This window comes from Choristoneura fumiferana, chromosome 27 (genome assembly GCF_025370935.1).
Source record: "Choristoneura fumiferana chromosome 27, NRCan_CFum_1, whole genome shotgun sequence".
Classification (NCBI taxonomy): domain Eukaryota; kingdom Metazoa; phylum Arthropoda; class Insecta; order Lepidoptera; family Tortricidae; genus Choristoneura; species Choristoneura fumiferana.
In genome coordinates this window covers 713,542-781,237 of record NC_133498.1, presented here as the reverse complement: position 1 = coordinate 781,237, position 67,696 = coordinate 713,542, and the positions used below count along the sequence as shown (strand labels likewise).

Below are 67,696 nucleotides of genomic sequence, written 5' to 3'. Positions count from 1 at the left end.
CAAAAACCCTGTGCAGTTCGTTAAATTACTAACGGCCAAAATAATAGTTCAGATTGAAGTCAAAACCTATTTCCGGCATCGACTAAACTATGTAGTTTACATAAGAAAAAGCATTTTTCCGAAATGATTTTGTGGTTTTTCAAATGAGAACGAAACTACGAAAATCAGTAAAAAAACTATACATTTTTTATGCGAATCTGCAGCGAATCACTCTAGCGCGGGGGAACGGTACGGGGGAGGGCGGTACGCGCCGCCCTTTGTCCTTGGTTTACGCTGGCCCTGCGTGTGCGTGCGTCGCTCGTTAGTAGTGACTCGTCAGCTGTGCGCGAGAGTTACGTAATATTATTTTGGTGAATTCTCTTCGTATCATAAACGCGATCTAACTACTTACGACTTGGACTGATAACGGATTTGATATTTCTTGGTGATACTGGTGGTGTGTGTGCACATACTGTTCGACGACCTTGGCTTTCTTATATGGACTTTGCATTTTTATGTTACAAAAATGGATAAACAGGGTAAGTACCTACCTAGATGCATTTTAGTCAATATTACCAAGTACTTATAAAAAATGGGTCCATATATCGGCTCGCATACTGACAAACGATGATTGGACAAAAAATAATTATGGTTTTACTAGAAAAGAGAAAAGAGTACCTATGCGAACTATGGCGCTCCCATAAAAAATAATTATTAATGTTCTTGTTTCCAGAAGTGAAAAGATCATCGAAGACAAGATTATGGTTATCGGCTCGTAGGAAAAAAAAGGACCGGCTCGTCATAAAAAGAAAACATTAATCCTAATAGGTAAGTTATAACTAGGACAGTAGCGTAAGATTTTTCTTCCTTGTCCTCTATTACAAGCTTTTATTTAGTTTCACCTGTCCCGATATTTGTCTGTAATCAAATCTTGCATTCGACCAACTTCTAGCAGTCGGATTGACTTGAAATTTTGCATAATTATGTAAATTGCGTGACAATACAATAATCTGGTAGCTGACATCCTGGTAGTCCGGCCAGAATCGTCTCCGAAGGACGGAACTCTTCAACTGTTACAATGTTATCGACTTGTTTTTGGTATAGGTACAAAATAAATGTAGTTTGGGTAACAATGCTAGTAAAGTCGACAAAAAGTACAGTCAGCAAAAAAGCTTGTATTAAAAATGAATTTTCGTACTCGTACCTTTATTTATTATTTTTGTACGACGTAGGTACACCACACAAACTTGTTATTTCACTTATACAGGTCATAGCACTGTAATAGCACATTGTGTATTAGGGCGGTAAGTAAGGTATTACGAACGAAGTATTACCTCTGGTAGTCTCTGTTATTACTTTGACTAATGGCGACTGACGTCATTTCACCATGTATGTATTTTTCACATGTGCAGTACGCTTGGCACCGGAGAGCATGCCAGTGAGCAGTCTGATAGTGATAACAATACCGATCCTCCACCTCAACCTCTAAATTTAAGCAGGTTAGTGTTTTTATTATTATTTTTACTAGTTACAATCTTTTATTAACTTGCAATGTATGTACCTATGTACTCGTATGTATGTATGTGAGGCTCAAATCCTGCGAGTTGAATTTGACTCAGTTTCAGTGGTCGAATTGACTTGAAATTTGGTATACTTATGTGAATTGCGTGACAATACAATAATCTGGTAGCTGACATCCTGGTAGTCCGGCCAGGATCGTCTCCGCAGGACGGAATTCTTCAACGGTTAATGGCATCGACTTGAAATTTCGTATGATGTAGTTTAATAGGTAACAATGCTAGTAAAGTCGACAAAAAGTACAGTCAGCAAAAAAAAAAGCTTGAACAGATTTTTTTTTTACCAAAAACTTATTTCACAGCTACTTACGTTTTTCACTTGTAGTTTTATTTTCGCTCTTGACTGCAACTGCACTGAGACTAGTACCTACTCGTACCTATATTGACACGGCTATTAAAGATGATTTCAGTTTATTATCTTGATCGATGTACACCGCACTTCTGTTATTTCACTTATACAGGTCATAGCACTATAATATCCCATTGTTCATTAAGGGCGATAAGTAAGGTATTACGAACGAAGTATTACCTCTGGTAGTCTCTGTTATTACTTTGACTAATGGCGACTGACGTCATTTCACTATGTATGTATTTTTTACATGTGCAGTACGCTTGGCACCGGAGAGCATGCCAGTGAGCAGTCTGATAGTGATAACAATACCGATCCTCCGCCTCAATTTCAAAATTTTAGCAGGTTGGTGTTTTTATTATTTTTTACAAGCTTTTACCTTGCAATAGTTGCAATGTATGTACCTATGAATGTATGTGCAGGTAAAATCTTGCGAGTTGAATTTGACCCACTTCTTCCACATTTGGTACGGAAAAGTAGTTTGGATGAAAATGCAAGTACAGTCAGCAAAAAGCTTGTATTAAAAATGTAGTCGCGCGCACAATATGGCACCGAAAATCGAAACGTATTTTTTGCATAGCGTCACCGGCGTTAGAAGTTTTCTGTAGTAGTGTACGCCTCATAATGCAGTATCAAATATTTTATTTCACCGTATACTCTGATTTAACCTTGCATGGTATAAATATAACGTAACTTTTTTTTTCCTTTCAGAAATTTGAGTCCGAGTACTCCGTCCTCGACACCATCATTACAAATTGAACTTGATCATGATAGCAATGAGGAAGTCGTACGTAAAATGACAGGTCGACGAATTTTCAATGTTCAATATTTATTTGAACAAATGAAGGCTGTGGATCATAGTCCATTTAATTGCAGCTTTAAAGATATGGATTTTGTGAAGGAGTCGAGAATCGGATTCCAGTCAACTTTTCTTTTCAAATGCAAAATGTGGCAAAAAAGAAGCATTTAATAATGAAAAACTAGAGTCTAAAATTAATAAAAATGTTGTTCAAGCAGTCGTATGTTCGGGTAGTGGCTTTTCCAATTAGATGAGCTTTGCGCTCATTTAGATATGCCATGTATAGCGGAGAAAACATTTGGGAAAGAGAATTTGTTGCTTGGGGATGTTTTAAAGATATCTTTTGAAGAGCATGTTTGAGGCAGGACTCGAAGAAAAAGGCAATTGAAAAAGGAAACGTAGACGCTGATGGCGTTCCCTACATCACAGTAGTAGCGGACGCATCGTGGGGAAAAAGATCATATCGTACCAGCAATTATAATTCATTATCCGGGGTAGCGTGCATTATTGGGTATGAAACTAAAAGGTTCTCTTTTAGGAATACGGAATTCTTATTGCTCTGTATGCGCTGTTGCAAGTAATAAAAAGATTGAGGTCAAGAAACATAAATGTTTTAAAAACTGGTCTGGTAGCTCCACAGCAATGGAAGCCGACGGTGTAGTAGAAGGTTTTAAATGCAGCATAAATATGCATGGCTTGAAATACACCAAACTTATTGGTGATGGCGATAGCAGTGTCATGAGTGCTTTAAACGAAGCATTGCCATATGGCCACTCCACTGCTATACACAAAATAGAATGCAGTAATCATTTATTACGAAATTATTGCACTAAATTGAGAAATTTGACAAAAAAAACTGAAAATAAACAAGGACCTGTCCCTATTATCATGAGGAAATGCCTAAATGAAACATATTGCGACTACGAAAGGCAATTAAAGGAGCAATAGACTTTTCTTCGAAAATGGAAGGGAAAACTTTTACTGAGAAAGTAAATGAATTAAAAAAAGACCTACGAAACGGGCCTTGCCACGTTTTTGGTGAGCATGCCAACTGCAAAACATATTTTTTGTAATGGCCCGAAACCAGGCGAAGAAAACTTCATAGGCCAAATGAAAGATTGTGGCTTGTGGTATGACATATACACCGCTATAAGTCCTATTTTAAACAATGCCGAAAGTCTCCTTATGGGGCAAACAAACAATATTGTTGAGCAGTTTAATGCACTAATCGCAAAATTTATAGGAGGCAAACGAATAAATTACTCCCTTCGTGGATCTTATGAGTCCCGTTGCTACGCAGCTGCTACAAAAAGAAACACCGGGAGTCTTGTAGCAACCATGAGTAAAGTATTAACAAAAAATGAAGAACTGGGGACTTACACGCAGAAGTATGAGAAGAGGCAGGCAGAAAAGGCGAAAAGAAAATCAAGCCAAGACAAAAAATCAAAACGAAGAAAACGTATCGCAGGACCCGATGAACATTACGGTGATATCGAAAAAGAACCAGATATGGAAGTTGAGCACTACGAAAAAGAAAACAAGCACTCTTAGCAGACTTTTCAAAAAGTAAAATAGAACTTGAAAATATCCAAAAAGATACCGTTGGGCAGGCAACGAACCCTGAATGGATCAAACAACGAAAATACGCCTTACTGCGTCAGTGTTTGGTCAAATATGTAAGAGAAGAGCTGCCACGTCGTGTAAAAATATTATAAAAACACTCTTATATAGCAATTTTAAAGGTAGCGATGCTACTAGATACGGCAATGAGAATGAGCCCATCGCTTTAAAAGAGACTGAAGCTGCACTAGGAGTGCAAGTATCACCTTGTGGGTTATACATCCTCGAGGAACACCAGTATTTAGGCGCGAGTCCCGACGGAGTCATAGACGAAGAAACAATTGTGGAGATCAAATGCCCAGCTTCGGCGGCAAATATGACGCCAACAGAAGCTATTTTAAAGAAAAAAATTACTTTCTGTGTGTTGGACGAAAGTGATCCTCAGAAAATAAAACTGAAGCAAAATCACAACTACTTTTATCAAGTACAAGGTCAGTTAAATATTACAAAAAAAAGATACTGTATCTTCGTGGTGTGGACTCCAAAAGGCATATTATTCGAAAAAATCGAAAAGGATACAGGATTCTGGGAGAGCATATTAAATAAATTGAGAAAATTTTACATGGAATGCATACTACCTGAAATTATAGATCCGCGTCTACCTAGAAAGTTACCGATACGAGAGAGTTCTTAAAAATAAGCGAATTTTCATACTTGTATGTATTAAAAAATAAAACACAATATTGTATGACTTTTTTTATTTTATTCAATACACCCAATCTTCAATGTGTCCAATCAAGTTGATGTTGTAGTCTATAGATATTATACTTTTCACTTCTCATGCTCGTAAAGTTCGTTTTTATGCTGAGATTAAGCGACATAAAATGACTTTTTATGCTCTAGTGCATAAAATAAAATCTTTGTCTAAGACCAAGCTAATCAGGTGTCAACCAGCCACAAACAGAAAGTTTTTAACTTTTTTATTTATTTATATAAAACTAAAAATTAACCAAATCAATCAAAATAAATCAATAAAATAAAAAATAGAATTATGTATATAGTAATTCATGAAAAATAAAAGAAACATAGTAAGTGAACCATTGTTTCCACTGTTGCTATTTCCTCGAATTAATCGAAGTAAAAAGCAGTGTAAAACTCGAGCATTAAACCCATTTTTCCCTCGACGTGTCTATCCACCCTCGCCGTACCGGAACGAACGTCTTAAAATCGTAAACGTCGTAAAATGGCTCGTTTTATGCTCTTGTTGTACAATCGACTATTTCACTTCTCATGCTCGTAAAGTGCGTGTTCATGCTGCATCTAGGCAACATACAATAACTTTTTATGCTCTAGTGCATAAAGTAGAATCTTCGTCTAAGGTCAAGGCAATCAAGGTGTGAAACCACAAACAAGAGTTTCTACATATTTTTTTATTTTTTTACACCTAAAAATCAATCAAATCGATGAAAATAAATCAATAAAACTAATATAGTAAAGCATGAAAAATAAAAGGTACAAAATAAGTGAACATTTATTTTTACTATTGCTATTTCATTTCTTCGCAAGCGAAGTGAAAAGCAGAGTGTAAAACTCTAGCATTGAGCCCATTTTCCCTCGACGTTTCTATCCACCCTCGCCGTGGCTCGGGTGGCTATATGAACGTCTCGGGTAAAATTGCTCGTTTTATGCTTTTGTTGTACAATATACTATTTCATCACACTTGCTCGTAAACAGTGTCGTAAGCTGCAGGCTAACTTGGTTGCAGTCCTTAATAAAACCTAAGGGCCTTTTTTTGGCGTTATGAGTTGTTGCGCGTACTAATACTGCTGCGCGCGCAGGTTCTGCACGACTAGCAGGAGGACCTCGTGCACGCATGTCAGGCACATGCTGCGGGAGGCGGAGGGCGGCTGGTAGCTGGCGCTGCCAAGAACTGCACCAGCGGTATCGGCAATTTTTGTAACAATAATATTTTTCTTTTACACATATACAATTTTACTCGCAAATGTGATGAAAACATTGTAAGTCGCACGGGCGGTACTATAATTATGAACATCGACCTAGTCCTCAGTCTTTGACTTTGAGCTTCTAATACTCTCGTTCGTAATTTCTTATTAACCGCCCTTAAGACATAATGTACTATTACGCCACACCTGGCCATAATGTGAGTTTTACCGCCCGCTATGCGTATGGTAAAACCCACTTTCTGGCAAGGTGAAGACGTAAAATTGTGTACTCACCATGGGCAGTAAAAAAGTTTTACAGCGTAATGTGTAGTGTAATGTACATTTACGTTTTTGGAACGCCAAATAATATCCTAGCCGGTAGCTGCCCTCCCGCGCTGTATATATTATAATCTTGGTCTGGAGATGTTCTACTGTTATATTCTACTTAGATACTGCAATAATTTCACCATTGTATGAAGATATTTTACTGCAATATTGTTACTGTGACATGTCTCTAGCTCCGCCTTCCCGCTAGCGCGCTCTTGCTTTCTTTCTAGCGCCCTGTCTTACTCTAGGTGAAACAACAACATTTTAAAGCGTTAGCGCGTGATCTCAACGCGGAGTTGAGCGCTACTTGCTGCGGACTCTTAAGTCCATTGGTCCCGCATAGGACTCGCAAATACTGAGCAGTTTCTTTAGAGCTCCGCTTGAGGCTCAGCAGCACCATGTCGTCTGCGTAACTAATATTATTTACACAGACTCCATTAAATATGGCAACCGATACCGGTGCCACTGAGCTCCTCAATCACGCGTCAACGTACAGGTTGAAGAGTCGAGGTGACGTCAGCCCCCCCTGTCTCACTCCGCACTCCAAACTGTACTCATCCGAGAAAGTGCGTGCCCATCTCACACAATTGTTTTGACTACCATAACCAGTGCATAAACAAGGATGTTATTTCTCCAGGTTTACGCTTGTTTCATTTTTTTAATTTCTTCCAAAGCACGTCATAGGCAACAAGATCAAAGGCTTTTGACAAGTCAAGGAAAACAGCGTACACTGGCGTTTTCCTACTGGTGTAGTACTTCACCGTCTCCTTGAGACACAGGACAGCACTTTCACAAGAAAGATTCGGTCTAAAGCCAAATTGCGCATCGTTAAGTTTAATATGCTTCAATACTTACCAAGGAGACTGTCAAGCACCTTGGCAATGACCGTGGCTAGAGATATCGGTCTATAATTTATTAACATCTGAAGAATCAGCGGTTTTATTCTTAATTATAGGAACCACAATAGTACGCATCAAGTTTTCAGGTAGGTATGAGTGGCTTAGACACAAATAAAAAACATGGACAACACTCTAGGCAGATGTACACAGCGTGCTGCAGGTGCTCGATGCTGAGGCTGTCATGGCCGGCGACTTGCCTCGCACCATTCCCCTTATAACTGCACTCACTTCCTTCGCGGTAAAATTCACACTACGCTCCCTACTGACAGTCTCAGCATCTGGAACCACCGCGCCGCTGGTCCCAACGGAGACTTTACACTGAAATGAGAGCGAAAAACATTGGCTATGCTAGCGGGATCGCACACTCCGCCACACTCACGGGAGGCTCGGCTTGGATTTAATCTGTTTGAACTTTTCCAAAACTGACCGAACTTTTATTTGAGTGATGTTCAGCTATGATGTCCATTATTATTGCTGTTGATTTATCTGGCACCATTTTAACTTTGATTTAAATATACGCCTGGACTCGCACATCTCTCTCTGTATACGGGGCCAGACATCGTTTACCAATACCAACCATTCCCAAAACAAAGCCTAGCCCTCTGGTGAGCGCCGCGCACGTACTTATTCCACCCAGTGACATGTTTACGTTTACAGCTAATTTTGACATTTACATTATAAGAACACTCAGCAGCTTCAGACAGTGTACATAATACCGTCGTACATTGAGTCTAATAGTTTCTATGACCTTTATCACAACACATTTTATCGCAGCAATCACTAAAATTCTACAGGAAAATCAAATTCTCGTATTTTTCATGACAGATGTTATGATAATTTTCCATCTGGGATATATGACGCTCCCCCCAAATAACTTTATTAACACGCTCATTATTAACAAATATTTTCGGTTTCAAAATATCAAAGTTTACACTCAATACATATTGGATAGTGATCGGACCAGTACGTGTTATATAACACTGAGCATGCGTGTATTGAGGGTTGCGCCGAGCCAGTAACTAAGCAGTGGTCAAGCCAGCGGCGACACCCGTGTGCGTCACTCACGAATGTATAGCTATCAGAAGGCAACATATACAAGTCTATACAAGTCCACACTTGCTCGTACAGAAAGATAAAAGTTCATTTGCAAATAACTCACCGGGATGAGCGTTATAGTCCCCTAACATAAATACCGACTCAGTATTATAGTTTTCAATAATAGCCGATATTTCACTGAGGCACTCTGTAAACTCCACTAGGTTTTCACTTGAGTCAGTAGGCATATAAACAGAGAAAACCAAAAAGCACCGATCACTGAGCTCAATTTTTATCGCGGCTAGACGTACACTGTTACACTTTATTATCGTAACGTTAGAAAACGTAGACTTTCTCCACAGTAGAGCCACTCCCCCGTATGGCCTCCCTCGTAGGACCCCCGCCGAAGTATCAACAGCAGAGGTGCCCGTGAAGGCAAAGCTGTCGTCGATAGTCCCTAGGAACGCCAGGTCGTGGGGCAGCAACCACGTCTCCTGTAGTGCAACAATGTCGGCCGAACGACACAGGTTTCTAACACATTCCACAGATCGAATTATATTTTTACAATTAAAACTAATTAAATTGCTATTCATTCTGCAGTTCGTTTGCTCGAGCTGTTACTTTCTCACGCTTTCTAAAGTCGATAAATCGACGATAGGCTATTCCTTCTGGCCAAAAATCATTGTTCATAAATATATCAATTTTATGTTTCGGTATAAATATTTTATAAGAATCATAGTCTTTTTCTATTTTCATGCTCATTTTAACCACTTTCACTTCAAAGTTTGACTTCGCCTTTATATAACCACAAATATCCTGTTCGGACAAATCTTTAGTTACATTATAAATATACAACGGAATCATAGATTCCGCAGCTCTAAATTTAGATTCTGGGTCTAGAATTGCTTTCCCCCGTTGTCCAACAAAACGATTACGAGATTTTCTCCTTTGCACAAGTATCCATTCATCAGCTGGTGGCTGTACCTTCCATTCACCTTCCCGAGCAACGCTAGCCATAGGCTTTGGTTTCGGTACCATCACCTCATCATTTATTCGCGATTCAATATTAGTGCATTCTTTAGCTGTCACAGGCGGGCATTGCAGTATAGGTACATGAGCGGGCGGCCTCGACTGCACGTCGCTCGGCTGACTCATAGTTAACGGTCGCGGCGCCGCCTTTTCGCTACCCTCTATTTGTAAAAATGCATAACCTTCATTTATTTTTTGGGAGTTTTTTCCTTCAATGCTACGATATACCATTTCTGGAGACGACGTATGATGTTCATGACCATCTTGAATAATGCTTTCACTACATGTAGGGGGCAACCCCATCGGTCCACTAGCACACTCGAAACTATCCATCATACAGGCACCGCGCTTTGTGTTTACATTGCACCCGTACTTATTAACTATGGATGCATTTTTAAGTATCTCCACTTCATACTTCACCGCATTAAATTGCTCTAAAGGTGTATACTCCTCCTTCATCTTTATCATGTCCTGCTGCAGCTTCACAATATCTTTAAAAGCCGCGTTACGTCGACATGACGAACAAAACAGGAGGTAGTTTTTCAAGATCCTTTGCAACAAACCGCGGTAATTGCTCGGAATCTATACCTCTTATCAAACAGATGATGTCGTCTATGTTTCTCAGTTCCTTTCCATCCTTTTTCCGTGTTATTACCCTATCACTGAACGTGTCTAGTGAAAATGATAGAACGAGTTGAAGTTTTCGTTTCGTCAACGTGTTTCAGTGAATTTATCAAATCACTCAAAAAATCTGGTGAAATAAAAATTTGTCTGGCCTTTTTTTGGATGATTTGATTTGATTTACTTTTTTCTAGGTAAATGGATTTGCTCTATTTTGGCAATTTCCCTGCGACATATAGTAATATACAGACATACATTATATCCGCTAACGTGCACGCAACGCATTTTGATGCCGTTCTCACCTTCTGGTAGTTAACTCTAACTCTTCACGGAACGTATGTATATATCCACCACTCCTGGAGTTTTATGTCGACGTAGTTAACACCGAGGACATCAAGGCCGAGATTATGGAAATTGAGTAGTGTAAGAGATTGAATAACACTCAGGAGCTTTTATTGCATTTATTGTAGTATACATTAATGCGACTATACTTCGAACTCGATCGGGCTTCACACCTAAAACGTTCCGTTTTACCGACCAAATTCTTCGTTGTTTAATTATGGGGCGGCCTGACTAGGGCTACGGGCACTTTAAGTGCTCTTGGGTCTTTAGTTTTGCTGCAATACATATTATAAGGGCCAGATTTTTTGCCGCTCAGTGTATTGTCCATTTTGTGGTGATGTCAAAATTCAAATTAATTTATTTCACTTGATTTCAGGTACAAAAGATAACATAAATAAAATACATTGAGTTCACTAAAATCTACCAGGTAAGGCATGCCGAAATGAGGGCTATCGCGTATAAATTCGCCGCTAGAGGCGCTAGCGCCTTAGCGTGACGAAAGATGTTCATTTCTATATACAAATATGCATGCATCGAAAATATATATACTAGTGGAGTCAAAATACTATATTCCTTAAAGAAAGGCCTGCATGAATCTGTCTGTCCGAGTTCAAATATAGCTCATGCGGATTTTTAACTGGCTTACCTTCATCATTTTTTCATCACACTTGCTCGTAAACAGTGTCGAAACATGCAGCTACTTTGTTGTAACCCCCAAATAAACCTTCGACCTTAATGTGCTTGTCATGAAACTCGTGTCGGTGAATGAGTCATTGCCGTACTAATTTTCTTGTCATGAAGCCCAAGGTCGGTAAATAAGTGTGATACTGCATGGCGTGCAGGAACGCGGCGCGCGCACGTCGGGCACATACTGCGGGGAGGGCGGCGCGGAGGCTGGCGCTGCCCAGAGCGTTGTCAGCGGTATCGGAAATTTTTGAAAAAATATTAGTTTTTCTTTACAAATATACTACAATTTTACTCGCAAATGTGATGAAAAACATGTATGTCACACGGGCGGTACTAGAATTACGAACATCGACTCATTAAAGCCCTCAATCTTCGACTTCAGGCTTCTAATAGACTCTCGTTCGTAATTCCTTGTTTACTGCCCTTAAGATACAATGTACTATTGTTTAAAATAATTGACAAAATATAAAAACCAAGAAAAACACGTGTCTCTCTATCCGTGCTCTTCGTTTGTAATTCCTTGTTTACTGCCCTTAAGACACAATGTACTATTGTTTAAAATAATTGACAAAAGATAAAACCAAGATAAAAACGGTGCTCTCTATCCGTGCTCTATCTAATGAATAGATTAGAAATTTTTAGAGCACTGGCCATTCTTCGGACCATGTCGCTCACCAGTGTACCCAACATAACGTAAATAAGGTAGTTGTGTACAGTGCCCCCTGGTGGCGAGTGCGAACTATTTGTTCTGCCGCTCGTCAGCTGCAGACAATCATGCGGACAAGGGAACTTTGTGGCACGCTTAATATGGATACGACCCGGAAAATAGAAAATAAATTTCACTGTCGATTTTTTTATGACAATGATATTGTTAACAGTAGTTTTTAAGGCATTTTTTGCTAAACATCATGATCTTAAATATCCCCGTACATCATCATCCCAGCCTATATACGTCCACTGCAGGGCACAGGCCTCCCCTCAGAATGAGAGGGCTTGGGCCATAGTTCCCACGCGGGCCCAGTGCGGATTGGGAACTTCACACACACCATTGAATTGCTTCGCAGTTTGTGCAGTTTCCTCACGATGTTTTCCTTCACCGCAAGCTCGTGGTAAATTTCAAATGTAACTCCGCACATGAATTTCGAAAAACTCAGAGGTGCGAGCCGGGTTTGAACCCACGACCCTCTGCTTGAGAGGCGATGGGTCAAACCACTAGGCCACCACGGCTTATTCCCCGTACATGAAATAAATAAAATAAAAAAGAAGAAAGGAACTTGTTATCTTATAATATACTTTGACCTTTGACCATTGGGCTTTAAATTCAAGGTTCGATTCTAATCGCATAATAAAGCTACTTTTTTTGTAATATTTTGAATTTAGATAATTTATTGATTCATAAAGTTTAATCGTAAAATCAGTGTATCGGACATGGCGGTGTTATCGCTGTCTTTTGGTATGGGGCATTTGAATAATTTTTGTAATTTATTTGACATCTCTTAGATCAAAAAATTGACAATATGCTGTCAACTTTGTGTTAAAATATATCTCATACATTGAAAATTACATTTAATCTGTTTAAAAAAAATTAACAATGATCATATTTAAAAAAAGTAGCAGAACAAAATTGGCTCAGTTATTTGAGTAGAATCGAACTTTGGATTAAAAGCCCCATACGTTCAGATATAAATTTTAGCTCGCGACTTCGTCTGTGAAGAATTTATTTATCCATTCCATTGGTCCCGAACTATCACCATGCCAAATTTAATTTAAAACGGTTCAGCGGTTTAAGTGTGAAGAGGTAAGAGACAGACAGAGCTACTTTCACGTTTATGATATTAGTAAGGAAGTATAAGGATTGAAAAATATTACGATTAGTAATCATAACATAGTCTGACTAGTTTCGATATTTTCGGAAGGTCTTTATGAAGACGTACGCGCTGTGGCAACACCAGAGAGTGAAGTGAAATACTGCTTCAGCAGGGCTACTACGAAAATCGAAGTTCGTATCGTACCATCCCTGTCACTCTCGTATTAAATAATATAAGTATTGGCGGGACGGTACGATAAGAACTTCGATTTTTGAATTTCGTAGTAGCCCTACGAGCCGTTAGAGTATCCTCTACACGGAGCAGAGGCGTATGTAAAGATTTGGGGCTACGTGCAGTTACTATTGCTACCCCATGACGGACTAAATAGTCGGACTGTTTATGTCTTAATAATCGTGAGGTATCCAACACGGCACCGCAACCTTCGTAGTCAGGTTCTCTAACCACTAGGCAATCCAGTCATCATCTATCAAAAGTCTAGTATTCGTATTTGATGGAGTCAAATAGTGGTGAAATAATAAAAAATCCGCAAGTTGAAAAGGAGACAATAATTTTTAATGCAACAGCTAGAGTTACAGAGGTAGCAGTGAAAAAAGAACAGTCAGAGGCGCTTATTCCAATACACGCCATAGCAATCTTGCACATGCAGAGATTGCTTGCTAATAAATTTGACAGGCACTCCGACTGCATATTAATAAAATTAAATATAAACTTTAACAGTATTCTTAAAGAAAAATTTAAACACAAAACGTTGTCTTATCCACACTTCGTTCGTCGCACCGCAAACGAGCAATCAGCGAGCGATCGCCAACACGACAATACCCTCTTGATTCCAAATTCAATTTGCACCAATCAGCGAGCGGCGTCTTCCCGCCTTCCGCGTCGCCGGCGGCCGTGTTTGCTTTTTAAAATTGGCGCGCTTTTTTGCGGTTGTGTTGGTACTGGTAGTTTCATTTTGTTTTTATTGGCTGCTTTATGTGTTGTCTGTGGATGGGAATTGAAAAAGAAATATTGGCGCCACTTTGAGTGATTATGTGATTATAAAATGAAATTGATGAAGATGATATACAATGACAACTGCATGACGATTTTGGCTACGAAGGCGTAGTTTTACGCCTCTCCTCGCGCGCTAAACTAGTTTCTTACAGCTAAAAAATTCTATTTATGTACGTACGTAAGTATTTGTGTAACTAAACTACATTTGTGGCGAGGAGTAATATCATCGGTTTTTTTCCGTTTACATAGCTCCGTCTTAAATTTTTATCAGTTCTGATGCAATGACAGGACTTTATACCTACCATGTGATAACAAAATGTATGAAATTGTACGAATCTTTTTTTTATTTTTTTATTCTACTGGATGGCAAACGAGCAAGTGGGTCTCCTGATGGTAAGAGATCACCACCGCTCATAAAAATCTGCAACACCAGGGGTATTGCAGATGCGTTGCCGACCTAGAGGCCTAAGATGGGATACCTCAAGTGCCAGTAATTTCACCGGCTGTCTTACTCTCCACGCCGAAACACAACAGTGCAAGCACTGCAGCTTCACGGCAGGATTAGCGAGCAAGATGGTGGTAGCAATCCAGGCGGGCCTTGCACAAGGCCCTACCACCTGCATCTTCTTGTATTTATAACACAACCGACAGCCTTTTCAACAATCATGGCTTTCATATGCTTCATATCATTTTAAATGTTTATTTTCCCAGATATTTCGATATTCAAACTTCAATTTTACAGCGAATCTTTAGTTTGAATATTAGAATGGATAAAAAAAAAACTGTCATCGGAACGTCAAACATAAAAGCGCGGGAAAGCCGAAAGCATCATGGCCGCGGGTTGTTACGAAATCAAATATCAAATATTGATACTCCGTTCCGTGCTCTGTTTGAGGTGCCGGATACTATTTGCAGATTCACTCGGAATAGCGCAGTTTTTGACGATCTGTCACTTTATTTGGTGAATTAAATTGAAAAACGATTTATTTTAGCGTTTAATATTAAATGGTCGTGTGATTGACTAAAGATTACGAGGTTGTTATTGCGGGAGTCAAATTAAGGACCATTTATTATTAATTATTATATGTATATTAAGAAAAACTTTATTGTTAATTAATTTTAATCAATCTCCTATAGTGCTACATTTCATTTATTTTTCTCTCATATTTTACTTATTAAACACCAATAAATAAATACAGACCATTCTTCAGACCTGTCAAACTATTGAGACCTTTATTTTTGCCCAAATTTATCAATTAAAAAATTACAATACAATTTCGCTCTCTTACTTTTATTAATGTAGTAGTGCAAGTTACTTTGTCGAAAAGGCAAATAACCTAATCATCCAATTTAAGGTAATTTGGACTCTAACGAGTGGGTATAAGGGTGTGATCGTGCGTAATGTTCTTGGTTCTGGTGCAGTGTTGGGCAATCCGACGCTTGTATAAACAAAAGGCATCAATCTCATCTCGCCACGCCCCTTGACGTATTCATAGTGTGAACACACAGTAAAAGATAGATAAATGATAGAAACTTCAATCCTCATAACAAAATAACTTGGCTCTACCGGGTGTTGCCTGTAATACGAGCAAATAATTAAATAGATCATACTCGTCAAACTGAACAACATTAGTTCAGCGACTTTTAATAATAAGTCTTTAGGTTTTCCTTTTTTCATACAAATGAATCAATGTACGCCATCCTAGAACACAACTGACGTCGCCTGTCACGCTACAAATATCAACCATTTTGCTTTACATTGCTTCTTCGAATAAACTTTAAAGTGTAATATAAATATCTGACTCAGCACAATGCCGCGGCAAGCAAGCCGCAGTCCTGTAATGACAGCAGGATTTTGACATTTACTCATTCATTTCATTCATTCTCCTTTTGTGCAATCAGTTCTTTTTGTAGCTGTGTGTGTAATCATTCACTTCAACTCTAGTGGCACTATTTACTTAAACCTAATTTTGTGTACAGTGATTTTTTAGTTAGTTAGTTTTTTTTAATTAGTTCTGTTCAATCGGAGAACCATTTTGGCAGTATCTAGTGGCGTTAACCGTTCTACGGTAAAAAAATCTAGAAAATGAAATATGAGAGATAGCCTCTGGCCAGCGAAAGCTGTCCACGCATTTTTTACGATACTTTAATCTGGTATCATTTTTGACTGTCAAAAGTGTCATATTGTCATTCTAGCCCGGCTTAGATAATTTTGATACTTCTACTATAAGAAATAAATAAATATTTTTTTGTTTAATTCAACCTCCTACCATCGTCAAAATGCAAATGTTATAAGATTACCTATGTTAGCATTATATTCAATGCCAATCTGGTCAAAATGGTCCAAAAATTTATGCGTCTGGACTGTAGGTACGTAAATGGGCACTGACAAAGGTCATTAAAATTACCAAGTTACTCCTAAAGTCCTTCATCAAGTTTCACTCGTTACTACATGAATTTTGAAATACCTTGAAGAGTCTAGAGTATAATTTAATATCTGGAAAATTTAAATAATATCTAAGTATCAACATCGTTAAATCAGTGTACAGCAAGTGTTGTCAGCATATTTTTTTTTAATTTGCCGCAGTTTCTTCGTGACAGCTTTCGTTGGCCAAATCTATTGCCACCAACATGGATGTGGATCAACGATGAAAATGTGAATTCTCCATTTTTTTGTTAGTTATCCAAATTTCGATGTCATCCAGTATCGTTAGTAGCTAATAGTAATTTTCATACCACTACCCAAAGCAAAAGTTATGTAAGTACTAGCGTTTACTGTCCCTCGGAACTATGCGATTTTCCAGACTAAAAACTGTTTTAAGTCTCAAAATATTTTCACACCAAAATTCACCATGGTGAACGGTTGTGTTGCTCTGATGATGAACTCGGCTTGAGTTCGATATGCGTCAGCGTAGCGTGGTGGTGGTGATAGTTGGGCTTGTGTGATGTACGTGTGTTCTAACAGTGTCGAGGCAGAGGAGCTGCATGAACACACATTTGTTGCAAAGAAATAGCTTGTAAGGTCGAGTGAGCAAAGTAATTGTTAATAGTTCATTTAAGTGGAGGAAGGCGAGTTTCAGGCAGGAAAACACATATCTGTCGTATAGACGTATACCTATATATACGTAGCTGTCTTACACGTGTAGTCGCGGAGTATCATAAGCTTGTAGTTCATTGACATAGACCTCCGCAAAGTAACGCCAGAATCAACCTATATCGTTTTTTCTAAAACCATATTTTCCTTTTCCTAAAAGTGAGGTCTTTGCTATACATACGGACAAGTGTCGGAGTGAGAGCACGCCGTCTCGCTCTGCCAACAAGTGAGGAATACCAACGAGGTTTTTGAGACTTCACCGCGCCCCACCACTTGTGTAGGGTGACCGTGCGTTGTGATAAAATTGGACTATCCTGTTTGAAATTTATTTTTAAAACATAAAGAAGAAGAATGTTATTTCCCAATCCGCACTGGGCCCGTATTAGAACTATGGCCCAATATTCGGGGTTTAAAATGTAAAAAAATATAATTCAGCCATTTTGCAAAATTAGCAAGGAAGTCAATTCACGTCATCATCATCATACCAGCCTATATACGCCCACACGCGTCCCTTCGCTTGCCTTCGGAATCCAGAAGCTTAATGGTCACTTGACCTTAAATATATACTTCATAATCAAATTATATTTATGTTATGACATTCTTCTTCTTCTTAGCAGGGTAATTACATTCCATTTGGATGTATTTTGGTATACAGTATATAGAGTGGTAAAGGTAAGCAATGTATAGTAGTTTCAGAGAGTTATGGAGTTTCAGATGCAGATATACTGCCCTTATTTATCTGGTAGTTTCGCTTCATACCCACCCTCCTTCTAATTTACGGTGTAAGCGATACGTTAGCAGCAACTTTGACGCAAACAATAGTTACAGTGTCTAGATCAATAGCGGTTGTAGCACTAGCTGTTTCTCGCGTATTCGTCTGCTCGTGTCACTTTTGCGGGATATAAATTAGGCTTTGGTATATAATGCCAAAGCAGAGCCGGTGGCCGAGTGGTTTGACCTATGGCCTGCAGAGGACCGTGGGCTCAAACCCCGGCTCGCACCTCTGAGTTTTTCGGAATTCATGTGAGAAATTACATTTGAATTTTACCATGAGCTTTACGGTGAAGGAAACCTGCACAACCTGCGAAGCAATTCAATGGTGAGTGTGAAGTTCCCAATCCGCACTGGGCCCACGTGGAAGCTACGGCCCAAGCCCTCTCATTCCAAAACAAGGCCTGTGCCCAGCAGTGGGACGTATATAGGCTGGGATGATGATGATAGGTAATGCCTCCAGAATTGAGAACACGCGCATAAGAAAATGGCTTTTCTTCATGTAGCTGTGTGTGTAATCATTCACTTCAACTCTCGTGGCACTGCCTATAATCTGGAACAGAGTAGCATTTAGTATGTAAATAAAAAAAACCGGCCAAGAGCGTGTCGGACACGCCCAAGATGGGGTTCCGTAGCCATTACGAAAAAAATCAAGTAAGTAATATTATGTGCGTTATAACACAATTTAAACACTTAACAGTCTTAAAATCTATTACCAGAAAAAGAACGTATCTTCACGGCACTTACATCCTTTTGTTGAAAAGCGCAGTTTTTCGGCAATAACTCAAAAACAGTATATCCGATCATGTTGAAACCAATTTTCGTTAAAAGTATTTATTAAGCGTTACCTTTCCATATTTTTTGCATATTTTTTGGACAAACGGTTTACAAGATAGAGGGGGGGGGGGGACACAATTTTAGCTACTTTGGGAGCGATTATTTCCAGAAATCTTCACTTAATCATAAAAGTTTTTGAAAAACCTTACTATCTTTTCAAAAGAGCTGTCGAACTATGTGCCACACGCTGATGCGAGTAAAAAAAATTGTTTTCAATCTCTGCTACGTGTATGGAGTGCCCCCCTATAAATATTTATTTTTGTAATGTAACTACAAAACTAAATATCGGCTTTGACAAGACATCTGTACTCCAAATTTCATTGATAAACATCTTGTAGTTTTCGAGTACAATGCCTGTGACATATACCTACGGACGGACGGACTTGACGAAACTATAAGGGATCCGTTTTTGCCATTTTGGCTCCGGAACCCTAAAAAAAGTGGTTTGACTAGTCCTAGATATTTATTTTATGTTGTAACGTAATGTGTAAAGTTAATACAGCGGCTTAATTCTCGTTTTAACAATCATAATGAAAAAAACATTGTGGTTAGTAACCCTGACTATGAAGGTAGAGGCCCCGTGTTTAATGCAATATTGTTTAATATCACTAAAAGTAACGGGTGATTTATATTTGCGTTTGTATTAAAAAAACAAGCTGTAGCCATTTAAATTTTACTTTCATGAAAAAAACTGTGCGCCACACTACGAGTATGCCACGTTAAAACAAAAAAAATCCTTTGAAACATGAAAGAATGAATGATGTTTATCGGGATGGTCGAATATTTATCTATTGTTTGGTCGAATAATCGTTAAGGTCATCGAATTTTCAGGATAATTATAGAATAATTAAACCAAACCTATTTTCAGTAGCCTAAGTGCAAAATTCTTTAAAATATTTTCAGTTAAACCTGGCGAAAAATTATATGAAACGACCATTCTATCAAACAACACTTTTATCAAAAATATATTCGATGCCTACACGAAAGAACTTATTGAACGAGTTTCTTTAAGTACATACGTTTGAGGCATACGTTCTATTATAAGTTTTACACACTTAGAGTTCTCTTCAGTAATCTTAGCATACATTGTTTGTTTTGCGGGAATCGAACCCTATAAGTGGTCATTTAGCGAAACCTCTGTATGTTGGTTTAGAAGAGGGTAAATAAAACAGCCAAATGGATGACTATCTTGAACCGCAAGTAGGTTCTGAAAACAAATGCATACTTCAATGTGAATTTATGTACCTACGATGTTACTTTTTATTTTGACCATGAGTTTTTCGATATAGGAAGGCGTCGTGGGGCAATATGCACACAAATTGACAACCACAGAATAGGTATCTAATACCTTTTTTTATAACTAATTACAGTTACCTAAAATATGACGTTATGGTTGAACTTTTATTATCAATTGTCGGAGGAAAAAAACAAAACGCATTTTCAACATATTAACTATATTTCAGTTATTTTTAATTTTCTTTACATAGTTGTCGTAATTATGTCAAGTAGGAATGTTTCACTTCACATTATATTTAATAGTATACATAATATTTAGAACTAGCACAGTTTAGGTTATTTATACAAATATGTACTCTTATTATAAAGTGAATATTTACATATTTAATTATTTTATGGCTACCTTAATTAAAGGAAATTCAGTTTTTTTTTAATATTCTCCCCGTTCAGCCCAAAGTGCTAAAATTTAGTACGAGTGTGTAGGTATTTACGTCAAAGCAATTATCAACTTTTCTTAATCCTTATAATCTATATATATAAAATAATATTATAAATATGGAAGTAACATTGTCTCTCTGCCCGTCTGTTACTAATTTAAGTTTAAACTGCTAAACTGATTCAGACGAAATTTGGAGGTGATTCGATATCGTGAACAATAAGACAAATTAAGATTGTCAAAATATGATCTGGTTCTTGCGAGGATAAGTTTATGTTAGTTCTTCGTGAATTAGTAGCAATTTAAATGAAAAAATAAATCATTGAAATTCAGTTATCTTACAAAGCTAAATATTTTAATATGTTCTATTCTACAAAATAATACTGATTCAAGATGTCTTTATATCCTAATAATTAAATGCAATGACTAGGAATCACTTATTATTAATAACATAATTAATTACTATAACAAAATAACAACGCAAAAAAATTAAATGTAAAACGGCTGATTTAGTTATAAAAAATGTAAATTAAATTATTTAAGGGCACAAAATTTGCATTAAGAAACTCAATAAAATGTTTTACAAGATGTCGAGTGCTTTTCAGTGGAAAATTAGGGTTTCTTGACAGGTGAAATACTGCTAGATGGCGTAAGTGTCAAGAGGTCCGTTTGAGGTTATTGTTTTGCTTGCGATTGGCTCATTTAGTAAATTTATAATCGAACATGACACAAACGGCAAAGTTGTCACTAGCGCCAACAGGCTTGTCACAGAAACATGTGTTCTTTCTAATAAGTGATGATTTAAAAATCTGTATTTCAGTTTGTATTTTCGATTTGTAATTTTTCATTGATCTATCCAATCGAAAGAGACTTTACAAATAACATAAAGTATATTTTATTGCAAAATTACTTACTTCTCTACCTTTATTTATAATATTTGGTCTGTAAATCAGTTCGTTTGAACAAAAACTTTGAATTTTAAGTTGTTTTCTGTTTCTTATTTGGTAATTTATCTTACGTTCATCCAGTACCAATACCTATTTACAATACTTATTATTAGACATCATTATGTTACAATCACTGTGGTATCTAAGTATTAGGTAGTCTAACAAACTTGTAAAACATAAAACATCTGTTACTATTTTGAACAAAGTTTTCATGCATAATTGTCAACAGACAGGTATAGTTATAAATCTTAACACCTCTAAAAAGAGACGGTCTTACATTGTTATAAATCATTGTCAACACTGCTGAAAGCATAGACAAGGCGGTGGCATATTGTTTTTTTTATGTAGAGAAAAAAAATTGCGTTCCGAACCATGAATGATGAATGTTTTTATACGAGCTGTTTAAAAATTAATCCGGAATGTTTTGACCTTTGGTTTTGAATGATGGCTTGGATTAGTTTAATATGACTGAATACCCCTATCAAGTTTTTTTTAGGTTTGGATCTATAAAAATTTGGTCACTCCTCTGATACTGTACTTTGGACATCGGCCAATATAAGTATAGAAACATTGATCAACCAATGAAAATCCTGAAAAACATTTACAGAAGTATTCGGTTAAACTTAAACAACCACCTGCTGAAATATGCCAAAATATTTTTTATAACACCTCGTAGAACTTAGAATTATTCTACTATTTCTCTGGACGAATAGCATGTAACATTAATACTAACAATAAAAACAAAACCGTCGAAACAAACGAAAAACCTATTTATTTTCATACCACGTATGGCCTAAACATGTCAGCGGATCTCCCGCCATCTTGGTTCATGACCAATCCGCGCCGGTTATCCAAATTGGAATTAAAATTAGCCGCTGCTATCGCCCGTTCCCTTTCTAGCGCGATAATTCTGTCCCTATCCAACATGGCGGGCGGTTTGACAGCTGTTAGATCTCCCGCCATTTGGATCTTCTCGGGTTCGGCAGGAGGTTCTTTATTAGGCTGTTTTTTCTCGTCGCTAGGCGCGTGGTCTTTTTTGGTGTCCTGCTGCGCCTTTTTCGATCGTTTCCACTTCATTCTTCGGTTTTGGAACCAGATTTTTACCTGTTGGACAAAAAATACTGTAAGAATTTAAATATTTCATAAAATATTTAAGCTTTATTTAAAGGGGGGACAATGTAATTTAAAGACGAAAATGCATCATAGGTTAGATACTTATCCAGAAATAAAATTATTCGGAGTTACTTCTATAGTCAGAATTTACCTACTACGGTCAAGGACTTGAATTCATGAGTCACCATAGAACCATTTCACAGTAAACGTCATAGGTGACATCGCATTAATTAACAAGGAAAATCGTAATGACTTTTCGTTTGAAAAGGTTCCATGGTGCTCATAAATTAAATTCTTTGACCGTACTTGGCAAACATTCATTACTTTTAGTACCTAAGTATACTAATAACTGGAAAAGAAATACTTAGCGTAAGCAATAAAGCCGAAATCTAATAACATACTCGTAATGCCGTTCACCTATAAAGTGTATACATGTAGGTACTTAATTAAAACTATTTGAACACCGTGAAGTTTATCACTGTTTTGCACTATAAAACACCCTGTCAGTAGTGCCAACTTCAATCAAAATTAATATCAAAAGTTGCCCCATGAAATAACTAATTCGAGAACGTCAACTTAACAACCTAACACTTCTAACTAATCAGTAGAAAAGATTTTGTTGACATTTCACCTGAGAGTTAAGTTAATCTCTTCTGCAGAGCCAATAAAATAATGTTATTCTGAGAAACAGTTTTAATTTTTTATTTTTATTTATTTATTTATTTTTAAGTGGTGATTGATCAACCTGTGGCAGCAAGATATTATATTGAATTGCACTATATTTGACGCATTCTCACAATAACAAAAAATATAGCATTTCGTCTCGTCCCAAATATTATGCAGACCAAGTAAGTTGCTTAATTCTATTCGAAAAGGGAAACGTATCGACAATCGAGCGTTACGTATTGACGATCGAGCGTTACGTTGTTACGTGCCGAAGATCGATCGATACGTATTGACAATCAAACATTACGTATCGACGATCAAACGTTACGTACCGACGTTCGAGCGTTACCTACGTATCGACGGTCGAGCGTTCGATTTACAATTTTGAATAGTAACGAATATTTGATGAAAAACGTGCACTAAAGCTAGACTGACCGTAAGTCGCTAAGTTGACAACACGGCGGGCAACTCCGTATGAAATCCAACCGTGTAGATATATTATAATTCCAGTAATAAATAGCTCTACACGTATCACGAGTTTTGGCGAGATTAATGTTAAACCGGCTTAAGCTGGTTTATGGTTGCGGCCGCCATTTGCAACCCTTGGCTTTGCGAAATGACAGGGAGTGGCGGGAAAACTCTATGACGCTACACTTGTCTTTGGACCGGAGCTAGAGGTTTTTAATCCTTGATGATCTTGATGATTTTTCTTATTCCATAATTTAAGTAAACAACAGCAACAGCAAAAAACCAATGGTAAATAGCAGCCTGACTTAAAAAAATATACCTACTTGGAAAATTTCTTAAAAAATACAAATTCATTGTTTATTTTATTATTTGTTTATTTGATATAATCGAAACCAATGGTAACATTGGACTTATTATTGCTACTATTGGAAAACCCACTTGGGGTGTCTATAATAGTAGGCGAGTTACGGCGGTTCAGTACATGGATATTATTTACTTAATTAAGCTTACTTTAAGTACTGTTAGTTGATAGTAGGTACTTTGTTGTTACTCTCTACGGAACCCTACCGTGGGCGTGTCCGACACTCTCATGGCCGGTTTTTTCCCAGTAAACAAACGGTTAACAAAACATCAAACAAACAACCATTACAATTTCAAAGTTCTTATTCATTCGCACTGAAACCAATAAGCACCGTAAAACCTGATCCTTTTATCAAAAACCTTCCTCCCAAATTTATAACATTTCATCCGATCCAATTTCAACATTGACTTTCCTGGTATCCCTTACAATCCTTGCAAATCCACCCCATCTTGTGAACATTTGTCAAATCTACGAGAGCCAAAGAACTACCCTTCTATCACTTACACCTTTTTAATCCTAGACTCAAATAAAAGCTGCGACAAAATGTAACAGAAAGACGTAAGTGACTACTGAAGGTAGAGTTCTAACTATCTTTATTGTTTCTGTCGCTTACGTCCTTCCAATTCCGAGTTTCAACTCAGTGCTAGCGTAAAATGAGTTAGAAGGTCGTAAGTGGCTCTAAGTTATACTGACGTTTTGCGCAAAGAGTCACAATCTGCGAGATCGGAACGAAAAGGCGGTAAGTAATATTTTTGAGTCGGTATATTCAATCTTTTGCCCTTGAATCCAGTGAAGAGAATCCAGTTAAGTTCAGTATTAGTTGAGATTTTTCTTCATGACAGATCCCTTAAGCGTCGTGTGGCTTTTCACACGTCAAAACGAGGTTGTTTTAGGTGTCGACTTTGATTGAGGGATGTTTTATTGAGCAAACTAGTGGGACACGTATACATTACATAACTTAGCCTAGCAGCATAGAAGTAGTACCAGAAATTGTTATTTTAACTCATTTAAATGCAGTGTCTTTTTAAATCAGCTAGCGGTCGAACCTAGAATGTAGCTTCGCTGGTCAATAATTTTATTTGACTTAATATACATATTAGTGGTGTAAAATCTGTTTCATTAAAATATCACGAGCGTCTCGGTGAGGATTAGAAACTTGAAACTTTTGAATAGACGCTTTAGTAGAGTGCGAGCGCTCTACCCAGCCATTGGTTTCTGGAGTAGTATCAAGAACTTTTACCCGTATGTATATTATATGGCCGTTGGGACCGAAAAACTCTGGAATACAGACAGCGGATCGGTAAGTGCAGCGTAGAACGTCAACCAACTAGATGGATGGATGATCTGGTTAAAGGCGCGGGTGGGGGAGGCCCAAGTCCAACAGTGGACGTCCTACAGATAATATGATGACGATCATGATGATGGTGAGAATATACCTGGCTTTTGTTTCAGCGACCATCGAACCCCTATCCTGAGACAAACATTATAACAGTAGAGTTCAAGCGTTCCACCTATCCATTGGATTGCGGGGCGTCGCTCATTTACGTAAACTGGTAATATCCAGGCCGTCTAGGCCGTGCCCTGGGGCGGGCACACAAGAACTTGGGGTTTCTTTTGGAAATTAATTACTACTATTTTATTTATTACTCACAAAATCAAATATACATACTCGTATGATTTAAGTATAATTTAGATACTGGTTTACGGAATTTCTTTTGAGATTTTCTTTTCTATTATAACTTTTGTCGGATCGGAAAAAAAGAATTGGAAGAAATCCTGGGGATTGAAACTGTATACCGGGCGTGGCCTGTAATATAAGCAAATAATTAAAACATAGATCATACTCGTCAAAATGAACAACATTAGTTCAGCGACTATTAAAAATTATTAGTTTTTTTTTAATTTATATAACACTTTAAAGTTTATTCTAAGAAGCAATGTAAAGCAAAATGGTTGATGTTTGTAGCGTGACAGGGTGACAGGCGACGTCAGTTGTGTTCTAGGGTGGTGTACATTGATTGCAGTATTTAATTTGTATGAAAAAAGGAAAATCTAAAGACTCCATTATTTTTATTAAAAGTCGCTGAGCTAATGTTGTTTAGTTTGACGGGTACGATCTCTGTTTTAATTATTTGCTCGTATTACAGGCCACACCCGGTATATGGGTTAAAGTTGAGATACTTCGTATTATAGGATTTGGAGTTAGTTTTCCATTAATTAAAAAGGAACAATTGAGGTTACACTAAACTATCCTAAAAATAAATTAACTATATATACAGTTCCCCCAAGTCTTGTCCCTGAGGAAGAGTGCCCATAAGGCTGGCTGCATTTCCGCGCTGGATCGTGATTCCAATACGTTGGGCGAGAAATGCACCAGCCCTATGGTCATTGGTAATTTCGATTTTTTTTTTTTTATTTGGATATTATATATTTGCTCACTAAATGGCGCTAGTAGTCGCTACATCTTTATGGTAAAAGTATTAATGGTAGTATCGCTTACCTGTGTCTCAGTCAGCATGAGACTGGTAGCGACCTCAAACCGCTTGGGGCGAGAGAGGTACTTGTTCATGCGGAACTGCTTCTCCAGCTCCAAAAGCTGCTGAGAGGTGAAGGCGGTGCGCGGGCGCCGAGTTTTGCCGAGCAGCGCGTGAGGGGCGCCTGGGGACAAACATAAAATATGAATTGTATCTTTGTATCCTATTGTAATAATATAAATGGGAAAGTTTGTCTATCTGTTTGTTACTTCATCACGTCTAACTCACTGAACCGATTAGATAAAATTCGGTATACTTACATAGGATAGTTTATCCTAGAAAAATGCTTAGTTCCCGCGGGATAGCGATGAACGAATCCCATCAAAACATAAATGTGAAATGAGAGCCAAGTTCAATATTATGAAATGCCTTGGTTCAACGACAAAATAAGTGAGATCTAAAGGGGTGCCAAGTTCAATGGTCAGTCCTGAAATTTATTTAAAACAACCATAAAATATTTCATAACAACTTAAAATATCATTTCGTTTTATAACTTAGGATAATATATTGAAGCCTAAAGTCTGACTTGGCTAGTTCTCATTATACGAATTATTATTAAGTACCTACTATAATTTAAGTTCAGTTTTTCTGTTCAGAAATTCTTCTGTTGTAATGCTAAAAAGTGTTCCATTAATGCCTCTATATAAAAAAAGTAGATGTTTTTTTTTCATATTTTCCGGTTGTAAACTACTTCTTTTACAGTCAAATATCCATTTGTATGCGGAAAAAGAACGCTCTACATAACATGATAAGTTTACGACAATCTAATTTAAAGTCTAATATATCAACATCATTTAGGTAGAGTCCATAAGTGAGAAGTCACTATGACAGGTCAAAAAATGCCATGAAAATTCCGCTCTCTGCTAATTACCAAACATTGTCTTACGCGTTGAGCGCAGCGGCAAACGTATGCATTGTCTGATACAAAATTGATGTGCGTCAAACGCATTGCGCGTTAACGGAGCGCTTTAGAAGATTGTAAAAGTAAAATCCCGGAGTTTCAATTCGATCGCCAAATCGAATACCTCAGTTTTAATACTGCACAACTATGCCACTACAATACGTAACAACAAGGCACATTTCTAATAACTAATAGGCACTCCACGATAACACAAAACAAAACTCAATTATTACATTTATGCCCAACGCAATTACGACTAGCATATTTATCAAAGCGCCGCTAAACCCATAAAAATGATAATTATCAATTACCTAACAGGATAGAGTGAACGCGACATTTGCGTTCTGTTTGCATTGCTGATAAATTTCTGAACGCATCTGTCAAGTTTTGGCGGGAACGGTGACGTTTCGCTGGGTCTTTTTTAGGGGGTCGATCGTCGTCAATTGGTGGTGTGTGTTAGACATTTTTGTTAAGTGGATTAGATTAGGATAGTGTTAGTTTTAATCATGGTAATGAACTTACAATTACAAATCATTATGACAACCTTAAATTAAAAATACGTAAGATGCATTTTCTATTTACAGCAAAAACCGTCCAAGAGCGTGTTGAACACGCCTGAAATAGGGTTCCATAGCCATTACGAAAAGATTAAGTAATATTTTTCTAAGGATTTCGTATTTTGTGCGGAATACTCCAAGTTTAGGTATATTTTATACCTGAGACTGCTTATATTTACTCTCAAACTAATAATAATTCTCGAGAAAACTTAACCGTTATAGTTTTCCTTGTAAGTTTGATATATTTAATACCAACCTGAATTTTTTCAAATTTTTCCACCCACGGGTTTAGATTTTAGAGGAATGCCTCAATTTTAATGAAAATTTGCTCTTTAAAGTTGAAATATTTTGCAAACAAATCACTGAATCGAATAATCGTGTTAGCAACCCCCTTATGGTTTTAAAAGACCTATCCAACGATACCCCACAATACAAGTTTGGATGAGAAAAAAAAATCACCTCCACTTTACGTCTATGGGAGGTACTTACTCTAAAAAAATATTTTTTTTGTACCGTCAGCCAAGTAAGTGGTCTACCAATTTTTGAACAAGTTCCTATCAAATGAATATGTCGCTAAAGTCGAACTTTCAAGTTGACAGACACGTCTATTTTCATTATTGTTTTATGACATGCAAACGATTATCAACTTTAGGGTGGTAGACCACATATTTGGTTGATGGTACCATTTTATCGGCATAGTTTTACATATAAGTATATTCGTGAATAAAAACTGGGTGCTAAAAAGTATGAACTTGCACTGCACTGCACGTAGTTTTTGTTTTTAATCCTGGCAAAGAAAAGATAAAGAAACCATACAGCATACAGTCAAATTGCAAGCAAACTTTAAAATTGCCGCGTCCAGTAGTAAAACAAATAGGTATTGGAAAACATTAAACAGCCAACCACTTAGTCCGATGATTATAACGAATTACAAACAGAAAATAAAACTAAACTGATTTAAAGCGGCCATTAAAAGTCGAAGAAATGTCACGTTCGGTAAATAAGACAATCTCGGGTTATGGTTGTGGGAAACAAACTTATTTTTGTCAGTGGGCAATTATGGAACTAATTTTTTACCTACTATTTATAAGACAGGTGCGACGACAGCGCCGTTGTTGCCCGTAAAAGTAAATTCGTGCTGTTATTGATTTTTGATTTCGGCACTTGAGCACGATCGCTTGTTGTATCTGTGCCTTTTAATTTATTTTTAAATTTCTTGTGACTGGGCTGCTTGTGCTTTTGAGTATTTTACATTACACCAATATTCAAAATGGTGTAGGTTCACAAATCATACTGTAATATTTGTCCGAATTATTATTTGCCTTAATTTTTTTCACACTGAAACCGTACATTTTTCTGAAATTTTTAAATGGTCATCCTATAGAAAACGTGGGTTTGGTTAGGTTTGTTTTATACTAATTCTGAACAATTATGGGATTCCGAGAAAAAAGAGTTAGATATGACAAAGGATACATTCTCAAAAATTAAGCGAGCCGGTTATAGACCCATTTTGAGGGTTCCGTCAAAAAAGCTCCAAAACTTGTACTTAATTAGTACCTACTTTTTGTGTTCAATTGTGTACTTGACTTTAGCATTATAAAAAAACTCATCAACCACAAAATCGACGAGCAATTTTAAGAATACGGAAAGCATAATTACAATTACTAATGAATTTAACTCTTGGCTCAACTCAGAATTACCCATGAAATATCTTCCGTGACCCATTGCCGGAAAAATAGCGAAAAGAAGCATCCCTAAGGGTCTGTCAGACCCTAATTGGAGCCCTATGCTACCCCCATAAATCTAGTGCCATAAACAAATCCAGTAGGTAATCGAGCCGGGCATAAATCTTCGCCGGTACCCTAGAGAAGGGTTCTTTATATTTGGAGACTAGCTGGTGCCCGCGGCATTGCTTCGTGTAAGAATAGTACTTAATTAAAAATAAATATCATTAGACAATGAGGGCTATCGTTTTTTCTCACTAGATGGCGCACTGTTGCGTGAGGTTTTTAAGTATGGTTTTGAAAGTCTGTTATTACGGGCGTGGAAACAAAGTTTAGATTAAAATCATATTTAATACACCTTAAAACCGTACCATATAAATATCGAGCATGCCACAGTGTTGCATAGTCCCCGTTTTGTTCGGAAAAAAGGGAGGACAAAGGTTTCCGAAAGACAAAACTGTCTCAAAACACAGACATTCATTGCCCCGGAACGCATGTTTGCCATAATTAATTACAGATATTGCAAAATATTCACAAAATTATTCTAATTCTAAATAAACCCGCGTAGCTCACCCAAAAACTATGAGATTTGACATTTCGGAGACCTCACGCTACACTAGCGCCTCTAGTGGCGAATTCATTCGCGATAGCGGCGATAGCCCTCATTGATACTAATCCCACCTGTCCCAAACTAAGCCAAGCTTGTATAGACGACCAAAAAAGTGGTTTTCCAATTTTAATGACAGTTCCTACTTCAGATATAAAACCATAAGGCTGATTGTTATATTGACTTGTGAGTGAACATACTTAGGTGTTGACGTTTTAAGCGCTACAAATGACATTTTCAATACATTTGCTCAAAAAAAACACTTTCAAATTTTTTTAATTCTCCATTTCAAAAGTGTACAAGCGAGGAGTTTTAAATGACAAAAATAAAAAATATCGACTTATACGTAGAAAAATGTACAAATATACAAAACTAAGTATGAATTTGCAAAATTGATTGTAATTATTATAAACTGTAATTGAATTCCCTCAGATGTTAATGATTTCCACCTTGTATTTATTCTAAAAAATTGCAGTGGCAGAACGCGTCGTACCTTTGCCTGATAATTTTAGTTAACTAAATTAAAAACAAAACTTACGCATGCGCATTACGGACGCGCCATTTTTGTAAAACTTTGCGTTGTTTCGTTTTTATTTTTCAATTTTGTGTTATTAATTGCCTATTTTCTCACAAATCTATTGAAAACGACGTATGATACACGGTTGGCAAGGTTTTACAAACTCGTGACGATTAAAACCCTCGCCTTGCGGCTCGGGTTTATCACTCGTCAACTCATTTGTAAAACCATACTTACCAAGCTCGTATCACAAATAACTATAAACCTTAGGGTTGTAAACCAAATTCTTGGCCAACTAATTGAGTAGGTACTGGCATAGGCACTAGGCAACGGATAAACTAAACATACTTAGGTATTTGGATAAACACATAATAAGGTTAACTGAAACAATTACTTTGCTGGTTACGATATAGTAACATATAATATAATTGCTTTGCTTACCCGCGATCTTCGGGCAATAGCCTACTCAGGCTAGTCCCACTTAATAATAGTTTGTTTGTTACTTCATCACGTCTAAACCACTGAACCGATTACAATACAATACAATACAATAACTCTTTATTGCACACCAATACAGTAAACAGTACAGAGAAAACAAGTATATACAAACACACAACACACACACACAAGTATATACATTTAAATGAAATTCGGTATACAGATAGTTTCAGTCCCGGGGAAGGGCATAGGATAGTTTTCCAGGAAAATTACATATTTCCCGCGGGTAGCGATAAACGATCTACGTAGACGGAGTCGCTGGTATAACGGCTATACTTGGTTTGGATAGGTAATTAACTAAATGTAAACAAACTTCAGCTGCCAGATTTGGTACATTCAAGGATTTAAAACATTTTACTTATCTATCATTGTAATACAAACTAGACTAGTGTATTCCATTACATAAATGTAATGTTTAGACAGTTTAATGGGGGAATTTCAATATTTAAGACACCAATTGACGTTGTTTTGTTTACATTTTGTTAAATCCCTATCCAAACCAAGTATAGTATTTAATAATTTGAGTTGGAACTGATATTTTCTCAACAGTAGCTGTGCCTGTGATGTCACCGTATATATCCTTCATAACATATAATATACCGTATCCTGACGCCCCCAGGGGTGGGCAGAAATCAAATTACACTGATTGCCGTCTTGCGCTCAGCCGAGCGGCGTAACGCGATTGTTCGTGTGTTCTGTGTCCCTAGATCCTGAACAATGGAGACGTTGCCTTGCATTGTGTACTAATGTTAAAATTACAAGGATGATGATGTTATGATTCGACTTTTTAGTACAAGGGCATAAATATACCTACAGCCATAACGTCAAATACATCGACCTTATGGCTAGCGACATTAAAAAGGTATGTAGATATTATTGACGTCTTGGTTATGTACATATATTTATGCTTTCGGCGTCGAGACGCTTACTCCGTGGGGCCCTGGTGGAAAGGAACTCTTCAGTCAGCTGGCAAAGAGACTGATCGACGCCACCGGGGACAAGAGGGCTGGCAGCTTCCTAGCACAGGTTTTGGCATCGCCACACAGCGAGGAAATGCTGCCAGCATTCTTGGAACCATGCCACAGGGGCCTTTCTTACATTTATATTAGTTTTTAATTATTATTATTAAGTTTTTATTGTGTAAATTAACTTAAGTATTTCCATGATATATGTAGTTATTTACAATGTTACTTAATATACCTTATTTTATTAATTTTATGCCTTTGACTGTACAAAGAAACTAAGAAGACTTTGTTGTTGTTTTTGTTTCAGCTTTGCACTCATTTTTTTCCCGTCTGTCCGAAATAGGGTTGTTTTTCGAGCGTATATATGTATGTATGTATAACTGTAGGTACACACTAATACATATTTTAATAAATACAATAAGACTGAAATATCGAGACAAAATAGGTATCCTGTTATATAAATTACACATTAGGTACATTTAAATATGTACACATACACAACACAAGATAGAGAACACAGCAGAGACAGAGAGAGCGTATGAAGATATGTACTTACGTATATTTCTTTGGTCATACATAATGCAGAAAAAATAGAATTTTGCAAAATTCCCACACGTTAAGGAATTCTATAATCTACACTTGGTTCGGATAGGTATTTAACTAAATGTAAACAAACTTGAGCTGCCAGATTTGGTACATTCAAGGATTTTAAACATTTTACTTATATCATTATAATACTAACTAGACTAGTGTATTTCAATACAGAAATACAAATGTTTAGATAGTTTAATGAGGGAATTTTAATATTTAAGACAAAAATTGACGTTGTTTTGTTTTCATCATCATCATCATCATCATCCCAGCCTATATACGTCCCACTGCTGGGCACAGGCCTCCTCTCAGAACAAGAGGGCTTGGCTTGGGTTGTTTTGTTTACATTTATTTAAATACCTATCCGAACCAAGTATAGGCAAAGCCGAGATTTTTATATTATTTTTGCATTATTGAACGACTACAATACTATAGCTAAAAAAAAACATACAATTCATGGTGTAGATTTTGACAAGTTTTATCTTTTTATTCCCCTTTCAAAATCCTAGCAGGTGTAAAACATGTAGTCAGTTTTTATGGCAACCCTTGAGGGGTGGATACCCCATGAATGACACTCGCCATAAATGTGGTTTACGCGTCATATGGGGGTGGTTTCGGGGCTGACTTAGAATTATAAGCAGTTTCATTCATTCATTATGACAATCATCATGTTATGACTTTCAGCAACTTTTTTTATTCATTCGAATATATTATCTTCATTGTATTACAATCAAGTTTTTTTTTATATAAGAGGGGCCAAACGAGCAGACGGGTCACCTGATGGAGAGCGATCACCGTCGCCCATGGACACCCGCAACACGGGGGGAATCACAGGTGCGTTGCCGACCCTTGTAAAAGAAACCGACCCTTGTAGTTGTAAAAAAATCCATACTAATATTATAAATGTGAAAATGCGTGTGTTTGTTTGTTTGCCCGTCTTTCACGTCGAAATGGCCGAGCGACGAATCGACGTGATTTTTGGCATAGAGATAGTTTATGGGCCAGAGAGTGAGATAGGCTACTTTTTATCCCGGAAAAACCAGCACAGATCCCGAGGGAACAGCGCGCGATAACAGAATTCCACGCGGGCGAAACCGCGGGACAGAGCTAGTTATAAATTTAAAAAATACGAAGACAAGCACGATTGAAATTGCCAATGAGGGCTATCGCGTATGAATTCGCCGCTAGAGGCGCTAGTGTAGCGTGAGGTCTCGGAAATGTCAAATCTCATAGTTTTTGGGTGAGCTACGCGGGTTTATTTATAATTAGAATAATTTTGTGAATATTTTGCAATATCTGAAGTTAATTATGGCAAATATGCGTTCCGGGGCAATGAATGTCTGTATTTTGAGACAGTTTTGTCTTTCGGAAACCTTTGTCCTCCCTTTTTTCCGAACAAAACGGGGACTATGCAACACTGTGGCATGCTCGATATTTTTATGGTACGGTTTTAAGGCGTAATAAATATGATTTTAATCTAAACTTTGTTTTCACGCCCGTAATAACAGACTTTGAAAGCCATACTTAAAAACCTCACGCAACAGTGCGCCATCTAGTGAGACAAAAAACGATAGCCCTCATTAGGCTGAGCGATCCATATTGCTACGACGGCCAATAGAAAGTTCATACCACATTTTTCTAGAAAGAGAATGGTATTCAAACTTCAATCGCTCATATTTTGCTTATTTTTCAACAGGTTTTGATGATTTTACGTTATTCGTCTTATTTTCCAGTTTTTATCAAGTTATATACCTAAGAGAAGTAAAAAAGCCGTGGTGGCCTAGTGGTTTGACCTCTGAGTTTTTCGAAATTCACGTGCAAAATTACATCCGAAAACTACTACAAGCGCGTGAAGGAAAATATCGTGAGGAAACCTGCAAAACCTGCGAAACAATTTTATAGTGCGTGTGAAGTTCCCAATGCGCACTGGGCCCAAGCCCTCTTATTATGAGAGGAGACCTGTGCCCAGCAGTGGGGTGTACATAGGTGATGAACTGTATACAATACAATTAAATACAATACAATACAATAAAGTGACTCTTTATTTTATTGTACACTACAAATAGTACCTAAGCGATACGGAAAACAGGTACACAGAGAGAAAATGACAATTGTCATTTTTAGACGGATTAATCCCTCTGAACTCTGAAAAAAAAACTGAGGAAGCTCGGTAGGGCCCTGGTGTGGGACGCGACATGCGTTGATACTTTCGCTCTGTCCCACATCCAGGCAACTAGCTCACAAGCCGGCGCTGCGGCTGATCAGGCTCAAATACTCAAGGATTACGAGTTTGCGGCGCTTGCTGTTGAGACCTTAGGGCCCTGGTCAGCCGACATGAAGTTTTTTATAAAGGCCCTGTCGTCCCGGTTGGTCGACGCTTCTGGGGACCCAAGAGCTGGCGCGTACTTATCCCAGCGGATCTCACTTGCGATCCAAAGGGGTAATGCGGCCAGCGTCATGGGAACCCTGCCACAGGCAGATCTTTTAGACGGGGTATTCTTTTTATAATTTTCATTGTTACAGTTAGTTAAGTTATCTTAGTTTAGTTCTTTTTTATGTATGTAAACTCATAATTGTACAACTATAAAAATTACTTGATATAATTTTTAATTTAATTTAAAATCTATCTATCGTTTCGTCTGTATCATTTAAAAATCTAGAGAGATCTAGTGAGAGTAGCGGGAAACCGGTGGATGCAAGTGGCAAGTTGTCGTTCATTGTGGCGTTCTAAGGGGGAGGCCTTTGTCCAGCAGTGGACGTCTTCGGGCTGATGATGATGATGATGATTTAAAAATCTAACCCAACCACGCAGCCACCTGCCCATATGGCCAACACCCCGGCACTTTACGAAGTTCGCTCATAATTGCCTAAATACCCATAAAATTGGCGAAACCCCTCGCCATTTTAACTACAACATATCGAACAAATGTCATCACTTATTCAGCCCCTTAACAAAACCCCCATCAAACTAATTTATACTTTAACAATATCGGAATAAAGTATAAATTTCAATGTGACGAGCTAAAGATTTAATCGTCAATGCCGCAAATGAATTTGGATTTTGATGCATGGTTTTATGGTTGAAATTAGTGTGAAGGTTTTGGGGATAAGATTTAAGGGGGTGCATTTTTATTTAATATTTATTAGTGCAATTACTTTAATGCTTGAATTAGGGATGAATTGAAAGTTATTTATTATTGTTTATAGTGCGCTAATTTGTTTGTTGGCTTCGCGAGGGGTGACAGGTTCTGTTTGCTTTTTTGATTTGAATTATTGTAATTGTTATAATTGTTACAATTAATACTGGAACTGTAGTAAAATTAGTTTTCGTCGAATTTTCTGACGACATGACAGAAGCACGACAGACAGCCAATGCAAATTCAGGTTATTGAATTTCTTACTTGTTAAATTGTAAAATAAATAAACTTGACAAATGACATTGACGTGACACAATACAAGACTCTTTATTGTACACCAGAAATAGTAAGCGGTACATAAAACAAACAGATACATCATCCATCATCATCCCAGCCTATATACGTCCCACTGCTGGGCACAGGCCTCCTCTCAGAACAAGAGGGCTTGGGCCATAGTTCCCACGCGGGCCCAGTGCGGATCGGGAACTTCACACACACCATTGAATCGCTTCGCAGGTTTGTGCAGGTTTCCTCACGATGTTTTCCTTCACCGCAAAGCTCGTGGTAAATTTCAAATGTAATTCCGCACATGAATTTCGAAAAACTCAGAGGTGCGAGCCGGGGTTTGAACCCACGACCCTCTGCTTGAGAGGCGATAGGTCAAACCACTAGGCCACCACGGCTTTTTACATACATTTACATAAAACAAACAGATACACAGAAAGAAAATTACAAGGCAAACAATAAGCGGCCTTATCGCTTAAGTGCGATCTCTTCCAGGCAACCTTTTTTACACTTAAGAGAGGCATGAAACAAATCTACATATTTATCTTTCTTTTGATAAACAAGTGTGAATAAATACGGATTAGTTAGGGAATTTAATAAAAACTTCATAAATTAAGGACCTTTATGCTGTTTTACTGTTAATAATTAATTATCTTAACTCTTGGTTATCTTTTAAACAGTAAGAGTTAGGCCACTAGTGTCTAAGAGAAAACTTCATTTGACCTGTGGATTGTCTCCTTAAAGTTAACGGATATTAAAAAATAACACGGTGTATAATAACCTAATCAACAGAAAAGTTGTCATTTCAAAGTTCAATATCTCAAAACCGGCTGAACCGATTTTTATCTAACATAGCTAAGAACTACCGCAGGGAAACTCGCCTTCACGTAAAAAATCCGCACCAAAATCGATCTAGCCATTTCAGAGGTACGATGCCATAGACAGACAGACATTAGCGTCGAACGTATCACACCCCCCTATTTGCTTTGGGGGTTAAATATTGGCTAGCATATTGCCCAAGATTTATGATGTAAACCAAAAAACCATTTATTTTTGCTGTTTGTATGATAAACCACAAAATCCTCTTGAAGATTATAGCGTCTTTGATATGTTGCCAAGTTGCCTGCAATGTTTTAAAACCTTTTTTACCGCAAGGAACCCCTAAAAAGGAACGGTACGGCGCAAGCGCTCACTGGCCCCTCCCACAACATACATGTATGTTGTATAATATATAATATAGATATTATAAAGTTTTGTTGAGTTTGAAAGACAAAATTGGCTTGATTCGAATTATGTTTGGTTTGTTGGAAATACCTAGGTACTGCTTCAGTTGCGGTTTAGCAGCAGAAAAAGAAGAATAAAAAAGTCTAGGTCTCCATCTTAAAGATAAAGATAAAATATAATTTATTCCCACAACACATAATAAGGTGACCCGGGGCTATTGTAGCTGATCTGAGCCGTCCGATGGCGTCCTTACCATGTTCATTACCACTACCATGAGTTTACAGTGACCGTACTCGATAGCGACGACGTAAATTATTTGTAGAGGCGCTGTACAATTCTCCATACAAATAATTTACGCCGTCGATATCGAGTACGGTCACTGTAAACTCATGGTAGTGGTACATGTGTGTTGTGTGAAGACAGTCTTCTGGCGAACACTACGTAAAATGGCCGAGAAGAACATGGCGTCGTGAGGACGCCATCAGACGGCTCTGATACAATATCCCCCCAGCTACAGTAGCCCCGGGTCACTTTACCTACAACGAAGACTTATTTTATTACAAATAATCTTGATGGAGATCCTGTGGGACTTCTGCACATCCTTCTATTAATATTCCTCATCCACTCAAAAGTTGACTGCTAGAGAGGCCATAAAGGAATAAGTTCGCCTTTGTGACATGTAACTGAATGTTTACCAACTTGTGTACATTAAAATATTAGAAATTATGTCTTTCTATAAGTAAACGGCTGCACAGATTTACACGAAACTAGCTTTTGCCCGCGGCTCCGCCCGCGTGGAATTCGGTTATCGCGCGCTGTTCCCTCGGAAACTGTGCATTTTTCCGGGATAAAAAGTAACCTATGTCACTCTCGGGCCCATAAACTATCTCTATGCCAAAAATCAAGTCGGTCCGTCGCTCCGTTTCGACGTGAAAGACGGACAAACATACATACAAACACACACTTTCGCATTTATAATATTAATTATGGATGGATGGATTTGGTATGTAGATAGATGGATCTCGGGATAACACATGTAAAATTTCAGGCGAGCAGGTTGAATGATCAAGCAAGTAGGTACAGTCAACGTCATAAATAAGTGTACCTTGTCACTTTAAAGTCATGTTTGAAAAGCCATACGAAATTGTGTAACGACTGAAAGCGACAAGGTACAGAAATGATCACTGAGATTGATTAACGTAGTCTGTAGTCTCTCTCCCAAAATGTCCTAATTTATCTTTAATTTATTAGTATGTTTTTTTTCACCATGAACCATAGAGTTCAGAAGTCGAAGATTCAGAGTCGAAAATGAAACTGGCAACTCATTCGAGAAAAACCCAAGACTAGACGCCTTGGCTTAGTTATAACAAGCCAAAAACTCGAAAAAATAAAAAAAAAACGGCCAAGAGCGTGTCCGACAAGCCCAAGATAGGGTTCCGTAGCCATTACGAAAAAAAACAAGTAATATTATGTGCGTTATAACACAATTAAAACACTTACTACAGTCTTAAAATCTATTACCAGAAAAAGAGCGTCACGGCACTTACGTCCTTTTGTTGAGAAGCGCAGTTTTTCGGCAATAACTTAAAAACGGTATATCCGATCATGTTGAAACCAATTTTCGTTGAAAGTATTTATTAAGCGTTACCTTTCCATATTTTTTTTCATTTTTTTTGAAAAAACGGTTTACAAGATAGAGGAAGGGACACAATTTTTGCTACTTTGGGAGCGATTATTTCCGGAAATCATCACTTAATCAAAAAAGTTTTTGAGAAACCTTACTATCTTTTCAAAAGAGCTGTCGAACTATGTGCCACACGTTGATGCGAGTTAAAATTTTTTTTTCAATTTCTATTACGTGTATGGAGTGCCCCCCCTATAAATATTCATTTAACTAAATAGCGGCTTTGACAAGACATCTGTACCTACTCCAAATTTCATTGATATACATATTGTAGTTTTCGAGTAAAATGCCTGTGACAAACGGACGACGGACAGACAGACAGACAGACGGACTTGACGAAACTATAAGGGTTCCGTTTTTGCAATTTAAGCTCCGGAACCCTAAAAACTTAGATGATATTTAAAGCAAATGTCATTATTCTCGATAGTCAGATAGTCTTGTGATGACAAATTTAACAAGGGCTTTATGAGGTTAAAACTGGCCAATGCAAGCTTTCGAAAATAAACTGCTTTCCAAAAACCCTTTAAAGTTTCACATCCTAACCTCAAATTATTCGGAAGCGTTTTGCGAAGGCCCGACGATATCCAATTAGCAGGATTCTTGCCGAGCAACTGAAAATGCTCCCTTTTTGCTGCCCTAGGGATGTTACCTTATGATTATCGATATAAACATTACGTCACAACTTTGAAAAACGTCGATAATTGGAACAAACATTTTTTTTAAAGTAGTGACGAGATAGGAAGGTCCAGCCCATAGCCTAGTATAGGCGTTTTCAACCTTTTGGTTTTAATAACGGCATACTTTTGGTTCATCAAAGTTTCACGGCACACTAGTAAAAATAATCAAGTGCGAGACGGACTGGCGCGTAGAGGGCTCCGTACAGTATACCCATAATATGTATAACAAATCTCACGCCACGCGTCAATTGTTTTCGTACTATTTTCTCATTAAAATAGCTATTCATGATTTCAATGCAGCATACACTTAGCGGCAATCGCGGCACACCTGAAGGCATACGCGGTACACCGGTTGAAACCGTCTGACCTAGTGGTTTGACCCATAGCCTCTCAAGCAGAGGATCGTGGGTTCAGACCCGAGTTGGCAACTCTGAGTTTTTCCGAATTCATGTGTGATACATTTGAAATTTACCGAGAGGTATACGGTGAAGCAAAACTTGCACAACTATGCGAAGCAATTCAATGGCTTGTGTGTGAAGTTCTCAGCCCGCATTGGGCTCGCGTGCCAACTACGGTCCAAGTTCTCTCATTTTGAGAGGTCTGTCAGCAGTGGAACGTATAGGCTGGGATGATGAGTAAAAAGTCTCTTTCATACAAATTACCTGTACATCCAGGGTTGTCCCTTAGGGTTCACTATTGAAAGTTATATTCCGTGAGTAACATAGGCTATGTAAACAGTGGCGTAGCGTGGGTATCAGCCGCCCGGGGCGGACCGCCCCCCCGCACCCACTAAGCTACGCCACTATATGTGAACATGTAAAGTTCCCACAACCAGTTCTATTTAAAATACAAGAAACTAACACTTTACAAGGCAAACAGATTTACAAAGGCTATGTTTATCCCTTAATTAAAAATAACTTTTTATTTAACTTAAGAATAAGAATAAGAACTTGTTGTCTTGCTGATAAATCACAGTTTTTGTGATTCTGGATATTATTCCAATAAAATGAAATTAAGTAAATAGTTCAAAATAAAATCGGTTAATTACATAAAAAGCTGTGTCTAACCAGGTACAATGGCTAGCAAACAATATCTTATTTTCAAAAAATTTAGTTTTTTAAGCTTAAGTACCTAAATTTAATAAGTACGTTATCATTAGGCAAAGATTAAAGATATAATATGTATATTTATATTTTTCACTTACTTAACACTTTAATTTCTTTATGTAACCTTTTTGTTTCTCCTTTTTGTACAATAAAGAGTATAAACAAACAAACTTTTCATTTTATTTGAAAAAATTGTACTCTACATCATAGCATATTCGGCATTAATTCTTACAATTTTATTGAGTACTACAATAAAGCACGTGAAGATTTATAAGTTTAAAAAACATCGCCATCGATATTTCCGTATCTACAGCCCGTCCCTGTCTAATTTGTTAAGGCCCCTTTGTTTGTGCGAACAAATTGCTTCGCGTAATTGGCTTAAGGTCGGCTGTCGGCCGAGTGTGAGCGGGACGGAGTGTTTTATGTTGCTCCGACTTCGGACCAATTAGCAATTTTTTAAAGTGCTATCTGAGTTGATTGTGGCACTAACGTTATGTAACGTAGTCATTATTATCAAAAGGGTAAATCAACTTTTTAGTGTAAGTGGTTGCCATGGTAACGTCTCCCGCGGTACTTATTAAAAGTATGATTTTATGGGGTACAGTACAAACCACTACAAGTTACGAGTTGAGACGGTTTTAAGGGAATTCCTTCATGACCATCTCCTAATGCTCGCCTAATGTATTTACATATTGGAACGTGCAAATTTTGTGAGAAACAAATCCTGGAATGTTTGCCAAACCAGTCCAGAACTCAATGTTACGCGGTAGGGATTTATTTCAACAACATTCAGATCTATTGTCCAGAAGACAGGGATATTTGGAAATAATACCGATCCGCATTGGCGTTCCCTTACTTCAAATAGCGAACCTACTGCGTTAAAAATAGAGTTGTATTAGGTAAATACTTGTGATGTATAGATATCATTTAATAATATTTTAAATCTGTTTTAAAATATACCTCGTTGAGTTTCTTGCCGGATTCTTCTCAACAGAGGTTTTTCCGAACCGGTGGTAGATTTGACATTCATAAGTGCTTGTTATAGCCTAAATTGAATAAAGAATTTATTTTTCTAGCCTCCGCGTACAGTGCCGCCGCGCCCGCTCAAACCAAGTTACCCGCACGGTTGATTTTTAAATCGCATTTGTCGCAGGCGCAGTTAATAAAGTGACTAATATATTATAATTAGCCTTATGTACTATTACTTATATACCTACGTTCATAGGGCTGTTGTTAACGTTGATCATCTCGGCCTATATAATATCAAACTGCAGGCCAAAGGCCTCGAAACGAAAAGGCTTGAGCCGTAGTTCCCTCGAGGGCCCAGTATGGATTGGGAACTTCACATACACATGTCGGCCTTTTTGACATTTTTTATAAGTAATTTGAGGATGTCGACGTTTTGCTATGTTTGACAACCCGCTAGAGAAGCTAACCTTCTTACCCCAAATTTGTGTCAATGTAATTTTTTTTTGTACTGATTGTGGTGTATAATAAAAATAATTTGTATTGTATTGTATTGTACGTTACTGAATTCCTAACCGTAAAGCTAAAAGCGTGGTAAATAAATGTATTTTTTTTATTTTTGTAATGTCTCAGTATTGCTTTTGGTGATCAATATAGAATATTTGTATTGTATTGTATTGTAATTTTGCACACGAATTTCAGAAACTCAGGTGCGTGCCTGGCTTTGAAGTTTCGATCCTCTGTCGACCGGATGGCAAGTGGTTAGAGAACCAGACTACGAACTACGAAGCTTGAGGTCCCAGGTTCGATTCCCGGCCGGGGCAGATATTTCTATAAATAATAAATAAATAAATATCATGGGACATTTCACACCAATTGACCTAGTCCCAAACTAAGCAAAGCTTGTACTATGGACACTAGACAACGGATAAACATACTTATATAGATAAATACATACTTAAATACATATTAAACATCCAAGACCCGAGAACAAACATTCGTGTTATTCACACAAATATCTGCCCCGGCCGGGATTCGAACCCAGGACCTCAAACTTCGTAGTCAGGTTCTCTAACCACTTAGCCATCCGGTCGTCCAAATAAAAAATAAAATATGAATAATAAATTGGATGTTTAATATGTATTTATCTATATAAGTATGTTTATCCGTTCATAGCACAAGCTTTGCTTAGTTTGGGACTAGGTCAATTGGTGTCAAGTCGTCATGATACTTATATTTATTTATTTAATGTTTATGAGAGTCCATGAGTTAAACCACTTTGCTACTACGGCTTTTTTCAAGAGATATAGGGTTTATAACCTATTGGTACTGAGCACATCGCGTTCCCAATAATCCCATAATTCACGCAAGATTACTCAACACCCAACACATTACCCTAATGTTGCCATATGCTGCAATCGCCACGATGACATTAGTGCTATCACAAGTACAGTCATAAACGACCCTATTTAACCGATTACAAAAAAGGAGGATTATTAACGGTTTCGTATCGTCTCATATTTTCTAGTCCTAGGTCATGATTGTTCGAACGCGCTACAAAATACATCTCTTTTTATAATCAACGTTTTTTTATTATTTCCGTTAACTTTAAGGGAAATAAAGGGTCAAATTAAGTAATTTCTACAAGATACTATAGACACTATGCCTATGTTTTCCTGGTTATAAGATAATCAAGAATTAATATAATTATACGCAATTAAACAGTGTTAAGGTTCTTATTATATGATGTTTTTTTTAAATTCCGTACTTAATTGAAGTATTTCTCATCATCATCCCAGCCTATATACGTCCCACTGCTGGGCGCAGGCCTCCTCTCGGAATGAGCGGGCCCAGTGCGGATTGGGAACTTCACACACACCATTGAATTGCTTCGCAGGTTTGTGCAGGTTTCCTCACGATGTTTCCCTTCACCGTAAAGCTCGTGGTGAATTTCAAATGTAATTTCGCACATGAATTCCGAAAAACTCAGAGGTGCGAGCCGGGGTTTGAACCCACGGTCCTCTGCTTGAAGTATTTCTGATTTACACATTCATATTTAACAACTTGACCAATTTGATCCCTAGCAATGACTGTGTATGACAAAAACATTACTGTCGGTATTTTAAATTGTATTAGATTAATATAATAATCAGACCTAACAATATTATGGATTTAGTCTTTTAGTAATTAAATTTTTAGACTATACAATTTAGCATAAAAGTTTAAAAAAAATGTATGCAAAAAATATTTATGTTGAAAAAGAAGAGTATCCCATCCAATATTAAAAGGACCATTTTCAGCCAAAAAAATTTAGTACTTACATAAAATGTTAGACCATGCGAATGGCACCCGATCCGTTTATCTAAGTTAGCGGAAATCAAGAAAATATTTACATAATAAAATAAGTAATACCTATCATTACTTTAGAACAGTTTTTCAAGCTAGTTTAACGACTAAATCGAGATTTATTTCCCTGCAATTGGCCATTCACATTAAAATTTATTTGCATCGATAAAGTTAATACTTGCCTATTTGTAAAGTTTTATGATAACATGTACGGAGTCGGACCATAATTATTTAAATTTCAATGATGATGTACTTATCGCTGCTTAAATACAAAAGCGACACAAATAAAAAGGGCTCTTATTGCAAAAATCGCATTGTAAATAGCATTTTTAATATCATATTTATTTATTTATTTATCATTACGCTGATCAGCTTTAAAAAAATCTTTGAAACAATGCAATAAAATGAGTTGAGTACGTCTTCAATAGCATGATTTACTATCGATAAATACCAATCAATCACGAATTTAGAACAAACACACATTTTATCTGGATCTGGCGCAAATAACTGGGCGTGATAAGAATCGTCTCCAATTTATCTCAGTAACACTTTACATTTAGTTTAAACACTTGGGTTTTTGTGGACGATATTTACTATTTTAATTATAAAAAAACAACATTTACGTAAATAATGAGCGCTATATAAAACTCACATATCCGTTACAGAAAGAAACGATTTTAACGGAAAAAGCAAATTTTATTTTATTCACTGATAACAATCAATGTTATTATATAATTATTTAGGGCGTAGGATAATGTCAAATATTAATTAGCTATTAATATTTAATTCTAAGTTTGCTCCGGGGCAACTTAGGCAACTTATTGAATATTTGTATTGCCATTTGAAAACAGCATCTGCGATATAAGTATGTGTTATATTTATCCGAAAAGTATGACGAAAATCTATCAATAATGTAGGTAAATGACACATACTCTCCTTAACCGTCTCGTTTTAAGATAAATTATCTTATCTTTAAGATAAACGAAACTGACACAGATGTATGATTAATCTTGTTTTTATGTATTTGAGACTACCTATATACTTTAACGTACGTTTCAGAATGACAATATCGGTTATTCTATTGTCAACTTTATTTGTTTTTACACTAAAGTCTAAGCGTCAGATTCAAGATAGGTTATAGTTACTGGCAATTATTTCTTGGAGGACTTTGTACTATGTTGCAATAAGATACAATCAAATAAATTGAAAAAAAAATACACTTCCCACTAATATTATAAATGCGAAAGTTTGTAAGCCTGTTTTTTTGTTTGTTATATATTCACGTCTAAACCACTGTACTGATTTAGATGTAATTCGGTACACAGAAAGTTTGAGTCCCGGGGAAGTACGTAGCATAGTTTTTGTCCGGAAAATTGTATAGCTAATGCGGGATAGCGATAAACGAATTTTACGCGGACGGAGTCACGCGCAACAGCTAGTGTACAATAATTAGCTTAATCACATGCAACAGTGCGCCGCAACACAATGAAAGCCGCGCGGCGCGACATGTGCAGCGATTAGCTGGTTGACACCCCTAGTGTCAACAGTCAACACTAGGGACAGCCCTAGCTGTAAAGCTCAGTTGTATGGAAGGGACTTTTTCATCATCATTCAATTAAATTTTTCATTTTGCCGCAATGACACGTACTATCTTTCGTGTTGTCTATTTGTGTTTTTAATACTATTGTTCTTGTGGGGGTCGAATCTGAATATCGAAAGTAGGTTAAGTAAGGTTCGAATTTCAATTTTCGATATTCAGATACGTGTGTCCATCTTGTGTTGGGGATAAATGTATTTTCTTTCTTTCTTTCATTAGATTTTTTTTTATCTAAAAAATATTTAAATAAATAATGGCTATTTCTGGACTATGGAATAGACCTGCACTGCACGAACTGCGAAGCAATTCAATGGTACTGAAGTTCCCAACCCGCACGGGGCCCGCGTGGGAACTACGGCCCAAGCCCTCTCATTCTAATACGAGGCCTGTGCCCAGCAGTGGGACGTAAATGGGCCGAGATAATGAGATGAGATATGTCATGACAATTGACAGATTGTGCATATCGACGTCTGTGGTCTATGGATGGTTGAGTGGTGTGTCGACACCTTTACTTTTTTAAATATTTTTTTACTGTTTTGATTTGTTTATAATTTATTAATTACACGTGTCTTTTGTTTGGTTTCGTGCTGTTTGTTTTCATTATTGTTATTATTTTATTTGGTTTTGAAATTTTATTTTTGATATCTAAATTTTTTTACTATGCTTTTTTGATTTCTTTTTTGTGAATTTATGTCGCCTTCCGTGACACCGGTCACAGCGGAAGACCAGCGTTGGCCTCTACGGCCAGCACTATGCTGAGCTGAGACCGCTTCGCGATTTCGCAAATACCTTGTTTAATATTAATACTTACTTTATACTTGTTTATTTTGTGTTGCATCTAATTTGCGAAGTGCGGGTCTACTCGTATATTAACCAGTAGAAAATTGTTTGTCATAATGTAATGTTTGACATAACTGTTTTTTTCTCTGAAACCATTTATTTTTCAGAATTGTTATAAACCAAACCTAACCTAACCTTTAGAGTTCTACAGGTGACCATTTAAAAAATTATGAAAAATGTACGGTTTCAGCGGGAAAAAAAATTATGACTAACGATAATTATGACAAACATTACATTATGACTTATAAGATTATAGCAGTCGAAAGGATCCCGCGAATAAACAATTCTATTCTAGATAATTAATAATGGTGATGATTTCTAGACTACACAATGACCATAAAAGCCGTATAAAAATGTCCCGTTCACCACACCGCTGTTACTAATCCACCCCGTTAAAGCGTTCACTGTATTGTTGACAGTGGACAGCGGGCCTTATTTGCAGAGGGGACTTACTGCTCGCGCCACATGTCACCTGTTAGTCAACACCTCCCCTAGGCACTTGTTAAGCGAGAGCCGGGGAGCGTTTTTTTTCTATTGAATATGCTGTCAGGTAAATGAAGGCTTTCTTAGCGCAGGCGGGGGCGGACGCGGAAGCGGAAAAAGTATAAATTTATGATTAAAATTTATTCAGGTAATAGTGTAATTATTGCTATTAAGCTTTTAATAAATTATTGTTAACAATTTAATTTTTAATACAAGCTTTTTTTGCTGACTGTACTGGCAAGCCATCTAAAATAAATTTCCGTACCAAATTTCAAGTCGATGCCATTAGCCCTTGAGGAGTCCGTCTTGCGGCGACGATCCTGGCCGGACTACCAGGATGACACTACCAGATTATTGTAGTCACTAGATTTACACAAGTATGCCAAAATTCAAGTCAATCCGACCTCAGGAGGTGGGTCAAATTTAGCTTCTAAGATTTGACCCAAATAAATTAAACAAGTGTTAAGCCGAGGTGGCCGAGTGGCTTGACCTATGGCTTCTCAAGTAGAGGATCGTGGGTTCAAACCCCGGCTCGCACCTCTGAGTTTTTCGAAATTCAAGTGCGGAATTACATTTGAAATTTACCACGAGCTTTACGGAGAAGGAAACCTCCACAAACCTGCGAAGCAATTCAATGGTGTGTGTGAAGTTCCCAATCCGCAATGGGCCCGCGTGGGAACTACGGCCCAAGCCCTCTCATTCTGAGAGGAGGCCTGTGCCCAGTGGGACGTATATAGGCTGGGATGATGATGATGAATAGTGTAATTATTACTATTAACTTTCACGTGCATATTGACGCAATAGAAAATATTCAACACAAATTTATAAGGCGCATGAAATGGAAATATAAATCATACGACGTTAATAGTATCGTGTCTCTTGAATTGCACCGTGATATCAAAGATTAGACATTTCTGTACAAGATTCATCATCCCAGCCTATATACGTCCCACTGACCAATATGACCATTAATAATCTTGTACAGAAAAAGCGGCGGCTTGTTAAGCCGTGGTGGCCTAGTGGTTTGACCTATCGCCTCTCAAGCAGAGGGTCGTGGGTTCAAACCCCGGCTCGTACCTCTGAGTTTTTCGAAATTCATGTGCGGAATTACATTTGAAATTTATCACGAGCTATGCGATGAAGGAAAACATCGTGAGGAAACCTGCACAAACCTGCGAAGCAATTCAATGGTGTGTGTGAAGTTCCCAATCCGCAATGGGCCCGCGTGGGAACTACGGCCCAAGCCCTCTCATTCTGAGAAGAGGCCTGTGCCCAGTGGGACGTATATAGGCTGGGATGATATTGAAATTAAACAAACAGGGGAAGCTAAATAAAAGCTTGTTGTGTGTTGTAGCGTTGCGTCTTGCCGTAACACTATGCTGAGTGGGGCCCACTTTATACTATTCGATGTTATTTTTTTTCTATCTAATGTATTTTTATGTGTATCGAATATGTGTAAATAAATGTTTCTCTCTCTCTCTCTCTCTCTCTAAATAAAAAAAAAGAATATCGAAAATACATCGCGATAAATATATAGAGAGTGTGACGTCTCTCGATGAGAGCGGAACATAGATGTCGCTAGTGCTGCTGCATAAGTAGCGTAGTAGAAATAAGCAACCTGAGATATGTATGCATAGGAAAAAATCGTGTCTAGATTCCTGTCCAGCGGTGGTGTAGGGGTTATAGCACGCAGCACGGATTGCTGAGGACCTGGGTTCGACTCTCAGCGCTGGTCTCTTTTTCTGGTTTTTCTGTGCATCCATGTCTCAGTTTGTATTTTCGATATGGTTTCACGGGATACCCGAAAGTAACAAATCTGGAGTTCAAATAAAAAATACAAAAAGACTCCAAAAAACAAATCATAAAAAAAAGAAGCCACCTACCTCCCAACTCGGGTATCCTGTGGTAAAACATGCCGGTCCGCGCCAGCCACTCCAGCTGCATGTGGTGCAGGACCCTGTCTCCCGGGTGGTGGAACGCCGAGGGCAGAGGCCCGGGCATCTGGTAGTTGAAGAGAGGCGACTGGGCCATCACCGGGGGCTGCGGGAGGAGGCCTGGCTTGGGGACGATTCCTGGGGGAGGAAGGAAGATTTATTTTGGTACCATCAGTACCACCAAGTAATGAGACTAAAAGTACGTAACAAAATAACCAACAGATAAGATAACTATAAGTAGTGGTGAGTTGGTGTGCTCCATGAATTTTAGATTTTTATTTTTATATTTATTTAATTTTAAAACAAATTTATTTAATAACAATAAAAATAATGATACAAAAAAATAGTTAAAAAGAAGACAAAGTAAACTTACTTGAAACCTTAACTAAATATATGTTACTATAAGGTTACTATAATTAAAAAATAAAAATTATAAAAAGAACACCCCGTCCAAAAGATCTGCCTGTGGCAGGGTTTCCACGACGCTGGCTTCATTACCCCTTAATTTTAATGTTTTTCTAGAATGTGTTTTTTTACAAGCTTTTATTTTTCACCTGTCCCGTTGTCTGTCTGTCTGTCTGTAGTCAAATCTTGCAAGTTAAATTCGACCAACTTCCAGTATTCGGATTGACTTTAAATTTGGCATGATTATGTAAATCACGTGACAATACAATAATCCTTTAGTGACATCCTGGTACTCCAGCCAGGATCGTCTCCGCAGGACGGAACTCTTCAACGGTTAATAGCATCGACATGAAATTTGGTATGCAAATGTAGTTTGGGTGACAATGCAAGTACAGTCAGCAAAACAAGCCTGTATTTAAAATGATATTTTTATGGTCAGCTTATTTTCATTATGCTGAAACTAAACAACATCAAAAAACCCGAAGCTGTTGCTGTGAATTGAAACCAGGTCTTCAAGACATACTTAAAACAAAAAATTGTATTAAATAAATAAATAAAATACATAAATAAAAGTATCATGGGACACTTTGACACCAATTGACCTAGTCCCAAACTAGGCAAAGCTTGTACTATAGATAAACAACTGCAACAGATAAACATACTTATATAGATACATAATTAAATACATATTAAACAACCAAGACCCGATAACAAACATTCGTATTATTCATACAAATTCTGCTCCAGCCGGGAATCGAACCCGGGACCTCAAGCTTCGTTGTCGTATCCGGTCGTCGTCGTCGGTCGCCGGTATTCCTTAAGTTTTCGTCAGTAAAGTTAAACAAATCTTCACCACAAGGTGCAATGAGTTATGAAAAACTGGCGTCTTTCGACTCTTAACAATTACCAAAAACAACTCACCAGGCCTATAGCTTTCGTACTCCTCACTCCCCCCTTCAACTCCCGGCGAAATCGGTGGACTGTAGCTCTCAGACCTGTTCCCATCATCAGACCCAGGACTCCCACTCCTTGGACTACTCTGCCCAGACCCAGTCTCCTGGAACTTATTTATCGTATTCTGTTCAATCTGAGCATCATAGTTATCCTGGTATCTCGTTATATAGTTCTTATTCTGTATGAAAGCTAGGTATTTCTGATGGGTCATTTTGTCCTGTAAACTTGATTCTGGGGAGAGTAGAGCGTCAATGCAGAAGGACTTCTTTGTGTTCTGCAGGGTTGTTTTCTCTTCGTAGTATTTCATGTTCTTGGGGCTGCTGGAGCGGCTGGTTTCCTCGATGTTGAGGGGTTCTTCGGCGGAGTCCCGGCGGTATTGGAGGATTTGGGAAGACATGGCGCTTTACATAACCTGGGGATGGAAAGCATTGGTGTTTGGGTCTGTGAGGTGATTTATTTTTAAGCAAGTTTACCACGTCATAAAGTATTCGTATTGTTTTGATGAGTACGTGCCTAATTCTACACTGAAAAAATAAGATTTGCTAACAGTAAATATAATGATGTTGCTGTAACATACTCTGGGCGCAGTGAAAAAAGGACTGAAAAAAAAAACAGAACCTGCATTAAGGTATAGTGTAGTTAGTCGATTCTACTCTCGATTCTGAAGCAACTTACTTTCAGGTTTAATTAGTAAATTTTGTAAACGTCAATTTAATAGCAAAGAATAGTCCTACTAAAATTTACAGGGTAGGTATGTGTGTGAGAGGTAGTTTTGCTACTCCTACACGGTAAACCGGCTGGATGGATTTGCATGAAATTTTGTATGTAGATAGCTGGACGTCTGGAATAACACATAGGTTACTTTTTATCATGATATTCTCACGGGATCAAGATAAAATCTCCAAATTTTAACTGCTAGGACTAGAGTCAGACATTTTGCCGCGGGTGTTTGATTACAACGTAAATGAAATTCACTAACAAAAGTTTAAGCCCGCTGGAACTTTATTAAAATTTCGAAATTTCGTTTCAACTGCCGCGATTATTTATTATTTAGGTATTTAGGATAACGCGTGCAAAGCGGCGGGAACAATCTAGTTAATATATAATTTAATGAAAAGATAACGGCGTGGAATTATTATATTTATAATTGATTTACGAAAGCTCCTGCCAGGAGCTTATCTGGCAGATAGCGTCGCTTTAATTCAGAGATAATGACCATCCGTCGCCGATTAAGTTTAGGCCGGGCGCACACGAACGGATCGTAGTAGACGCCTCAGGCGTAAAAAAAGTAAAAAAAAGTAAAAATGCTTTATTACCAAAAACCAGAGACACAACTTTGAACATTTATTCGGCGACACCCACACTAAACAACACATACAAGAGTCAAACCACACAACACACAGTTTTGGGAGTCAAAACATACAGTATTAGTTTTTTGTAGGTATTTTACTTTATATTATTTTATTACTAGCGGACCCGGCAGAGGTTGTCCAGCCCGAAAAAACACTACATTGAAATTATGATAACATACCAACTACAGCGCCATCTAGCGGGTCCAATTTATTTAAATACGTTCTTTATTTTGAGGGGAGAGTTTACCGTATCGACGGGTGATTAAATTTTTGACAGTTACGAAACACATGAACATTTTAAATAAATAAAAAAAGCTTACATAATCCCTAATTGTCTTTTTAAAGATAGTCATATTTGTTATTACAAGCTTTTATTCAACTTGCCCTAAGCTGTTTTGTTGTTGTAGAGTCAAATCTCGCAAGTTCATTTTACCCACTTCCAATCTTCCAATGGTCTGATTGACTTGAAATTTGGTATACATACATATGTAAGTTGGATGACAGTGCAAGTACAGGCAACACAAAGTATTGTTATAAAAAAATGGATTAAACTTTTTTTAACAGAGACCTTATTTTCAGAAAAAACGTTCATGCATAAAATCGTAATTTTGCAGCCGGAATTATACGTAGCCGATAACCGATATTAAATTAACTGATAACTGCAACATAATTTGCTTCTATCGCGTTATAAGAGCTTTTAATATACGAACTTTTTATGACAGTTTTGTGGTTATTTTTTTATTGCTGTGTTTATGTGAAGGTTTAGGGTTTCGTAGGTGTTTTATGAGCCTATACTTATAATAGGGCCTAGAGTTTGAGATTTTATCCCGAGCCTAGAGCGAAAAGTAGCCTATGTGTTATTCCAGATCTACAGCAATGTAGGTATATGTCTGCGGCCGATCGTAAAATCCGCCTGATCACGAAATTCCTAGGCATATCGTGATATGGCCCATTTCATGAATTGGCTAAGGGACATCCGCCATATAGTTCAAAAATCACCGTTTAACGATTTGCCTAGTGACGCTTTTAGGCTGATTATGAAATTTCTAGATATATCATGAAACGCCGCCATTTCATGATTTGGCCAGTTTAGGCTAATCATGAATATTTCCTTCTTTTTTTCGGCATATCACGATGTGCCCGGTATAAAGCTAGGAATATCGACGAATGCGTTGCTCTAATCGATCTACCGTATTTTTTGTCAGCCACATCGTGATATGCCTGGCCAACTTTTAGGTATATCATGAAATGGTGCCATTTTATGATGCCTAGGAATTTCGTGATCTGGCGGATTTTACGATCGGCCGCCGACGTATATAACAAATTGCATCGAAATTCGCCCTGCGGTTCTACCGCGAAGGATTACTCCTCCAAGCAAAAATTCCAAAAAACTACATCGTGGTTTTCATTAATGTGACATTAAAACAATCGCACCACATTTCATGACTTGAAACTCTTGAAACCCAGCGGTTGTGTTTTCAAGATGTTATTCCTATCCCCGCCGCCGCTATCTAAGCCGTGGTGGCCTAGTGGTTTGACCCATCGCCTCTCAAGCAGAGGGTCGTGGGTTCAAACCCCGGCTCGCACCTCTGAGTTTTTCGAAATTCATGTGCGGAGTTACATTTGAAATTCACCACGAGCTTTGCGGTGAAGGAAAACATCGTGAGGAAACCTGCACAAACCTGCGAAGCAATTCAATGGTGTGTGTGAAGTTCCCAATCCGCACTGGGCCCGCGTGGGAACTATGGCCCAAACCCTCTCATTCTGAGGGGAGGCCTGTGCCCTGCAGTGGGACGTATATAGGCTGGGATGATGATGATGATGATGATGATTCCTATCCCGTGGGAATATCGGGATAAAAAGTAGCCTATATGTTATTCCAAATGTTCAGCTATCTACATACCAAATGTCATCCTAATCTTAATAATATACCTACATTCTTGTTAAAACGTATTGGCGTATCTTGTACTCATATTTGTAACGCAAGCTTTGAAGTACCTACCTATAGTGTAAGTACCTAATTGATTCTATTCCCGATTCAGAAATTACTTTCAGATATTCAGTATTTAATTAACATCTTGTATAAAGCTTAGCGCCATGCTACAACCGTCTACATTGATATCTGCCAGAGTGGAGCGTGCAAAATTATCTGACATGTCCTGTCGGGCCTAGAAATACAGGGATTATCTGGCCATGGGGTTTTAAATCTAGGGTTCGTTTCTGCTCGCACAACTGAACTACTTTTGTTCTGCTACTTTTTAAAAATATTACCACTATTAATTTCACTATTAATGTATGTTTATCTTTAGAGATGTCAAAAATTATTCAAAATTTTGATATATTTACTACTATTCTGAATTTTTTTAGAGATTTTAGAGGGGGGGGGACGAAGCTCGATTTCAATGAGTTTGCACTTTAAAGTTGAATATTCCTAGTTGACTACGGAACCCTAAAAAGCGAAAGTACCTACCTATATCTATCTGTACTCTTCACGCTTAAACAGCTAAATTACTTTGAGATTCAAGAAAATCCTTTTTTAGGATAGTTTTATCCCGAAAATTGCAAAATAATTACAACCGTTTTTTTCTTAGATTTGTTGATAGAAAAAATCGACCAAGTTTCTTTAACTTTTAAAATTATCATTTATAACACATTTTCTTTATTTTGTCTTTGTTCACCTAAGATTTATTAAAAATATTCATATGAAAAGGCTTAAGTAACGAAATTAATAACCTCCTTTTTTAGGTCGATAAAAACAAAACAACTTACTTCACAACACATTAAAAAAAATCACCAAACAACACTGGCACTCAACTCTAGACACAATAAAAAAAAACGCGTTCGTTTTTCAAATTGCTGAACGTCACCGCCCGCGCGTAAAAGTAGGTAACAACTGAATTAAAAATATCGCGAATGCCTATTATCTACTCATATTGCTTGTATGGAGGGCGTTACTGAACCACCAGTTTAAAAAGACCTCCATAATTCCATACAAAATCCCCTTCGTCACCCAAATAACTTAAGAAAAGGGAATCAGAGAAGACCTTCGTATACTGGTTACAACGTAACTCCACCCAGTTTGCGTCTCCTTTACTCGTTATTGGTTTGGTATAGTGTGTTTCGCTCTAAAGTCGAGTTTTGGACAATGCTGCTAGCGTGTGTTTTAAGTTTTTATTTCCTATGGCTTTCGTATACTTATGTAAGTATAATTTTGTGGCTGTGCAGATTTTGATTTTGTTTTGTAGCTTGTCCTGTGAATTGCTTGATTACTTAGAGAAATCATATTTTTAACCGACTCCCAAAAAAAGGTAAGTAGACATTCTCTTAATTTGGTTGCATTTATTTTTGACCCCAGAATTCTATAATTTATGAACCGGTTTGAAAAATACTGCTGTTAAATTCATAATTAAATAAGTAATTCTATTCACATAAATAGGTAGAGATAACTAATTTTTTGGTTCATTTTATTTTTATTTTTGACATCTATGTATACCTACACGAATCCATCTGATATTTTGATGATGACTGAACTTAAACAGTGTAAAAAAAAAAATATTAATATGTGCAACAAACAAACAAACGGTAGGTAGGTAGGTACCTATAACATTAAGTTATGTACAACGCAAAAGATTTATGTGAGCATGTACCTATGTAAAGTCTTTTATTATACAAAAAAAATATATTTTCAAACATTATAAAAAGATATTCGTAAAGCTCTTGAAAATATACCTACGTCACTTTAGGTAGGTATAACAGTGCTAAGCTTCATCTAATCTAGATATATTTAAGGCAATCGGAATAAAAAAAAACCATATATATACTATACCATACTATAGATATATCTACTTAAAAAAATTGAGACTAACGAGTTTAAGTTTAAATGGTAAAATGAAAATATTTTTTTTTCATTTTTATGCTAATATTTTTCTATACCCACGATTTTTTAAAGTAGGTAGGTATCATTTTTTCGTTCAGTCATGTGACCCTTCATTTTCTTATAAGTAGTCAATAAGCGAACCTAACTGTTCTGATTTAAGTATTTCACGCCAAAAAAACAAGTAATTTGCACTCCTCTGCTCAAAACCTGATAATTAGGTTCTCTGCCAGATTTGTACTTAAAATAGCGTTTACCCGACTTTAGCACTTAAGCTGAGACGAGTCGGACCTGTGACTGGACCGCCAGAGAACGGGGGTGGCGAGACATGCGGAAAAGAGAAAGTAAGATCCCAAAAAAGGACGGTATGAAGTCCAAATGCCACGGCATAACGTGGCATTATGCTGAGTGCAGTCTTAATTAACATTTTGTATGTTTTTTTCTTTTGTTCTGTGATTGTGATGTTTTATGACATTAAATAAAATGTGTTTTGCTTTCTTTCAGGTGTCATGCTTTTTATCTTAGTCGGTTTTTTTTTTTTTTTTTTATTCAACTGGATGGCAAACGAGCAAGTGGGTCTCCTGATGATAAGAGATCACCACCGCCCATAGACACCTGCAACACCAGGGGGATTGCAGATGCGTTGCCAACCTAGAGGCCTAAGATGGGATACCTCAAGTGCCAGTAATTTCACCGGCTGCCGCCCGCCGGCCGGTATTTCTGACTATCAGTAATATCAAATCAAAAATAGTCAATCTGAATTCACATACTTACAGCCTTATTCATAAAAAGTTAGAGCCTCCTTGAAGGCTCCTTGAAGGTCTGATGCTAAAAGACATGATTCATAAACGTCTGTTAGCGCTAATCAGTCGATCAAGGCTCTGCTAAAGTTAGAGGACCGTAGACCCTCCTTTATCTCCCTGCTAAGTCACAAAATGGCCGCCACAAGTTTGAACAGCTGACTTTGACAAGAGCAAAAAACCATACCGAAGATATTATATATATAGATTTAAAAAAATCCGGGAAAATTTATTTTCAGGAATTTGTATTTAAAAATCCTCTAAATTAGGTATTTATAACTGCTACTTTACTAACAATAAATATGAAAAAAAAAATTAGGATGATTAACATAATTACGGCTTTTTGCACTTAGGTACAACATAAACATGCGGATCGGAAATGGCGGAAAAACAAACATCTCGCTTTTTATTTTTTTTCCTGCTAATTGGCTGTCACTGCTGACAATTTTTTTTTAAATTATCGATCTCTCTTGTATTTCAAACCTTTATAACTTTGTTATTTGTAGAGGTAGCATAAAATTTCTTTCTCTATTCGATAACAGGCATTGTAAAGTTTTAATTTATAATACATATAAAAAATAGTCAAATACCGTATTACCTATATGCGCGACACCCGCCAAGAAGTTGCCAGTCTATGCGAATAACGCGACAAACATACCTACTTTAGTTCACCTTCTTTCCAACTTAAAAAAAACTAACAATCCTGTCACCATCGCTATCCTACGACAGAGACAATACACTTTTTTCCTCCATTGTTTCACTAAATTAGGGGCGGGCGCTAAGTTTTCGACCAATCAGAGCTCGCAGGAGAGGGATGGCACACAAGTTTATAAGTACGGGGGAAAGAGATAGAGAATAACTTTGGTTATTTATGTCAAAAGTTGCGCGCTGGAGGTGACGTTATGTTCTGTAATTGATGCTGCCAAGTAGCTTAGCGTTTTGGTTACAAATAGGGATTTTTATTATATCTATATTATTTTAGCCGACTGTAGCTTGAGAGCGTAATGTGGTTGAGGGAGCAGTAGATTTGTTTACATTGTTAGTTGGAATACTTGAAATTTTGGTAATTCTTAAAACAATGAATCCTACAAATGCGAAAATTTGTATGTAGATAGGTACGTGTTTTATTCCGTGTGTTTGGTATTCCTTCTCGCTAAAACGGCTGGATGTTTTTGGATAAAATTTGGTAGGTTCCGATACCGATAGTCCCAATGGACTGGGATGAAATCCTGAAATCTCAACCGTTTAGTCTAGAAAAGTAAAATGTTGTGAGATTAGATAAACGTAGGTTAAATGCAGAGCAAGATGAAACTTTTGGCAATTTTACTACGGGATTTCTTGAGAGATCTCGGAATATCAATTACAAGCCACAGATAGAAAAAGGTAGTAATAATGAATTAACAAAAAGGGTGTTTAAAAAAATGTTGCTTGAAACTTTGGTTTGAAAACTTTCTCTGGTCGGGACGCTTTTGAACTGGGAGAAGCGTTGGCAGGCCTCCCACTAAGTGGACTAGCTCGTGAGAGTTGCGGAGAATCGGTGGATGCAACTGACGAGTGGTTCTTTGTGGCGGTCCAAAAGCCGTTTTTTAAATAATTTATTGAATCAGGCGTTACTTTGCGGAGGTCCATATCAATGAACTAAAAGAATTTCCTTGCTCACCCGCGACCTTACGATAGCTAAGCTTATGCAAAATATGCGTGTTCATGCAGTTCCTCCACCTCCACACTGCATTTTTAGCAGCCGTTTTTTAGCAGTTGACATCTCCCGGTTGATGATAGAAAGAAAGAAAGATTAATTTTGGCTCCATAAGTACCATCTAAAACTAAGACTAAAACTAGCACTAAAACTATGTTACTTGGTGACACGGCAGGATACCAAAAAGGGTCTCCACACAGCATGTGTTGCCGCACATTAGGGCTGCGAGTAGGTACTACGAAACTCGAAACTCGAATACGTATCTAACCGTCCCTCTCGCTCTCATATTAAATAGTATAAGTGTCAGAGGGACCGCACGACACGAACTTCGAGTTTCGTAGCAGCCCTGCAGTACCTAACGCTGGTTTTCTGTGGAGCCCAAACGTTACATATGTATGCATGAGCCAGTTCCTTTGCCCCAGTCATCGAAGATGATGATGATGAAAATCATCTAATATCACTTAAAAAAGCAAATTGATCCTGGCCCTATACTGTGAAGTGCAAAATTCGAACTTCGTATCTTGCCGTCCTGCTGACGCTTATATTATTTGATACAAGAGTGAAAGGGACGGTACGATACCAACTTCGATTTTCGAATTTCCTAGTAGTCCCCTTGACACTAAACAAAACACTGAAACATACAAAAAGTAATAAAATGTTTGAATCATCATTCCAGCCTATATACGTCCCACTGCAGGGCACAGGCCTCCCCTCAGAATGAGAGGGCTTGGGCAGTAGTTCCCACGCGGGCCCAGTGCGGATTGGGAACTAAATGTTTGAATGAAAGCATTTATTTTAGGCCATAGCCCATACAAGGGATTAGTAATAATTTAAACCATATTAATTACTAATTAATTAACCTTATCCTTAATTTTAACCTATTGTTAGTTGAGTTACCTATTACCTACATTGTGATCTTAACCACAAAACAGATTGTCCTAACTTTTTAAACTGCAACAATCCTATTAATTAAGGATTAGTATAGTTAATAATGAAATGTTCGTGTATTTTTTATTGAAATAAACAGGTTTTAATTTAATTTAATTTATTTTTAAAAAGAGCACAGTACTAAGTTCGCTTTTTTATAATTCTAACTTACCCCCACGTTCCCTGCACGTCTTCAAAATGGCCGCCTGATAAATGTCAAAAGTTGATAACTTCGCGAATTCGACTGTAATAGCTCCCAAATTGAGGGGGACAGAGAAAAAAACTTTCTACGAAATTGGATAAGTTTTGTAACGTTACGATAATAATAACGTTTAACCTCCAAGTTAAGCTTTACTTTGGTATAATTAACCTTCTTAATATAAACAATTAAAATTCATAGTTAGAAATAGAAATAGGGCCTGGTGATGACGATTATGTTTATTGACAACGACCTATTGATTGAAATTGATGTCAAATCTTTCACATGATATTATTATGGGTTCTTACCTCTTATTCACTCTCAAATTCCTCTAAAACGATGTCTCAAGTACGTGATAGATAACTTATCTGACGGATAATCTGGCATCACCTCAGCAGCTCTGATTCACGGGTGTGTATCGGTATTTCGCAAGCGAGTAAAGTGAGATGTACCTAGTCTAAATATCACCATCATCCTCATCATCAGACGGAAGATGTCCACTGCAAACTTAATTGCACACGCATGTTTTCGTACTATTTTTAACCGACGAAAAAAACGGAGGAGGTTCTCAAGTCGACGCTATATATATTTTTTTTATGTATGACCACGCATAACTTTTCACAGAGTGGTTCGATTTTGATGATTCTTTTTTTATTGGAAAGCGTATACCCCGAGAGTGGTTCCATTTAAATTTGGAAAAAATATTCCTACCCTAAGGGTAGGAAAACAGGGGATGATTGATTGTTTAGTCGTTGATTGTACTGTATGACCGGCATAACTTTTTACAGAGTAGTCTGATTTTCATAATTCTTTTTTTATTAGATAGGGTATACCTTGAAGTTGGTATTATATACATTTGGAAAAAAAACACCCCAAGGGTGGGAAAAAAGTATAAAATAAAAACTTTTTAACAAAAAAATTGAACCGCCGAAAAAAGTGAAAAGCAAAAAATAATACCTTTTTTGTTTGACCTTAATCTAGGTACCAGTTTGAAGTCGGTGCCTCAGCGCGAGCCAGGAGGAGTGATAGAAACCCATCAGGTAGACGACGACTTTTTGTTAAAAAGTTTTTATCTCATTAAAATAGCTATTCATGATTTCAATGCAGCATAGGTACCATCAGCCAAATAAGTGGTCTATCAATTTTTAAACAAGTTCCTATCAAATGAATATGTCGCTTAAGTCGAACTTTCAAGTTGACAGACACGTCTATTGGCATTATTGTTTTATGACATGCAAACGATTATCAACTTTAGGGTGGTAGACCACATATTTGGCTGATGGCACACATCGCGGCAATCGCGGCACACCTGAAAATATACGCGGCTCACTGGGGTGACCACCAACTTAACATCTTGTAGCATGGTGTACAGTTGTATTGCTCTGAAGATGAGCTCTGGTTGAGTTCGAAACGCGTCAGTGTAGTGTGGTGGTGGTGATAGATGGGTTTGTGTGATTTGTGTGTGTTCGTTCTGAAGTTCCCACCTCCTCACGTTTCTAAGAACAAGGATTTTGACAGATGGACTACAAAGTGATTCTATAAGGCAGTGGTTCCTAACCTTTTTAATATTGTTACTCATATGACCTTCTAGGAAAATTGAATTAACCCCCCCTTTAAAATGTAATAAATAGATACAACGCAAGCAAATAAAAATATCTTTATTAATCACAAAAATACTTTGAACATTAAAAACCAGTCTTACGATGTTTAATTTTTTTTTAACAATGGAATAAGTAAAAATAACAGCTAGAAAGAGATGCTACGTGCGGTAGGTACTTACTGAGCGGCGATCTATCATTTTTATTTTTTACAATTTAGCTAGGTATTTAATTAGATTAGGTGTTTATTATTAGGTTCTTTAATACCCCCAGAAAATAGCTGATTTACCCCCGTGGGGTAATTATCATTAGGTTTGGAACCACTACTATAAGGGTTCCGTTTTTCATTTTTGAGGCAGAGAACCTTAAGAACATCCTTCCACGGGATTTCTCAAGTTATCATGAAACCACTCTATTGGCTTTTCTCGCTCTAGCACGTCAGTAATTCCCAACCGATTTCCCACCAACTTGACACCTGTCAAACAGCCGACATGACAGCTGTCAGATAACACAGTAAAATATGAATTATTTACTTTTTAAAAACATGTCTATCTCATATTTGTGCCAAAGATAAGCTTAAACTGTGTATTATTGATGTATTTGGTGTATCGAGATAAAACGTACTTCGCACTTTAGATGCAATGAAATTTGATATTTCAGTCGTTGGCATAAGTTTTGAAATGGTAACAATGTTTGCTAAGTATAATCATTTGAGATGAAGAAATATTGTATTGTTGGCATGAGGCAGCGAAATCAATATTAGGTAAGTAAATGCTTTATAATTTTTCGATGTAGGTATCTAATTTACATAGATACATTTCCGATTTTTTGATGGTGCAATCATTTTACACTCACCACCCATTATTTATTTATTTATCTATTTATTCTTAAAAAAAGGTACAAGTACAAAGTATGTTCCGACCTTAATGTTAAGTGTGTTAAATCTTTGCTATAAAATCGTGTACTGTATACATATTTTTTTGTGGGCCGTATCGACATTTTTATAGCCGACTGTAGCTACATAGTTTTAGTTAAATTATTAATTTCGCTTAACTATGACGTTTATTCGTAGTTTAGCAAAAAGGTTCCAACCCACAACAATTATTTTTAAAAATTTGGATCTACTTTATTCAGTAGGAATAAAAGAGAATTTTAAGAATAACATGACAGTGCTTTGGATCATTTTTAATTAGTTTTTATTATTTTATTTTTTTAAGTATTTGTATTTACCTAAACGTGGGTTATTAGGTAACTAACCTTATCTACCTTAATAGGCAAAGTACAGATTGAATAAAATAAAATAATACTAATAAGAAGAAGACAAAGAAAACTTACCTAAGAAATTAATTATTAATTAGTTATTAATTAGGTTAATAGGTGTTACCCGTGACTCCGTCCGCGTAGTATTCGTTTATTGCTATCCCGCGGGAACTGTGCAATTTTCCGGGATGAAAGCTATCCTATGTCCTTTCCTAGTATATAGGTACTCAAACTATTGGTATACCGAATTACATCTAAATCGGTTCAGCGGTTTCAACATGATGAGGTAACAAACAGGCTTACAAACTTTCTCATTTATAAGATGTTCTCGGTCAAAAACCCCGATTAAAATAAAAAAAATGGCAGATTGCCGGCAACCTGTTGGCGTGTGAACGGCTATCAGGACAAACATACAAACATACATTACGATAACGCGATTGTGGGAACATTATTATGTGAAAGTTAATAGTAACGTGGATTCGCGGTTGTGGGGGGAGCGGAATTGATTTCAATGCGTCATTGGATTGAAATAAAATGTTTATATGTTCGATGATCCTAGGGTCAAGTGGTTAGATAAAACTGGCACTTTCTACCGACCCATAGAAACAGAATCTTATCAGATAATAAGCACGCTTTCTTTTGTCAGGTCAGATATTGGAACTGGTGACTGTACTTTTTACTTGTGAGTGAATTTACGATTTTTATGTGTATTTTTTTTTCACTCAAACGTTTTGTAAGCATGAAACTCCAAAACATACTAGCATCATACATTTTTAACGTAAATAAAAAAACTCAACAAAAAAAAACTAATTAATACAATCCTTCCCAATCCGGCCCTGTGTCCATCGAACAACAGCACTTGATTAACGCGGCCACCGCTGCTGTCTCACTCACTCCCGACGGCGGCGGCGGCTGCCTCCCTCGCACTGCGGGTAGCTTCACTTTGGGAATTTTAGAAATCTTCTCATCAACCCAGCCTATATACGTCCCACTGCAGGGCACAGGCCTCCTCTCGGAATGAGAGGGGCTTGGGCAGTAGTTCCCACGCGGGCCCAGTGCGGATTAGGAACTTTACACACACCGTTGAATTGCTACGCAGGTTTGTTGTGCAGGTTTCCTCCTTTTTTCCTTCACCGTAAAGCTCGTGGTAAATTTCAAATGTAATTCCGCACATGAATTTCGAAAAACTCAGAGGTGCGAGCCGGGGTTTGAACCCACGATCCTCTACTTGAGGGGCCATAGGTCAAACCACTCGGCCACCACGGCTCTTCAGAAATCTTCTAATAGGGATGAATACCTCCACCATTTAACTATTGTAGGTACTTTTAAATCTTCTCTTCTTCTTCTTTTTCAGGCTTTATCTATCCACTGCTGGATGTAACCCTCTCCTAATCTCCTCCACTCCGTCCTATTCTCCGTCTTCCTGAGCCAGTACGGTCCGGCGTAACTCTTTATATCATCAGACCATCTCATACTATCACTTTTAAATAATTTATTGAATCAGGCGTTACTTTGCGGAGGTCCATATCAATGAACTAAAAACAATTAGTTTATGCACTCGCGACTCGCGAATTACAGCTATTGTCTATGCAACAATTGTGTTCGCAACATCTACCATGGTGAATGGTTATGTTGCTCTGAAGATGAACTGGTTGAGTTCGAAACGTGTCAGTGTTGTGTTGTGGTGGTGATAAGTAGTCGGGTTTGTGTGATTTGTGTTTGTGACATTTGTTGCATAGACGTACGAAACTATCGAAAGGTAATGGATTAGCAAAGTAACTGTGTATAGTTAATTGACAATAGCTAGTTATATTTATATATAACGTCACTTACAACTGCATCCACTACTTACCAATGAGGGCTATCGCGTATGAATTCGCCAGTAGAGGCGCTAGTGTAGCGTGAGGTCTCCGAAATGTCAAATCTCATAGTTTTTGGGTGAGCTACGCGGGTTTATTTATAATTAGAATAATTTTGTGACTATTTTGTAATATCTGAAATTAATTATGGCAAATATGCGTTCCGGGGCAATGAATGTCTGTGTTTTGAGACAGTTTTGTCTTTCGGAAACCTTTGTCCTCCCTTTTTTTGTTTTTAAGGTGTATTAAATATGATTTTAATCTAAACTTTGTTTTCACGCCCGTAATAACAGACTTTGAAAGCCATACTTAAAAACCTCACGCAACAGTGCGCCATCTAGTGAGACAAAAAACGATAGCCCTCATTCAATTGGCCACCAAGTGACCAGTGACCGTCCCTGAATTCTGACAAACTATTTTCACATGGCACAAAATTATCTCTAAATGACAAGTTTCATGTTTACTCCGTCAACATATTTCTCCCGTTATCACTAAATCATGTTTACAGAACTTGACACACTTGGCAGTGAGTAAGTATTTACCTAAACACACTAATCATGGGAAATTTAAAAATCACACCACTTTTTTTTATTTTATATTCTGATGGTAAGAGATCACCACCGCCCATAAACATCTGCAACACCAGGGGTAATGCAGATGCGTTGCCAACCTAGAGGCCTAAGATGGGATACCTCAAGTGCCAGTAATTTCACCGGCTGTCTTACTCTCCACGCCGAAACACAACAGTGCAAGCACTGCTGTTTCACGGCAGGATTAGCGAGCAAGATGGTGGTAGCAATCCGGGCGGACCTTGCACAAGGTCTTACCACCTGCAAACCTGCACTTGAATAGTAAAAACTTTTTTGTCGCACTTATTCGCAAAGAATCCTCCTACTTTTTTATATTATAAATGCGAAAGTTTGTGTGTGTGTGTGTGTGTGTGTGTTTGTATGTTTGTTACTCCTTCACGCTAAAACAACTGGACGGATTTAGGTGAAATTTCACACACAAATGAAATGTCACATAGGCTACTTTTTATTCCAATATTCCTACGGGATAAGGATAAAATCTTGAAATTTCAGCCGCTTTCAACAATTTAACCTGAATGATCACGATTTAAATTTTGGGATTTCCCAGGGGAATTTTGTAAAATCCCGGAAATTCAAATGTAACTACCACATCGAATAGGTAGTGTACGCGTGCGAAGCTGCGGGTGAAATCTAGTACCATGAAGCAAATCAAATTCATCATTTTTCAACAATTTTGTCACAAAAAATTGTTTGCAGTCTTGTCTAGAATCGAACCCGCCACCTCCACCACTGCACCCCGCAGTTAGGTATAAAAGTGGTGTTCTTGTCTTTAATTTGTCCGGAGATCGCTGACGGCACTTTCCTCTGATGGAGCGGGAGCCGACCTGGAAAAACAAATTATTCAAGTTACTTCGTCAAAACTCGTTGTAGGTAATCGATGCGTCAGTTATTTAGTAGTAAGTAACTAGGTTGAAGCACGAGTGAAGCGCCACGGATTCAGTTTGGGTAAATTTCTCCGGCTGATCTCATCTCAGATTCCCATTTTTACAAATTCCCACTGAACAGATTTTGAACTTATTGAGTTCCCAATTAATGGATTCCCAACTCAACAGATTCTCAATTCAACGGATGCAGTTGAGTAGCTTTATATATTTTTTCTTTGAGATCTGGCTATTTTTCTGATATGTACAGCAGTGGCATAGCGTAGGTATCAGTCGCCTCGGGCGGAGGAAAATTTTGCCGCCCTCTTGTTTAGGTTTTAAATACAGCACAATATCTCTTATTTTCTCTCTTCTCCTATTTATGTTTTTACTGTGTTTTTGTTGTGATGTAGTGTGTTTTTCTTGTCAATAAATGTTGTGAGTTTGAGTTTGAGTTTAATAACTATAGTAAGTATACAAGATGTCGTTATTGTAGGTACCATTCAATTATAGAATTGTACATGAGATAGAACTGTGAAATATTTTACTGTCTAGATATTATTCAGTAAGTATTATTTATTATGGAATTTTGCCGCCCCCTCCCCGAAATTGTTACCCGGGTGGACTGAAACCCCCGCCTCGCCCTACACCACTGATGTACACACGACCAAATTGATTCATACGTACCAAAGTGGAACCTTTTAATAATAAATTTCACTATGATTTCCTTGACAAAAGTATGGGATGTCATCATGACAGTAGCACAACAGTTCCACCCTGGATGATGCAGTTTGACTGTATATTATGTTATGAGCTCCCGTGCTAACCCCCGCGGCGCCGCGCCGGCTCTTAATTGCGTAGATTAGAGCAAATGGCCGCCTGCGCCGGGACGGGAGGCGGAAGACTGTTAGCGGCAAGCACTCCACTCTGATACTACAAATGTAGAACGTATAAGTACAACAGGATTTTTCAAATCAATTTATTTTAATAGAAAGCATAACATTAATGTCAAAAATAAAGTATTTCCTTATATTCGCACTGGCGGTTCATAGGGGTAATGCGGCCAGCATCATGGGAACCCTGCCACAGGCAGATTTTTTCCTTCCTCCACCTTAACACTGAAAGAACACACAAATCACACAAACTCATCTATCACCGCCACACTACACTGACTCGTTTCAACTCAACCAGAGCTCATCTTCAGAGCAACATAACCGCGCGTTCTCGTCAGACCATTCGTCATATCAGATGTTAGGATATTTTAGTCACTGTCCAAACTTCAATGCATCCGACACTGAAAATATATTTTTTAATGTTCTAATTTTTTTTATTGTATTTTTTTTTCTGAAACTTCAGAATTATAATCATCACTTTTCTCCAAACACAAAACTTTCTCCCCGCCGGTCGGGTAAATTCTCCCGCTTCCCCAGTCCGCGCCTGCGCCCCATCCAATTAGCGATCAGATTAAAGATATGCCGGGGGAGCCGTTAGTCGGGACATTACCCGCCGGGCGAGGACACGGCGCGAGCGGGAGCGGGGGCGGTAGCGATTTTTTATATGTATAGCCTTTATATGAAAAATTATGTGTATAAATGTAGGATTTAAGGAAATGGTGCTAATCGTGCATGATAATTCAATACATTTTCTTAATTTGATTGATTGTTCCTAGTTCCCAAATTTGACTGAAATTGTAATTTTAATTTTACATTATATATTCATGGTTTATGTATTCATGGTTCGAGCTTTGCGGTGAAGGAAAACATCGTGAGGAAACCTGCACAAACCTGCGAAGAAATTCAATGGTGCGTGTGAAGTTCCCAATCCGCACTGGGCCCGCGTGGAACTATGGCCCAAGCCCTCTTGATCTGAGAGGAGGCCTGTGCCAGCAGTGGGACGTATATAGGCTGGGATGATGATGATGATGATGATATTCATGGTTTTACATACCTAATCACTAATCATAACAGTCTAAGTTAGTATTTATTTTACTTCTAAAGTGCTTACGCATTGTTATACGTATAGAGCATACTATCATGGTTGATACACTCCATCCAATAGGTACCTATGCCAGCAAACGTTGCTAGATTTCAACTTAATACAAACTTTTTTACCTGAGCATATTTTTCTGTTAGGTAACGGACTATCAAGCTTTGATTTATAACACAAAAAATAGCCAAATACTTAATTAAATAACTATTTCTGTTTACAAAAATAATGTATTTTGGAATTTTTGCCAGTTTCTAAAACCTAC

At 37.5% G+C, this 67,696-nt stretch overlaps 1 protein-coding gene and 1 pseudogene across 1 annotated transcript; both read right to left on the bottom strand.

Annotated features, from left to right (window-relative positions):
- Nucleotides 1–7,184: 7,184 nt before the first annotated feature.
- On the bottom strand, nucleotides 7,185–9,931 carry LOC141443193 (uncharacterized; annotated as a pseudogene).
- A 10,237-nt stretch (nucleotides 9,932–20,168) lies between these two features.
- LOC141443348 (uncharacterized) lies at nucleotides 20,169–54,659 on the bottom strand. Its single transcript, XM_074108589.1, has 5 exons — nucleotides 54,552–54,659; nucleotides 50,398–50,842; nucleotides 49,021–49,209; nucleotides 26,399–26,556; nucleotides 20,169–22,394 (listed from the first exon to the last, which is right to left on the bottom strand). The coding sequence occupies exons 2-5, from the start codon at nucleotides 50,825–50,827 to the stop codon at nucleotides 22,068–22,070; spliced, it is 1,104 nt and encodes a 367-aa protein (XP_073964690.1). The 5' UTR covers nucleotides 50,828–50,842; nucleotides 54,552–54,659; the 3' UTR covers nucleotides 20,169–22,067.
- Between the last annotated feature and the right edge of the window lie 13,037 nt (nucleotides 54,660–67,696).

Excerpts from the sequence above, each read along its gene's own strand:
- LOC141443348 (XM_074108589.1), bottom strand. The coding sequence starts at position 50,827 with ATGTCTTCCCAAATCCTCCAATACCGCCGGGACTCCGCCGAAGAACCC. Across the intron at positions 26,557-49,020 it reads CAGGATACCCGAGTTGGGAG|GCGCCCCTCACGCGCTGCTC; the intron begins GTAGGTGGCTTC and ends GTTTGTCCCCAG. Across the intron at positions 22,395-26,398 it reads TCATGCTGACTGAGACACAG|GTAAAAATCTGGTTCCAAAA; the intron begins GTAAGCGATACT and ends TTTGTCCAACAG.